Consider the following 60,948-nt stretch of genomic DNA (forward strand, 5'->3'; position numbering starts at 1 on the left):
TTCTGGTTGTGGACAAACGAATTGTTGATATTATTTTACTCTTTTACAAATGTGTGTCTAATTTATTATGTAGGAATCATTGGGTTCTTTTGGTCTTATGCATGGCTAAGCGTGAAGTCATCATCTTTGATTCTTTGAGGCAGAAGCAAAATTTAGCAATTAAGTTTGCAATGAAAAGTAAGTCTAGTTTGTTATTAATGTCATGATTTTATGTGTGTAAGGGTAATATATATGTTATTTGTTTCAAATGTGTAGTGCTTTTCGAAGTTTTAAGGCATTAAGTGGACAATCTAGGGGAAGTAAATTGACATGGCATTTGGGACAGGTTACCTTAATTTCTTACCCTAACTTTTAGTTTCTTAATAATTGAAGTATAGCAATTTAATTCAACTTACAAATATATTACATGTAGTGTCCTCAACAATTGGGTGGACGTGAGTGTGGCTACTACGTCATGCGTTATATGTACGAAATACTTGAACATCACCATAGCAGTGAAGATCTTATTCAGGTATGAGTTGTCAAATATTTCATTTTTGTTTGATAAATACAATTTGATGTTAGCTACAATCTTGAATTAAAACTTTCCTCTTGTATATTTGTTGTGTTGATAGGATTTTTCAAGAACTACACCGTACACCGAGGAGGAGATAAATGAGATCCGAGATATTTGGGCAAAGTATTTTATATGTAATGTTGAACTTTAGATTTACCACTTAGCGCATGTTTGACTCTTGTTTTGGATTATAGGCTTGAAATGAAGTAATTTGGTTAATTGGTGTTGGGATGATGAGTATAATGTCTATGATATTGAGATGTAAATTATTGGACAGGTTGTTAATATAATGCCGTCATTCCCAATTTTATGGGTAGGCCAAATTACAAAGGAGACTCTGCCGAAATTTACATTTGCATTATTCAATAATATTGCATTTTAATTTCAATTATATTAGCGTTAGCATATTACTTTATACCTTGGAAAACAGGTACTACAAACATATACAAGGCAATTATTATATTATAATTAAAAAAAAAAAATTCACCTCATTTGCGTCACTCATTAAACAAACAAGTGACGCAAATACAACAGTTTTGTATTGTCTACTCAGTCATTTGCGTCACTCCTATATAAACAAGTGACGCAAATAACAAAAAATAAGTTTATTGGAAGAGTCATTTGCGTCTCTTGTTTATAAAGGAGCGACGCAAATAACCAAAAAAGTTTATCTGAAGAGTCATTTGCGTCGCTTGTTTATAAAGGGGCGACGCAAATGACTAAAAATAAGTTTATCAGAAAAGTCATTTGCGTCGCTCTTTTATAAAGGAGTGACGCAAATAACAAAAAACAAGTTTATCTGAAGAGTTATTTGCGTCGCTCCTTTATAAAAGAGTGACGCAAATAACAAAAAATAAGTTTGTTAGAAGAGTCATTTGCGTCGCTTATTTATAAAGGAGCGACGCAAATGACAAAAAATAAGTTTATCAAAAAAGTTATTTGCGTCGCTCCTTTATAAAGGAGCGACGCAAATGACTCTTATTTGCGTCGCGCCTAGGAGCGACGCAAATGACTTAAAAGTCATTTGCGTCGTGAGCAGTTGCGTCGCTCATAGAAGCGACGCAAATACACTATAAATGAGCGACGCAAATAAGCCTTTTTCTACTAGTGTACCGCCGAGAAATTAAACATACCCCATAGGATAGCCAATCACTTCCAAAGGGAGGCCAATGCGGCCGAGGCTAGTAGGTCTAGGGAACCTATTTATTTTGGGGGGTTAGTGACCCACATTGCTAGAAAACACCTAGGTTGGAACCCGGATGGGCATAGGAAAGTTGTGAGATCAAACCTCATGGACCTAGCCTATTTAGGGAGTTTGAACTGGGTGCAACCCGTGGGGAGTGATACTTGGTGGATAGTCCACCGACAATCGGGTAGGAGGGATCAAGCCTTTACCTTACCCAACCCCGCCTTGACCAAATTTGAGAAGGGGAAGCCTTCTTACACTTTCGAGATTAATGGTCAAGGTGAGGTTCAACCACCTCACCCTTCACCACAACCCAACCAATCCCCCCTAGACCATTCACCACACTACAAACCACCTCCACCCTTCACCTATGGCATACCCACTTCCTCGGTCGACTATAACGTCAACCCCAATGCCCCTTGTGACTTTTCGGCTTTTAGGATCCAATTAGACCGTATCGAGGCGGGGCAAGGGAGAGTTGAGGGTATGTATGCAAACCCTAGATTCTAGGTTAATCACCATAGATGGGCGGGTTGGTTACATAGAGAGGAACCTCGGGAGGGGTCTATACCCCATGTATGACGATTATGCCCGTCGGGGGGCTATTCCTCCCGATTCACTTACTCCCGATTGGTTCCAATACCCCCAAGGAGGGTATTCTCACCCCGGTGCGTATGGTACTTTTGTGGACTACTCTTCAGTCCACGGATATAGGGGTGATGCTCCTTTTGGGGGTATGGGGGGGAATGTGGACCCTAACTACTTTGCAGGTGGTTCGGGTTATGGTGGTGCTGGACCGAGCCAGGGTGGTGCCGGCTCGAGTCATGGAGGAGGATATGAGAGGATGGATGACGATGAGGAGTAGCTCTTCCTAGCTACCCTCCCAAGTCAATGATGGCATTGCTTGATTTGGCTTGGGGGGGATTTCTTGTATATATGTGTAGACACCCATTTGTGTCTCTCCAAAACCAAACCCAGTGATGAGTACCTTTCACGTCGAATCATAATCAAATGAAGCGAAAGTGTGGAAAGTTTAGTGTTGCGGATAGTTTTAATTCTTTTCTCTTCTCTCTGTTTTTGAAAACTTATTTTAAGAAAACAGCCAATCCAGTTTGGTTGGTCCATGATATGGGTCCAATAGTAGTGTAGTTGGATAGGGCTTGCAAAGACCTTTCCAACGATATATTATAAGCCCAACTCCGATGAATATTGAGGAAATTATGGCCAAATTACCAAACTGGGCCCGGTTTGAGCTTTATGTACGGCCTAATGATCTTGGGGAGGGCCTAATATGATTTATCATTCCTAATGCAATTAGGAATGGTTTTAGTCTCCTAGATTCTTCTAGAAGGTTCTTTTCATTCCTAATTCAATTAGCATTGATAAGTTGACTTTGTTGATTTTTCAGAGTTTTAATTAAAATCAAATTGCATTTTCGAAGAAATTATATTATTTTATCCTCCTGTACGGTAAACTTATCAGATTTTCAAAAACGCGTCGAAATCAAGCTTGGCGCCCAACCCCAGGCCTTGGCGCCTGGAACCAGGCTTGGCGCCTGGCGCTAGCCATTGGTGCCTGGCGCCAGCTAGCCAAGGTTGGCGCCAGCTCTGTTTCCTGAGCGCCAGACTCTGTTTTGTTAATTTATCTTTTTTGGCTGATTTTCTCTATAAATATCGTATTAAAAACTCCGTTTTCAATCATCAATTATCATCTACATCTATCATTCACCATTCATTCACCAATTCTCCTCATTCGCATGTTTTCCTCAACAATTAGTTTTAATTAACATTCTTTCATTCATCTCCCTCATTCATCTTTCCTCTAAACTTTGCTTTGTTAATACAAAATTCCGCATTCGCAAGATCTAGAAACACCCAGCCATATTCGAAGTTGCCTTCGCCCTAGACGTGAAAGGTTTAATTTCCGAGGGTTTGGTCCCAAATCTCTATTTCCATTATTTAATTTGATTGTTTGTTTTATATTTTCCTTGAAGTTACTAACGTGTGTATTTTGTTATTAGAAAGAGGTACGAAGCATCAAAGTAAGTGTTTTAATTGATTAATTGATTTTATGATGTAGAAATCATGTTGATATTGTTATTATGATTCCTAGTATCATGTCTACGTTATTTTTAATATTAAATATGATTCATGCGATGCTTCCCATGTTCTTCCTAATATTTATGATTGTTAGTATCATGTTAGGGTTAAAGATTTAATTTTTATTGCTTAGTGACATGCTAGGGTTTGTTATTAATCTTGTTAGTATCATGCCTAGGATCTTGCTACTATTATGCTTTAATATTAACATGAACATGATTATGGTTATAATTGTTATAATTTATGATGATTATGATTATTATTATGATTATAATATTATTATTCATGATATTCATTTATTATTATGTTGCTTGATGATGTTTATTTATTACTTGATCACCTTTATGCATGCTTAAAGGGAATTAGTACTTGTAATCACGCTTAATAAGATATTTAATAATCTTGTTTAGGGTTAATGTGATTATAATTCAAGTGATCGCCAATAATAGTTTATTTGTGCATTATATTCAACCAACATAAATAAACAGGTTTAGGGTTAATCCTATTGATTGCATGTTAATTAGAAAGCGCACATGAATACGATCAGAATAAAGTAGAGGCCTATTATTAGGGCAGGTTCAATCTCTTTTAGGTTGGATTTGTACCTTCATCCCCGAACCCTTATTTGGTTCATGACCTTATGGAGTTGACGATCTCTTGGATCGTTAAGGGGTGTAACCTTCACCTCGTGATCGAATGGTTTACAAGTTCCTTAATAACTTGTTGGCGACTCTTTTGCTCTATCTTCTTCCCTTTTGGACGCTACCGTACTTTAGTGTATGATCACAGTGGGGTTCAAGCTAGTGGGATTTTAAAGGCTTGAAAATATTCCCTACAGTTTTTGGCGACTCCACTGGGGAGGATTTCTATTTTAATTCCTGAATTTGTTTCGGCAATGATTTAGAATGAGTGGATGAGACTCGAAAAGTTCTAAGTATTTCATGTGCGTAATTTTGATTAACATTATTGTCATATGCATAAAAAGGATCTCATTGGAAAGACCATCCGTAATGAGTTAAAAACATAGGATTTTACACGTAGGAAATTTGAGGAATGTCTTTCACAACTAGGACCGAAATAACACCGCGCGAAACTAGAAAATTTTATCGAGCACAAAAAGCTGCTGAGGCATGTGGGAAGTAGCGCCAGAGGCTAGAGCTTGGCGTCAGCATTTTAGCCGTAGTGCCAGACGCCAGTATTAGCGCCAAGCGCTACAGTTAAAAGCTGGCGCCAGTCTCTGATTGCTGGAGCTAATTTCCCCCAATACCGAGCCAAAAATATGCGTTCTAATTTCGACCGGTTTTTCGTATTGTTTGCTCGATCCTACTTCCTGATTGAATTTTTTCTCACTTTTCTGAAACCCATATGTGTTCTACATATGGACATAACCCTCTGGGAATTCATGCTCCATCTACTCGATTGAACGCTCCGTGCAACAAAGGGTACATCCGAGATGTTGAATTCACCAAACCATGGAAGCGAGTTTTTCTAAACTCGCGGTGTCCCATCCACTCGCGCCAACCCTTCACGTTTAGGCTTCCGCGCGGTGCATCCGGACAATTAACCATGGACCCTCTATTGACTAAACCATATCCCGAACTTTAGAGAACTAGAGCCATGGTTAGGTTGCAAACGCATTGCATCATGTTGTGCCTACTTGACTAATTGTGCATTATTTGTTGTGCATATATATTCTATGTTTCTCTTAACTGTTTGTTGACTTGTGTTGAGATTAACTAAATTAATGACTTAAAGAACTTTGCCTAATTAATTAATTAATCAATTAATTAATTTGAGTCAATAAAGTCTAATTTTTTTTAATCAGAATTGACCTAGTATGACTTTAGGCATACCCCAGTTGACTAATAATACCGAAAACAGTCCCAGACCGAAGCTCCACTATTGGCGCCAAAGTCTGAGTTGTAGCGCCACACTATGGTGTGTAGCGCCTGACGACAGATATGTTGTTTGGCGCCAAGCACCACAATGTGACGCCAATCCTGTTGCTTGGCCGACAGTTCGGATTATTGGTCGAGTCATCACCTAGGGTCTAATTAACCAGTTTGCTAATTAATTCGGTTAATTCTCACTGTCAATAACACCTTGTCAAGTTATTAATCGAGTCTTGGTCACATAGTCTAGCCACATGGTCATGACACGAGTCTTAACATGTCACATACACTCACTAATCTTAGCACACACTTTGAGTATATGTCACCTTGACCATGTCTTAGGTTCATGCATGAGTCGGTCTTTTCCGTCATTTGAGTTGGGGGGTACATTCTATTCCTAATTCTTCATATCCCTCCATCTAAATCTTCTTTCACATTCTATTCCAATTTTTCTTCACTTTCTCCATCAATCGCATGTTGAATAAATTTTGAGTCAAATAATTAACAATAATTATCCCCAAATTCCTTTCCCACAGTACTTGGTCGAGGAGAGAAGGGCGATTAATCAAGGACAACCTCTTTATTCAAGTCTCGCTTTTTGATAAACTGATTCGTCAAAAGAGGAAGGCTAAGAAGATAATGGCAACTCAAGAAGAAGTCAATGATCTTAAGAACCAACTGGCTACTGTGACTGAGGCACTAAAACTTCTCGCACTTAGGGTCGATGACCCCGTGAAGCAACAACAGATGAACCTCATGCAAGAGAGTCTAAGCAAGCTATCTAGTGACTATAAATTTCAGGGCATGAGTTCACAAGGGGTCTCGCTGGACAAGGAACTTCTTCTGCATAAGTTCAACGCCACTGACATCCCAAAATTCAAGGCAACAGATAACCCTTACTTTCATTTAAGAGCATTCGAAACTATCATGAGCATTAAGGGTATCGATAAGAAAGTCTTCCCCTCTCTGTTCCCACTATCTCTCGAAACCGTTTGTCAACAATGGTTCTTTTCCCTCGAGAAAGAAAAAAACCTCTTCTTGGGAGTCGATAACAAACGCTTTCATCGATAGATACAAGTGAAATATCCAAGTTGAAACCGGCCATAGACAACTTGATATGTTAAAACAAAAGGAAAACGAAGGGTTAACTTCTTTCTTCAATGAATGGAGGGAAACTTCTGCTAATATGGTCAAGGCTCCTACCGAAAAAGAATCTGTGAGGATGTTTATCAAGAATCTCCAAGGGAAGTATTCAAAGCACTTAAAGTACCAACACAACTTGAATACTTTCAAAGCTGTCTATAATATAGGCATTGACATTGAAGATGACCTTCTGAAAGATAATAGTGCGAGAGGAAAGAAGAGCGACCATCCTTCTTTTTCCTCTCCCATTAATGAAGTACATCCCACGAACGCCTCTAAACCACGAATCCAGAGATCAAAAAGAGTGTTCACTCCACTTGGTATGAGTTATGAAACGGCTTTCGAGAAGCTACATCACAAAGGACTAGTCATGCCCATAGGGCCCATCAAAGATCCAGTTCCAGAAGCTAGGCCGCCTAAGTGGGACCCTAATAAGCACTGCAAATATCATCAAGGAAAGGGTCACGACACTGAAGAGTGTTGGAAACTCAAAGAAGCTATTCAAGATCTGATCGATAACAATGAAACTTCCGAGATTCTAGCCATCGAAGATGACCAAGCATCCTTTGATCCATCACTTCTTATCACACCTGTAGGAGAGCCTATGATCGAGACAACTTATATGACCTCTCTCGATGAAGTGGCTATAATTGAGGAAGATGAAAGTCTTTTCTTAGATAATACCAAGGAAGACTCGTCAAGTCTAAAAGAGGACATTCGAAAACTGCAAGATGTCATTGCCATGCTCTTGAATGTGGTAGAAGGATTAGCAAATCGGGTGATGGCCATTGAACAAAATTCTTGCCAAGGGTTTAATGAAGAACTCAATGCTCCTAAGCCACAAGCAAAACGGACCATTGAAGAATACACACCAATAAGAATGACTTACAATGAAGCTTTCGACTGTCTTCACAATCAAGATCTTATCCACCCCATTGGTCCCAGTCAAGACCCTCCACCTGAAAAACGGTTTCCCAATTGGGATCCAAATTCTTATTGTCGATACCAAAGAGGTCGTGGTCACACCACCGAAGTATGTCTCGCCCTCAAAGATCGTGTTCAAGATCTCATTGATTCAAATCTCCTTCATGTTCCTCCGCGCGACAAGAAGGCGAAGATTAGTAACAATAGAATAACGACTATCCTTCTTCTTCCGAAAACACCTACTCTAGTAATAGTGTTGGTACTTTTGACCTTAGTGAGATCCTAGCCATGGGTAATCGAAAGCAACCGAAAAGGGAATTTATCCCTATTGGAATTAGCTACGATGATGCTTTCGATCGACTCCATGCCAAGGGAATCATTACTCCCATTGGACCTATTAAAGATCCCCCACTTAAGAAAAGATTGCCTAGTTGGAATCCAAACGAACACTGCAAGTACCACCAAGGTAAGGGTCATGCTACTGAGAGTTGTTGGAAGCTAAAGGAGGATATCCAACATTTGATTGATAACAACAAGCTTCCCATACCTCCAGTTAACAAGAAGAGTGAGTGATGATAAAGGAAACAACACAAGACAAGGGGCGAGCTTCAACGACAAGATTTTGTGACCTCTTCACTAGTAGAAAAAAAGCATTAGGCACCCCCCATATGGCACCGGTTCAGCCTAAACCGGTGCCCAAAACCGGTCTAGAATTGGGCGGTTTTTTACCAAAAGAGAAAAGGCACCGGTTCAGCCTGAACCGGTGCCAAATATAAAAAAGGCACCGGTTTGAACCGGTGCCATTCGAACCGGTGCCAAATTCAAAACAAAAAAAAAACCGCGTCTTTTCCTCTTTTCTTCCTCTCTTTCTCTTTCCTTCCCTTCATTCGTTCATCCCTTCTTTCGTTCTCACTCAGAGTAGTCGTGCCTCCACCTTTTCCCTCCACCACAGCCGCCACCTTCACCGGCGCTTTCAGGTGCCTAAACCACCACCGTGAATCTCCCTGCCCTGCCCTGCCCTCCACCGCCTTTCTCTGTGCGAAACAAACAACAACAGTACAGCTGCAGCGCGCACCGCCTCCACCTCCACCAGCGCGCACCGCCTCCACCTCCACCAGCGCGCACCGCCTCCACCTCCACTAGCGTGCACCGCCTCCACCTCCACCAGCGCGCACCGCCTCCACCTCCACCAGCGCGCACCGCCTCCTCCACCAGCGAGGGTTTTTTCATTCTCTCATCCCCTTAGCTTCTTCCACCTCCAACTAACTAATTTAGGGTAAGTTCATCTTTTCAAGTTAATGGGTTCATCTTATTTTAGATTAAAATTGTGCTTAGATTGTATATGAAATGCAAAGAAAATTAATGGGTTCATCTTATTTTAGATTAAAATTGTGCTACATTGTTGGGATTAAAAGTTGTATGTTTGTGCTACATTGCTGGCTGTGAAATTTGTTTATGATGCCTTGTTTTGGGGAGTTTGGTTTTTGATAATTGAATCAGTTTAAGGATTTATTACTGAATCAGTTTAAGTTCATCAGTTTGGTTTTTGATAATTGATCCTCGATTGATAATTGATAATTTGTATGTTTTAATGTGTATATTAGTGACCTTGCTTCTAATTAGTTGTGATTAAATTAGAGAATTGTGCATAAATTAGAGAAATAGTGATATTGCCACTTAATTAGTTGTGAATAAATTAGAGAATTGTGAATACATTAGAGATTTGTGAATATATTAGAGAATTAGTGACGTTGCTAATTTTTGTTTTTTTTAATATATAGATTCATATGTGAATTGAAGCAAGAGTTTAATTAGCTTGAGGACTACGTACATATATATTGAGCTCAAGTGGGTATTTGCTATATTGGTATGACTACTAAACTTTACTTAGCTATATTTCTTTCTATTCATCCATTTAATAAAAGTTTATTCATGAAATTGCAACTTGTGTATTGTTTAATTGCAAATAAATACAACAATATATAGAATACTTGAATTGCATCATCATATGCCTAGATACCCGTTCAAGGCTTTCTCATTAGGAGAAAGTCTTGAATAGTCCCCGGTTGGGACTGTTCTTGAATGTGTACTCTCACTTAGGTGGTGAATGTATGTTTTCTTTTCGATTTTAAGGAACATCTCGGCTTACCATTTCCTCACTATGTTCTCTGGGTACATATGTGGGTAATTAATTATCTACATCGTGTACTTGGAGAACTAGGGGGAAATGCTGCCGGATTTTCCTTAAAATTGGAAAGTTGACATACATTCACTAGTGAGAGTAGACATTCAAGGATGGGTTAGGTTGGAGTGATAAGGACCCTTTGGAAACATGCATTTTTTCACTATATGAATGGCAAATTCACGTTTTGTACTTGAATTTGATTTACATAAAATATGTAGCACTTACACATTATAATTATATGGTGCTATATATATGTTTAGAGACAATTTACTAAATGGAGAAGGATCGTGGTTGGATGTATGGTAGACGCGATACATTGGAATTTTGGAATGGGGTTCAAGAGTTTTGCGAGAGGGCTTTAGCTTATCAACGCACACTGGGAGGCAAAGGCCTTTATTGTCCTTGTGTTGATTGTAATTGTGTGAATGTGGTCGATAGTGTTGAAATCATTAGAGATCATGTATTATGTCGTGGGTTTAGGCAATTTTACCATGTGTGGATTTGGCACGGAGAAAGTGGAGAGTACAGTGGGGATCTTGATCGGAATGATGTGCGTGTTAGAAGCACTGAGATTCATGTGGACGAGGAATACGAGAATGATGAGTATATTGTTGATAATGGTGAGGATGGAGCCGATGAAGATCAGGCGGATGAGGTCGAGGATGAACAAGTGGATGAGATGTTGCAAGGTGTTGAAGGTGAAGTGTTTGAATTATTATCGGAGGCTTCCAAAAAGCCTTTGTATCCCGGGTGCAAAAAATACTCCAAACTATCGGCCGTGCTAACACTTTTCAACATTAAGTCGAAGCATGGGTGGACGGACATCAGTTTTACTTCTTTGTTGACCGCATTAAGTGATATGTTGCCTGATGAGAATGAAATTCCTAAGTCTTATTATTACGCAAAGAAGCTCATGTGTCCCTTTGGTTTGGAGTATAAGAAGATACATGCATGTCCTAATGACTGTATTTTGTATCGAAATGAGTATGAAAAACTGCAGGAGTGTCCACGATGCAAGCGGTCGCGGTACAAGCGCATGAGTTGCAATCCTGGCACGGAGGGACCTCCTGCTAAGGTGTTGTGGTATCTTCCCATTATTCCAAGGTTTAAGCGTCTGTTCTCAATACCAAAAGACGCTAAAAACTTGAGGTGGCATGCAGAGGGAAGAAAGAAAAACAGAATGCTGAAGCATCCAGCTGACTCTCCACAGTGGAAGAACATTGATTTGAAGTTTGAGGAATTTGGTAATGAAGTCAGAAATTTAAGGCTTGGGTTGTGCACGGACGGGATGAATCCATTTGGCACTCTTAGTACCCAACACAGCACATGGCCGGTACTTTTAGTGATTTATAATTTGCCTCCTTGGCTGTGCATGAAACGTAAGTATGTAATGCTTTCATTGCTAATAACTGGTCCTAAGCAACCTGGAAACGACATAGATGTTTACCTTGCGCCGCTTATTGACGACTTGAGAAAGATGTGGGACGAAGGGGTTTCCGTTTTCGATGCTCATCAGAACGAGATGTTCACATTGCGTGCAGCCCTTATGTGGACCATGAATGACTTCCCTGCATATGGCAACTTGTGTGGGTACAAGGTCAAAGGGAAAAAAGCATGCCCCATATGTATTGATGACACATCAAGCGTATACCTGACTCATTCTCACAAAGATGTGTACCTACGGACTCGAAGGTTCCTTAGGCGTGATCATCCGTACCGTAGGCAGAAAAAGGCTTTCGATGGAACCGTGGAAGAGGATACTGCGCCTAGACCATTGACTGGTGCTGAGATTAATGCTCGGGTGAAAGGGATACAAACGGTGTTTGGAAAATCAGAAAAAACTATGGTCTCAGCTGCTCTGTTTAAGAAAGAATCAATCTTTTGGAAGCTGCCGTACTGGAGAGAACATGACGTTAGGCATTGTCTTGATGTGATGCATATAGAGAAGAATGTGTGTGATGCTCTTTTGGGGACGCTTATGAATATCCCAGGCAAAACAAAGGACGGAAAGGGTGCTCGGTTAGATTTGCAAGAGATGGGGATTCGTCCAGAATTGTGGCCTCAAGAAAAGGTCAGAAAGGGAAAGGAGCCGAGAATAGAAGATGAAAGTGTTTCGAAAAAAGGGAAGGAGAAGAACAAGGGAAAGGGAAAGGCCAAAGATGCGTCAAAGAAGAAAGATAAGGGTAAAGGGAAGGATGAAAAGAATTATTTACCCCCGGCTTGCTATACATTGTCAAGGGTAGAGAAACGTATGTTTTGTGCATGTTTGTACGGCATTAAGGTTCCATCAGGGTACTCATCTAACATGAAAAGATTTGTAACCTTAAATGGAGAATTGAAGCTGACAAGTATGAAATCCCATGATTGTCACATTATGATGCAAGTATTCCTACCGATTGCAATCCGTGGAATTCTACCGAAACACGTGAAAGAAGCGATTACAAGCCTTTGTTCGTTTTTCAATACAATTTGTAGCAAAGTTCTTGATCCTTGTACACTAGATGCTTTGCAAGCTGATGTGGTTGTGACTTTGTGCAAATTTGAGATGTATTTCCCACCCTCATTTTTTGACATAATGGTTCATATGGTTCTTCATTTGGTGCGTGAGATTAAGTTGTGCGGTCCAGTGTTCATGAGGTGGTGCTACCCTTTTGAAAGACACATGGGTACATTACAAGATAAAGTACGGAACCGAGCTCACCCTGAAGGAAGTATAATGCAAGGGACAGTGGGTGAGGAGATAGGTAACTTTGTGGCGGACTACATAGCCCTTGCTCAACCTATTGGTCTTTCTACTTCTCGACATGAAGGTAGACTTGATGGTCATGGCACAATTGGGTCGAAACAAATGTCACCAGACCGAGATCAGTTCTTACAAGCACACCTTTATGTGTTGCACCATGTTTCAGATGTGCACCCATATTTAGACGAGCACATGGCTTGTTTGCGTGCCGAATTTCCATCCAAAGGTGAAAGGGCACTTATGCAGTTGCATAATAAGAAATTTGTTGATTGGTTTCGTGAACGAGTAATGAGTGGATTGAATGATACTAATGTGACCGATACAGTACAGTGGCTTGCGTACGGTCCTAGGGATAATGTCCGTTCATTTGAGGGATATGACATCAATGGGTACACTTTTTGGACCGAGGCTCGTGATTTGAAATCTTCCTCCACCCAAAACAGTGGTGTAACTCTTGTGGCGTCGTCAAGGGAGTTTGCAAGTTCTAAGGATAAATCACCTGTCGATGCAGAGTTGTCATACTATGGTCGAATTCAAGAAATATGGGAGCTTGATTATTGTGACTTCACGGTTGCTCTTTTCAAGTGTAAGTGGGTTGATAATATCAGGCGAAACGTCAAACATGAGGACTTTACTCTTGTAGATCTTGACCACTTGAATGATAGTGCGGAACCATTTATCCTTGCATCTCAAGCTAAGCAAGTGTTCTACGTAACTGACCCAATGGATTCAAAATGGTCTATAGTGCTAGCTGGCAAAAGAAGAATCCTAGGCATTGGAGATGTTGAGGATGAGGAAGAATATGATGCGTTTGATGATTCAGCACCTTTCACTGTTCCTAGACCTGGAGTACTAAATGACATAGACAACGAAGCAGGTTATATGCGATCAGACCACAACGAAGGAATTTCAGAATGAGGTAGTTTGATTAAAAGTTAGTAATGGTTTCATTGTAAATATAGTTTAGTTATCATGTATATAGGAGCATAAGTAAGCGAAAATGATATATTTGTAGTTTGAAATTGCCTAAGTGTACTCATTATCATGCATATACAAGGTTATAGGACCATAAGTAGGTGAAACTGGCATAAATAGCTTCTACTTAACCCAACTCCTTTGTTTTGTGTATGAACTAACATTTATTCATTCTAACAACCTATTTTCCATATATAGATTGAAATTGGCATTTTGTACTCATTATCATGCATATACAAGGTTATAGGACCGTAATAAGTAGGTGAAAATGGCTAAAATAGCTTCTACATAACCATAATAACTATCATGCATATACTTTACTATACACTAATATTGTTTTATGATTGCTTTGACAGGTGCTTATATCTCATGGCGGACGATCATGATCCTCGTTTGGTAGAGGACATTGACGATGATGAGTATGAGGACGAGTACGAGGATGACGACTCCGATGATAGTGATGCTCCTTATGATGTGAATAAGGAGGATGACTTGGGTGAGCCAGAGGATAAGGCTCAAGAGGAGTTCGAGCGTAGGCTTGACGATTTTGAAAAGTTAGCTGAACGTGCACCGGCCATTGAAAATACAGCACGTGAGATTGTTGGTGAGAACCCGACTCCTGAAAGTCAAGGCCAAGGACAAGATGAAAACAACATAGGTGGTGGAGGGGGGGAAAAGGCACCGGCTGAAAGAAAAACAAGGGGTCCGACGAGAAGCTTTAAGAAACCGGACGGTCCCATGGTCTTGGAGTATGACAACAAAGGCCAACCCGGGCCCAAATGGCGTCGACAATATGCTAATCAAGTTGGCTTATGTTCGCGGAAAATCCCCATTACACTTGTAATGCGGCAAGTACCTCCGGGTTTGATTCAAGCATTTTGGGATGATACAAGGGTAAGTGTGTTTTTGGCACATTTAGACAATTTAAGATACCTTAACCTTATGATTGTTTTTAAATAGAAACCAATAATCGGTTTTAATTTGTGCTTGCAGAGGCAGTTTTCTATTCCTAATGATCCCGAGAAGAAAAAGGTGTTTGTCTCTTTATTAGCGGAAAGATTCAGAGGCTTTAAGACCAAGTTGACTAATCGGTGGATCCATAAGAAGAAGAAGGTGCAAACAAAGAAGAAGAATGCCAAAGAGGATAACCGTCTCCCGTGGCAAATATGGCCGACCGTGTCAAAAGATGATTGGGAAGAGTTCGTTAGAATGAAGAGTCAAAAGAAAGCCATTGTAAGTTTGTGTAAATCTGATGTCAATTGAATAATAGCTTGACACTTTTTGTATTAATGAGACTAACATTTTTTGTTTTGTAGGAACTTCGAGAGCAAAATCAAGCGAATGCAGAAAAGAAGGAATACGTCCATCGTATGGGTCCTAAGACTTTTGCTGAAAAGAGACCTGAGTGGGCCGCTTCGGGTTTATACCCTAAAGCGCTTCTAGTGGCATCGAAGGAACCCTCTAGTTCCACGATCACTACCTTGGTGAGTCGTGCCGGTGATTTCTTTTGTTCTCTCCATTCGTTTGATAAGAAAACCGGAAAATGGTTCATCAAGGGTCCGGAAGCTAAAAAACTGGCGGATAAGCTAGTAAGTTACCTATGAATTGTTGAAATTAAGTCACTTTTGCATCTAACCATTAACTGTTTTACTGACCTCATTTTTCCTTATGCTATAGCTTGAGCACACTCAAGAGATGGTGGAGGGCAAATTTGAACCAAGTATTGAGAATGACCCTTTCACCATGGCTTTGGGAAGGCCATACCATCCAGGACGAGTAGTAGGTTCGGGAGGGTCATTGCTTGGATGGAATAAGGTGATGGGTCCCGAATACACAAAATCGGGTACATCTCGAGCCAGTGTTAACTCACCGGGGGAATTGGATGCCAAGGTGGCATCAATTAAGGAACAAGTACGCAACGAGTTAGTTGGTGAATTTAATGCTTGGGCGAAGCTGATGAACTTACCGACTTTGCCGTTCCTCACGAGTACCCCGGTTGACTCATGTTCTGAACCAAAAGGACAAGGAGAAGGTGATAGACATGGAGGAGATGAGATACGTGGTGAAGATGTGTCACCTCAGGTAAAATCAACTGGGTTATTAAAAGTTTTAAAATACCGAGTTAATTGAGATTTTAGGTGCAATGATTGATGTACTGTTGTAGGTTCCTACTCCTACACATGCGGACTCGAGGGAGCTTGAAAATCCAACACCGCATGAATTTCCAGAGTTACAGGTAATTTGTAACCCTCTACCTTAATGAATTTTGTTATATCTATGTTGTTGTAAAAGTCCTACTTAACTATCTTCTTTTTATATATTTACTTGTGTAGGAAGACACCCGGTGTGCACTTCTAGCCCCGGGGCATGCAAATAGTACCGTGTTGAGTTTGGTGGCGTATGGTAGTGCCCAACCGACGACGGGTGCTACGGCGGGGCCACATCATTACTCTGTTGGGATCGATTCAGTGGTTGCGGGGTTCGAAGACATCCCACTACCCGTACCGATAGAGGAGGTTGAGATAACAGCACTTTGGCAAGCTGTAGGTAGCTTCGTTGATTGGCCACGTGCATGGGTGAAGTTGATTAATAAGGAGGTAAATTAGCTACTCACTTGACTATTTCATCATTTCATCAAAAAGTAGACATTTTGAGCCGAAATGGCTACTTACTTGCCTTTTTTCTTCATTTCTCAACTTAAAAACTTCTTGCATCTCAAAACAACTCATAATCACATATTTATAAGTGTTTGTCATTTCAAATTACATAAAAATCACCAAGTTCTAAGTTTTTGGGTCAAATTCATAAAAAAAAGCCATTTTGAGCCGAAATGGCTACTCACTTGCCTATTTTCTTCATTTCTCAACTTATAAACTCCTTGCATCTCAAAACAACTCATAATCACATATTTATAAGTGTTTGTCATTTGAAATTACATAAAAATCACCAAGTTCTAAGTTTTTGGGTCAAATTCATAAAAAAAAGCCATTTTGAGCCGAAATGGCTACTCACTTGCCTATTTTCTTCATTTCTCAACTTATAAACTCCTTGCATCTCAAAACAACTCATAATCACATATTTATAAGTGTTTGTCATTTGAAATTACATAAAAATCACCAAGTTCTAAGTTTTTGGGTCAAATTCATAAAAAAAAGCCATTTTGAGCCGAAATGGCTACTTACTTGCCTTTGTTCTTCATTTCTCAACTTATAAACTCCTTGCATCTCAAAACAACTCATAATCACATATTTATAAGTGTTTGTCATTTCAAATTACATAAAAATCGCCTAGTTTTTCATTTTTTTTTTTTAAAAAAAAATAAGCAACTTCCGCCGCACCGGGAGACCCGAGGGAGCCGCCCCCGCTGCCGGAACAGCAAAGGCAGCCCCAACGAGGCCACAGCAGCCCCGACAGGTGGCTGCCAAGGCTGTAGCAGCCACGGCAGGTGGCTGCCAGACTGCTGCAGCCTCGGCAGCAGCCTGCCTGGGCTGCTGCAGCCTCGACAGGCGGCTGCAGCCTCGGCAGGTGCTGCTACAGCCATGGCAGCCGCCTGTCGAGGCAGCAGCAGCCCAGGCAGGCTGCTGCCAAGGCTGCAGCAGACTGGCAGCCACCTGCCGTGGCTGCTACAGCCTTGGCAGCCACCTGTCGGGGCTGCTGTGGCCTCGGCACGGGCTGCCTTCGCTGTTCCGGCAGCGGGGGCGCCTCCCTCGGGTTTCCCGGTGCGGCTGCCGTTGCATTTTAAAAAAAAAAAATATTAAAGCAATTTTCATCATTTCATCAAAAAGTAGCCATTTTGAGCCGAAATGGCTACTTACTTGCCTTTTTTCTTCATTTCTCAACTTAAAAACTTCTTGCATCTCAAAACAACTCATAATCACATATTTATAAGTGTTTGTCATTTCAAATTACATAAAAATCACCAAGTTCTAAGTTTTTGGGTCAAATTCATAAAAAAAAGCCATTTTGAGCCGAAATGGCTACTTACTTGCCTTTGTTCTTCATTTCTCAACTTATAAACTCCTTGCATCTCAAAACAACTCATAATCACATATTTATAAGTGTTTGTCATTTCAAATTACATAAAAATCGCCAAGTGCCTATTATAAGTGATTGTGAGTTGAAACTTATTATTTCCCAAACTATTTCAGATTTCCAGTGGAAGCAAAACTTCAAAGAGAAAGAGGGTGGAGAAGCCTAAAAGAATTGATCAACCTAAGAAGAAGCTTAGTGAACAACAGTCCAAGAGTGAACAAGCGTCGAAGTTGCACTCTTCGAAAGGTTCACCCATGCCACCTTCTCCAATTGTTGAAGACATTGTTCTTCAATCGCTCTCTACTGACATGACCTTTCTTCACAACCGTGCTTGTTATTTGGTCGATCCCATGGAAGTTGCACTTCCTAAGGCAATGTTCCACTATGATGAGGATGCAATTGCATGGATCAGCAAAGAAGATGTGAAGGAATTTCTGCGTGGTGCAAAGCTTAACATTTCCCTCATTCAAACATTCATGAGGTAACTTCAATGCCTACATAAAGTTCATACTTTTTTCAAGTTATTCAAATTGATGGTGATTATCCTACATCTGATAAATTAATCAATGTTCATGCACGCAGAGCACTACAGGAGCACTTAACTGACACTGATTCTCCGTGTAAAGTTGGGTGGTTATGCCCCGAGCAGTTATCCACTACTAAAATCATAGGCAACCCCCATGACGTGTTGTACTATGTTGAACAAAGTATAAGGGAATCAACGCGTGCGGGAGACAAGTTCATATTCGCCCCATGTTATAGAGAGTATGACTAACCATGTCAAATTCAATCGATTTGGCCTCATTATATGTTGACTCCTAAATATTAATTACCTTGTCTATTGTGAACTTATGTAGGGAGCATTGGAGCCTCATGGTGATTTGTAATTCCACTAACACAATTTATCACCTTGATTCAGCTCGATCATCGGAGAAGTGGCTCGTGAAGTCTATATTGCAAAAGTAAATATATATAGCAACCTATAGTGATGATTATTGCTAATAATAACTAATTTAGTAATCATACGACTAATCAAATTTGATTGTATTTTTTATACTACAGTGTTATGAAGAAGCTACATTGTCGTGCTCCAAAGGGTCCAACATGGAAGACACCGTTGGTAATTTACATGATATTATTGTGATTATCTTGAAAATCTATGGTAGTAAATATTTGCTCATTTCCTTTGCATGTTTCACTGATGTGATTTGTTTGTCATATGCTAGTGCGCACAACAAGAGAATGGAGTTGATTGTGCTTTGTATGTGATGAGATTCATGCTTGACATTGTGACTAATTGTACGGACACTCAACAGCTTGATGAGGTAAGTCCTAAAATTTCTTGAAATGCTATATTGATGTGATTTCTAGCCTTAGACACCTAATATTATCCAACAATGACATGTTATGAGAAACAAAAAGGCTATTTCACAAGAAAGGTAGAAAATGGGTTGAATAGAAGTCATATGGGCCATATTAGGGCCATTTTGTGATAATATGCTCTTTTGATGTGATTTCTTTCCTTATACACCTATAACTAGATAATATTGACATGTTATGAGATAAATAAAGTTCATTTAATAAGAAATGTAGGAAATGGGCAAAGTAAGGTCATATAGGCCATATTCGGGCCATTTTGGGTAAAAACCGTCATAAACCTTAATAAAATGCTCTCCTATACAATTTTAGGGCTTACACACATACAACTACCCAACATTGACATGTTATGAGAAAGAAATAGTTCATTTGATAAGTAATGTAGAAAATGGGCTACATAGAAGTCATATAAGCCCTATTTGGGCCATGTTGAGTAAAATGCGTTGTTGAACTTCTTGAAATGCTATATTGATGTGATTTCTAGCCTTAGACACCTAATATTATCCAACAATGACATGTTATGAGAAACAAAAAGGCTATTTCACAAGAAAGGTAGAAAATGGGTTGAATAGAAGTCATATGGGCCATATTAGGGCCATTTTGTGTTAATATGCTCTTTTGATGTGATTTCTTTCCTTATACACCTATAACTAGATAATATTGACATGTTATGAGATAAATAAAGTTCATTTAATAAGAAATGTAGGAAATGGGCAAAGTAAGGTCATATAGGCCATATTCGGGCCATTTTGGGTAAAAACCGTCATAAACCTTAATAAAATGCTCTCCTATACAATTTTAGGGCTTACACACATACAAATACCCAACATTGACATGTTATGAGAAAGAAATAGTTCATTTGATAAGTAATGTAGAAAATGGGCTATATAGAAGTCGTATAGGTAATATTTGATTAAATACATATTTTTTGCCTAATTAATTATTTTTAAAATAATGTTTTTGTATTTCAAGTTTTGCAAGGTCCAAAAGGATGGTCCGTTGACAATCAAGGAGCTTAATGAAGTTCGTGACATGTTGGCGTCTTTCATCACCTTCAACATGTAAATGGCATGCATTGTAATTGTAAATTATTTATGTTAACTTTTGAACTATATATAACTTATTATTCATTATATATGTGTACTTACTATTATTTGTATATATGTAAGCAACTTTTTTTTTTTTGTATTGCGTTTGGGAATATTTATATCTATATATATATATAATTGAATTCTTGTATCTAATATTATTTTTGTATATAATAATTAATAATATTATTATTAGTTATTATAATAATAAAATTATTAATTATTACATTTAATATAATTGCTGGAATTACAGGGTATTATTATTGCAGGTTTTTTGTAAAAAATATTATTGCACGATGGAAAAAAAAAAAAATATATATATATATATATATATACAAAAGGCACCGGTTAGGCAGGAACCGGTGCCTAAACTATCCACCACCCAAAAAAAAAATGGCGGGAGAGCAGTATTAGGCACCGGTTAACCGGTGCCTATTCCACCCTATGGCACCGGTTAACCGGTGCCTATTAATCACTATGGCACCGGTTTTGAACCGGTGCCAAATATGGGGTTTTTGGCACTCCTCAAATAGGCAGCGGTTCAAACCGGTGCCTTAGACCGGGTTTGAACCGCTGCCTAATGCGTTTTTTCTACTAGTGCTTTTTTCTATTTCTTTTTTATCTACCCTTTCCTCAATAAGTCTAGCATAGGCACCTTTTCTTTTCCTTTAGATTATTTTTGTAGTCTTTTTTCCTTTTCCTTTAATAAAAACGAGCATTTATTTCCTTATATATGATCATTTCATTATGTTGCATTAAAAAAAAAAATCCATGTCAAACTAAGCACAAGGTATACCAATAATTTGAGGCAACCCTTGTAGCTACATCATTCTCCTTTCACCCTTCAATCATACATCCTTTCTTCATAAACCACTTTGAGCCTCGTCTAACGATAGACCTTCCTTTTTTCAACCTACATCTACCTAACCTTGGGATGGGATGGTGTGCAACTTATGCAATTCTAAAAAGCATGAGTGATTTCAAAAGATTAAAAATATGCAAAAAAATAAATAAATAAAAGGGCGAGTGTTCCAATGTCTTTGATATGAACACGTCTCAGATTGCGTCTCTTATCGAGTGCTCGGTACCGTGCCGGAGAAAAATGAGTGCCAAGTGAGTGATAGACCGCATGATCGGGATTGTCCACACTTATAAAAATGAAATATATGCTAAAGCAAAAGAAAGAGCTAAAAAAGAGTAGAAAACCTCAAGCATTAAAATACAAATATTCAAAAGCAAGGTTGCACACCTTGGGGGCGTATCTAGGGTCTTGAGCCTTTATCCCCTTCTTCTTCAAACCTTTAGCCTAACCACGTTACAACCCTTAAAAAAGACCTTTTTTGAGGTATACACACTTGTGCGAGGTTCGGCTAGAGCTACGTTCGGCCTTATTCCTAACGGATACGTAGGCAACCTCACATCGAGGTGCGACCGTAATAAACATGCATTCATATTCACATTCACACACTTGCACCATGATCATATCAAGGGATCCCCTGTGCTCATCCCTATTCATTTAGAGCTAGACTTGGGGGCTTGATCCCTACATCATTAGCTTACCTAGCCTAAGAGTCACCACCATTTGATTATTTTAACAAATAATATTCTTTCCACACATTTAGCTTTTGCGGCCTAGCTTTAGTGTCACTATCACACACTGCACAGATACATGACCAAATATACTTCCCTTAGGAACCCTTTGTCATGAAATCTTAACACAACGCTGAAGCATGCCTTGTCATATCAAAATTCACTCATCAATCATAATCATCATTGCATCACGAAGTATGAAGTGCTTAGCCTCCGTGCCTAAGTTACCCAAATACTTTCATCATGGAGTCAACCATTGAGATAGCCTAGGATGAATTAATCCTTGAACCTTGAGAGATAGTATCAAACAACATTTGACTAAGCTCATTCAACATGCATCTTCAAACTTTTGATTTTCTTTTTCACGTCTTTCTTTTTCGGGAGAAAGTCGGTACCCTCCACAAAATTGACGGAAAATTTTTGTTTTTTTGTATTTTTCGAGTCGCACGATCACATTACAATGCACACACGAGTCATGTACACATTGAGTCATGTCGTACCATATCACTTTGATTTGAGTCTAACACATGTGTCATTACACTTCGAGTCGAGTCAACCTCGAGTCAGTCAAACATATCGAGTCGTGTCAAGTCGATGAGTCAAGCAACATTAAGCCTTAGGTCAACCCTAAGATAATTAAAGAAATTGGCAAATTTCTATAGTAAAAAATAAATACAGGTGCAGCAGAATAAGGAAGACCCTATTCTTGGCGCTAGAGATATTTCAGCAGCGCCAGAGCTCGAAGCCTATCAAAAAGGTGATTTCGACCTCGTACAACAATTTCGGGTTCCTTGGTACGCCAGTTAGCCCCTATAAGCAATTTGACATGATTAAGTAGTCAGTTTGATTACAATTGCAATAAGTGATCGACCTGATGAAAGATCGTCTCACTTAGCTTAAAGCGCCTAATCACGGAGACACCGACATACTGGTTTTAGCGGAATCAAAGTTCAGGCGAGCTTTAGAGATCGACAAACGTTGGTCTTCGGAAATTTTTCTTCAGAACATTATCACAACAAACATTCAAGCACCGAAGCTCTATTGTTCAGAGACGCGTGAACATTTCCATCAAAAGCTCTTTTGCTCCAGAGACGCGTGGGCATATCATCAAAGCTCTTTTGTTCAGAGACGCGTGGACATTTCATTCAAGCTCTTTTGCTCAGAGACGCGTGGGCATATCATCAAAGCTCTTTTGTTCAGAGACGTGTGGACATTCCATTCAAAAGCTCTTTTTCTCCAGAGACGCGTGGGCATATCAATCGAGCTCTTTTGTTCAGAGACGCGTGGACAATCCTTTTCAAGCTCTTTTGTTCAGAGACGCGTGGACATTTCCTATTTTCAAGCTCTTTTGCTCAGAAACGCGTGGGCATCCTATTATTAAACTCTTTGTTCAGAGACGCGTTGACACATCATTCAGAAGATCATATAAAAAAGAAGCTCTTTGTTTAGAGGTGCGTGAACATATCAAAAGGAAGCTCTTTGTTCTGAGACGAGTGAACATCGAAACAGCAAGGTGGCGTTCCCTGGATTATGGATAGTTGTCACAAACAACTGAGGATTGTTTCAAGAGAAGCAATCTTCGATAGTATTCCCTTGGACGCGGAATATTATCAATGCGGATGGAGATTGTTTCAAGAGAAGCAATCTTCGATAGTATTCCCTAGGATGTGGAATATTATCATTGCGGAGGAGGATAGTTTCAGGCGAAGCAATCTTCTAATTTGGAAGCAGTTACGGGCGTAGCGGTTTTCAAGCGCGATAGCATTCTCTAGCTTGCAGGAGGTCATCAAAACAGATCGGTTACTTTCAGAGACGTGTGCTCGACGGTGCAAGGTACGCGTTTCTTAACTCTTTTATCTGTTTAACTAATGCTAGTTTTGCAGGTATCGGCGTTGCAAGATTGATTTAGGATCGCAGAACGTTCTGAATCATTCTCCGTCCCTATCGCTACTTTGACTTTTGTTTTCAAAACTTACGTTTCTCCAAACTCAGTCAAAGTGGGGGCTTCTGTAGACACCCATTTGTGTCTCCCCAAAACCAAACCCATTGATGAGTACCTTTCACGTTGAATCATAATCGAATGAAGCAAAAGTGTGGAAAGTTTAGTGTTGCGGATAGTTTTAATTCTTTTCTCTTCTCTCTGTTTTTGAAAACTTATTTTAAGAAAACAGAAAATTCAGTTTGGTTGGTCCATGATATGGGTCCAATAGTAGTGTAGTTGGATAGGGCTTTCAAAGACCTTTCCAACGATATATTATAAGCCTAATTCCGATGAATATTGAGGAAATTATGGCTAAATTACCAAACTGGGCCCGGTTTGAGCTTTATGTACGGCCCAATGATATTGGGGAGGGCCTAATATGATTTATCATTCCTAATGCAATTAGGAATGGTTTTAGTCTCCTAGATTCTTCTAGAAGGTTCTTTTCATTCCTAATTCAATTAGCATTGATAAGTTGACTTTGTTGACTTTTCAGAGTTTTAATTAAAATCAAATAGCATTTTCGAAGAAATTATATTATTTTATCCTCCAGTACGGTAAATTTATCAGATTTTCGAAAACGCGTCGAAATCAAGCTTGGCGCCCAACCCCAGGCCTTGGCGCCTGGAACCAGGCTTGGCGCCTGGCGCTAGCCATTGGTGCTTGGCGCCAGCAAGCCAGGGTTGGCGCCAGCTCTGTTTCCTGAGCGTCAGACTCTGTTTTGTTAATTTATCTTTTTTGGCTGATTTTCTCTATAAATATCGTATTAAAAACTCCGTTTTCAATCATCAATCATCATCTACATCTATCATTCACCATTCATTTACCAATTCTCCTCATTCGCATGTTTTCCTCAACAATTAGTTTTAATTAGCATTCTTTCATTCATCTCCCTCATTCATCTTTCCTCTAAACTTTGCTTTTTTAATACAAAATTCCGCATTCGCAAGATCTAGAAACACCTAGCCATATTCGAAGTTGCCTTCGCCCTAGACGTGAAAGGTTTAATTTCTGAGGGTTTGGTCCCAAATCTCTATTTCCATTATTTAATTTGATTGTTTGTTTTATATTTTCCTTGAAGTTACTAACGTGTGTATTTTGTTATTAGAAAGAGGTACGAAGCATCAAAGTAAGTTCTTTAATTGATTAATTGATTTTATGATGTAGAAATCATGTTTATATTGTTATTATGATTCCTAGTATCATGTTTAGGTTATTTTTAATATTAAATATGATTCCTGCGATGCTTCCTATGTTCTTCCTAATATTTATGATTGTTAGTATCATGTTAGGGTTAAAGATTTGATTTTTATTGCTTAGTGACATGCTAGGGTTTGTTATTAATCTTGTTAGTATCATGCCTAGGATCTTGCTACTATTATGCTTTAATATTAACATGAACATGATTATGATTATAATTGTTATAATTTATGATGATTATGATTATTATTATGATTATAATATTATTATTCATGATATTGATTTATTATTATGTTGCTTGTTGATGTTTATTTATTGCTTGATAACCTTTATGCATGCTTAAAGGGAATTAGTACTTGTAATCACGCTTAATAAGATATTTAATAATCTTGTTTAGGGTTAATGTGATTATAATTCAAGTGATCGCCAATAATAGTTTATTTGTGCATTATATTCAACCAACATAAATAAACAGGTTTATGGTTAATCCTATTGATTGCCTGTTAATTAGAAAGCGCACATGAATACGATCAGAATAAAGTAGAGGCCTATTATTAGGGCAGGTTCAATCTCTTTTAGGTTGGATTTGTACGTTCATCCCCGAACCCTTCTTTGGTTCATGACCTTATGGAGTTGACGATCTCTTGGATCGTTAAGGGGTGTAACCTTCACCTCGTGAATGGTTTACAAGTTCCTTAAAAACTTGTTGGCGACTCTTTTGCTCTATCTTCTTCCCTTTTGGACGCCACCGTACTTTAGTGTATGATCACAGTGGGGTTCAAGCTAGTGGGATTTTAAAGGCTTGAAAATATTCCCTACAATATGGTAATCCTCTTTCTCTTTTCTCTATTTATTTCTTTCCTAGTGTAGTCTTTATTGCTTTCTTATATATGAAAAATACAAAAAAAAATTTGAAAAAAAAAATTCAAAAATACGTTCCAATGAATTATGAATCATACTTCCCTGTGCCCCATACTTGAGAAAAATTTGTTTTGATTCTTGGTTATTGATAATGAGCATTGTGGATTTGTTGGTCATGATTTGAAGTTTAATTGCTTGGAGTCCTAAACATGAGTCAATCTTGCCCAACTATTTGTGAATATAGTGCTTAACTAGTTGATTTTGTTAGGAAATGTGTGATAGTTCCATAATTCCTGGTATGTCAATGAATTTGAGTATTGATTTGCAACTATGAGTAGTGTTTCATGGCTTATTATTATGCACATGAGGAGGACGAAGGCGTTCATTCTTTTAGGTAGCCTTCAGAGTATTAGATACATTTGTTCCCTTCTTGTTACCCATGTTGTTACTTGTGCCCTTTTATTTTTTATTAGTTGGTGAGGTGAGGGAGTTGTGGTGTGCATATTATTTGCACAATGTGGGAATAAAAAAAAGAGTTATTGTTCTTTGATTTTTGATTGGAAAATATTGATATTGTGTTTCAAAGTTGAATTTTCCAATATGAGATAAAAAGAAAAAAAAAAGAGCAAAAGAAAAAGTTTTATTAATGCTCAAATGTTCTATTTGAAGGTTGTTCAAAGAAAAAGAAAAAAAAAAGAAAAAAATTTAGTAGAAAAAAAGAATGAGTTCAAAGTTTGTTTTTTCACTCAAAGTTCTACATTATCATATTTTTATGAGTGATTATTGTAAGTGTTGGGATTGTTTATGATGATTAAAGTTGTATTTGGTGGTTTTTGTTGGAGTTAGTTATGTTGATGGAGATGTATGATCATCATTTATTTTGATCATGGGTTTATTAGGATTTGGCTCCCTTAATGCATAGCTTTTCTCTCACATAATCCCAAATTTATCCTACCTTTACCCTAGCCTTACATTACAAGCTTTAAAGACCTTCCGACCTTGTGCATAGAAGTTATGTAAATGTGAAAGTGTTGTTTATCAATGCAAGTTATGACTTGGCATATTTCGAGTCGACTAGTAGGATGAGCGTTCATTGTTTTTATACACACGAGAGTGTGAGTTGGGAGGGCATTATTCACAATAAAGGGGTTGGTTGGAGAGCGATCAAGTACACCTTTTACTCGCCACGTAAATGAGAGTTGAGTGTGTGAGCACTAGTCTTGAATTCTATATGCTCTTGTGGTTTGCTCTACTTGAAAATTGTTGGGGAGGAAGGGTGATTAGATGAATAAGATTGATTGATGTTGAAGCATGTTCATTAGATTTGCCTTGAATCGTTGGTTTTTGGTTTGATGATTAGGGTGAAGTATGTTTTATATGTTCATTGATGAGCTCTTTGCTTAGGGACAAGCAAAGGTTTGGCTTGGGGGAGTTTGATATGTCCATTTTATATAGTGTTTTACTCCCGTCCCTTGGTCGTTATTAGTAGTGTTTTTGGCTCTTTCGGGCCACTTTTATTACTAATTTGTGTGTTATAGTGTTTGTAGTTTTAGTTGTATTTTACAGGAAATTGCATTCTTGGAGCATTTTCCCGGGCTTGATGGATCAACTACGGAAGCTAGAAGGACGCGACCATTTTTGGAGCCCAGGATTGGTGAGAGCCGGTGATTAAGGGCTCGGTAATTGGGATCCCGAGGCATTTGGACCAAGTACTCAAGACCCGAGGAGGAAATCCGGATTGGGCCGAGAAATCAAGCCCAATCGAAGTCCAAGCTCAAGGAGAAGCAACCGCCCGATCGGGCTACTTCTAGCACGATCGGGCGCGGCAAGACTAGTAGGCTGAGCGTGCTATAGCGCACCCGATCGTGCGAACCTCTAGCACAATCGGGCGATGCTGCTTGGGAAGAACGCGAAGAAAAAGGCGCGCCCGATCGGGCGGCCCTTCGCCCGATTGGGCTCGCGTTTTTAGAAGACCTGATGATGTTTAGTTTTAATTCTTGTTTTAGAAAACGTATAAATACGATTTTGTACGGAATTATTAGATTACCTTCTTTCTTAGACTTTCTCTCTCTACTTAGGATCTTTTCTCTCTCTTAACTCTTCTCTCAACTCTTGTTCTTGATTATTTCCATTAATACAGATTAGTTTGGCAACGATTTCTCTTCTCTTAATCTTATTTCCTTTCATCATGACTTATTTTATTGCTTTGATTAGTTTAGTTTTTAATATGTGTGAGTAGTTCTATTTCTAGGGTTTGTGGGGATCCATAAATAATATGAAGGGGTAATTTGTTGTTGTTAATTATCAATGCTAGATTAATTTCCTATTGATTGATTTAATGCTCTGTGACTAGATTAGGCCTGATCTTTTATGCATGAGTTTGACAATATTGATTCGAGATTCGACAGATGAGAATTGATGTTTAGGTCTAGTTTTAGTAGGCAGATTAATTTGTAAATGGTTAAGTCGAGATTCGAGAAATGAGATTTAATACCGGTAAATTAATTATGTGATTGTAATACGTAGCGAAAGCCCTTTACAATCTGGTTAATTGATGCATTGATGATTGACTATTATTGATTATTGGTATTGCATGATAATTTCTTATTGAATTGTTTTAACGTGTTACAATTGCGGCTTGTAAAAGTATAGCAATATCGAATTGATGAATCGAGCAGATGTTAGTTTTATATTAAAGGCTATTTTCAATAAGAACTTAGATCTAGTAAATTGCGAGAGCCTGTTAGATCTATGTTGATTAATAAATTGCGAGAGCCTGTTAATCGTGTTATTTATGCAATGTCAACGATTGATTATTATGTTTTACCCTGGAGTATTATTTATTGGTGAACCTACACTACTACAAAAAGCGTGTTTTCTGGACGCTTTTTAGGCCTTTTTTCGACGCTAAAAAGCGTCGAAAATTTATTTCTCGACGCTGCTAAAAAGCGTCGAAAATACACGAGTCGAAAATTTTCAGGGACACAAAAAAGCGTCGAGATTCTCGACGCTTTTTTGTGTCCTAACTAATATACGAAGCGTCGAAAATTACGTATTTCGCGCATTATCCCAAATATGTGTAGTTTTTTAGCGACGCTTTTACCTGTCCACATACTTAAATTCAGTGACGCTTTTTGTTGTCTTGCATTTATTCGTGTCCGCCTATGGTATGGCGGGAAACTCTTTGAAATTTGAAAATGTGCAAAATATGTAGACATTAAAAAGCGTCTAGAATTTTTTTTAAGCTTTTTTTTTCCTTTCATTAAATTATTACCATCATACATACATTATAGTTATTTAAATTTATCATAAATTAAATAAATAACATTAAAATAAAATAAAAAAATATTCTATATAACTAGATTAAATAAAAAAACAATAATTAATCAACAATAATAAGAGTGCGTAGTTAATTACCAAATTTATAAAAGAAAATTAAACATCAACACAATTAATAAAAAATAAAATAAAATGAAAAACGTCGCATATTATAGTAGCTTGTCCCTAAATAAATACATCACTAATATAAGACTAAAAACCAAAATAGATAGATGATGGCCTTATAGACGATATAGTCGCTTGTTTTGATGCTCAAGTGTCCCGGCCTATTCTCTTGTTGCACCTACATTGCCTTTTCCAATCTTCAAAAAAAAAAAAAACAAAAGTATAAATTAGTACATTACACAATATAGGCTCGAGATTCAACATGTTGTATTTAAACATAGAATTGTAAGTTAAACAATTGCAATGAGTATATGCGAGAATTTTATTTAGAAATATAAATGAACAAAAAAGCCAACAGGTCTTTCATCATGAGTTCTTGACTAGATCAGTATTGCTGACAAATCCAAAGCCTAACTGAACGAAGCATGGATCAAGAAAACTGAACCGAATAACCTCGTGGGTCAATAATTCGTCTCACATGTATACAGAATGCCAAATTACTGAGACTGAATGAAACTTGTCAGAATTAGTAATCTACTGTTAACCCCAAATCCATGAACACTGAGCATCAAAGTTTTTCAACATGTTATATACACACTTACAGGACCCTCTTTTAGTTAATATTCATTCTCCTAATAAACTAAATTCTTAAGGATATGGCATCCTAATCTCCTGAAAGATTACTGACACATCAACAGTTGCTTATAGTTTCATAGAGAGGTGTGTTTAAATATCATTATCAACTAAAAAGTAATTCCCAGCTGCTGACCAATGACAATATTACAAATGCTAAGTTTGGATATTTATTCATGACCAAAACAATATTAGTTCCCAAGATTGGATATTTTCATCAAATTACAAATGCTAAGATCCAAAGGGAAGACATAAAATGAACTGCACAAACATGTAAAGATACCAGAGCTCAAACCATCTCACACTAAAATGACTTAATGAGCATAAATATATATGAAGCCTGTCACCACAAAAATATTAAATAAACACAACCAGAGTTACCATAGTGGAAACAGTAATTAACACAGCCTAATGTACACGGGTCCCACACATACAATGCCAAACTCAGCTAATTTACCAACTGTCATTACAACATTTCGGTCAGAAAAAAGTGTTGTGTCCTTAATAATGTCAGAATATAATGAATCCTATAAAAAAATACTTTAAGTGAAAGGAGAATTTAAGTCAAATAAACAAACAAGAAAATAAGAGAACTATGAATATACAACTCTTGCATATAAACCCACCACAAACAATTGGTAACAAGAGAACAAAACATGTCAACTAACAAACTCTTCAATTACCAAAGGGGAAATATAATACCAACTGTCATAGAGAAATAACCTATAGCTTAATATTAGAACTCTATAATCTGGATCTATACATTGCTAAAAAAAGGCCAGGAAAAAACTTACATCATGTCATGAATAAAAATACACTCAAATTCTTGATTACAAATGGGCTCTCACCCCCAATAGAATGAAAAGCAAAATGGGGCATGCAATGAACCTACTCCCACCACCACCCGTGACACTCACCTACAACAGGCACCAGAGAAGGCAATAGGAACATACCAACAACAACAACAAACCGTGGCCACAACAAGAAGAAACAGAGGACATCAAGCAGCAGGGGAGCAGGGCAAACAATCAGCTTTAGGCTATTTGTTTGTAGTGTGCTAAAGTGGAAAGAGGACAAGAGTAGTACTTGTAGTAATTAAGGCCTTATTGCCAACTTATGCATTGTAGTAGTAGTTTAAATGGGAGTAGTCTAGAGTAGAGAACCTTAGGCAGATTATTATTATTGTAGTGAGTATTGGAGAGTGATAGCCTATAGCCATTTACATTTGTACGCAAGCCTTGAGCTTTTTCTATCCAAAACAACCTTCCGTCCATTTAATTTAATCGCACCGCGCAAGTTCGTTGCAAGACATTGGCATAAAGTGATCTACTCAAGAAGCTCTGAATTTCACACACACGCACACACACAAGCTCTGAATTTCACACACACACACACAAGCATTTTGAATTTCAACTCTGATTTCAAATCTGATTTTCAGTTCTGAACTTCAGATTTGAATTCAGTTCTGGATTTCAAATCTAGTAAGTATCTATCACAAACAAGGTATCGAAAAGGTCCAAATTAAACAAACATAGCTCTACAAAAGTATAACTAATTTAGAGTCTATTTTCAAGTTTTCCAACTCAAGGCATAAGAAATAGAATAAATCAAGAGAAACATGGACTAAAAAAAATTAAATAAAAAAAAAATTCTTAGAGAGAACAATCATTTAAGTGGCTCAGAGCACTCAAAGAAGTCTCCAAGAATTTCTCCAATATTAATATCAAATCAGACTCACAAGACATGGTCCAAGCTTTAATCAACACAGCAGCATCCAAGGAAAAGCTAAAGAACATTGCTGAAGACATTAAAACAGTAGCAGAAAAAGTAGATCAAGAAATTTGTATTAAAGTAGACAGAACCCAAGTTAACAAAGCCCATAGCCTAGCTACGCAATGTAGAAGGCTTGGGTATCTCTCTTCTTAGTTTGAATTATAACCACTACAAAAAAAATGATTTAAAGATATTACAATCACAAGATCCTGAAATCATTCTAGGATTACCAAACCAAGGCCTATCCTTGCACCATATTGGAGGCATGACTATAAATCACAAGTAAATTAGATATCAGAATACATATTCCCGAAGCAATCTTGCTCAACTTGTGCTTTCCCAAATCATGTCTTAAAACTAGTATGATTTTCAAATTCTTCATTCTACTTTTTTAGATGCTAAAGATGTAAAAGACTAAAGGAATTACTAGAAAAGGAAATAATATGCTGCAAACCTTCATAACTATTAAAGTTTGGACATCTTATGTACTCTAGGAAAGCACAAATATAATTCAATGAAAATATAAGGGAGAGAGAGAAAGATAGAAATATGCAACGGGGAAATGAGTACCGAGCTCCTTCCTTATATATGGATTCTTCAGAATTTTCTCGTCAATCTTAAGGCCGAGACCAGCTGCCAAAGTATTAAAGCAACTTATAAGCAAATCTAGCAAACACCAATATCAGATCAATGCTGAGAGTGAGGCTATTTTCTCAACCAAGGCACAAACCAAACAATCAAGCACACACCCCTATGCTAAAACTAAAAAGACAAAATAGAAAGAGGGAATGAGAGAGAGAAATGAGGAGAATTTTAAGAACCTGATAAGTTCTAAGAATCACATCAGCAAGATGGCATGATGCAATATTTAGAGAAATTGATAAACAAAAGTGCAGACTCTATCTTGCCTTTATAATTTTAAGAATAAGGAAAGAAGAAAGAAAATTAAACTTAAGTGAAAAATAGTTACATATTAGACAGATATAAAGCGGTTTATATCCTCCATTCTCTTCCTTTTCTGCTTATGAAAATTTCCATAGAATTAATGAATGTAGTATACGTAGTTGATGCATTTTATAATGGTAAAAACACATTGGGACAAGAAATGCGTTAATAAACTTTCCAGTGCAAGGATTAAGAACTTGATAAATTACAAATATTACCAATCAATAGTACCAAAAGTTGACAGCAACATGATGCAAATACAATACCATCATACAACTCAATAACAAGGATAATTAAGAACTTGATAAAATAAAAATATTTGAAAAACAACAGTAAGCAAAACAAAAGCTCATTACTTTTCTAGCTATAATGGATTAATAATTCCCATGTTGTGAGTAAATTTACCGTAGCTCGTGTCTCTATTTCATACTGATGAACAATATAATCTATTTCATTATTTTGTACTAAGGACCAGTATACTCCGTCAAGATCAGTTGTGCTTAATTAGCATCCAACTGCATTGCCCAGCCAACAACTTCATAACATTATAATCAAAATCATTTAAAACCAGAAAAAACATTAAAGCAATCAGTATCTCACCATTGAGTTCGATGCAAGCTCTTCTTTCAAGGAGTTTCTTTCAGCACCACGATATATTCTCTACCCCTTTAACCATTCGACTCTACTCCAGTAAGAGTAATTTGATTTATTTTTTTTACTCTAATAAACAAAATTTTCCAATGTTAATTTTTTTTATTCCGTAATAAAAAAGATCTTAACTTGTCGAATCCAATAAGAATTTTGATGAAGAAATAGTAATTCAGCAAGATCTACAACCTAGGGTTTTAAAACGGGTAAAATTGGGTAATTGCAACTTGCAAATATCAATTAAACCCACATAAAAATTGAGAGAAGTACTATTAGAAGTTAAAAATCAACAAAGAGTGATGTAAAAATGTAACCTGTGAGGAGAACAAGAGCGATAGCTGTTGAAAATCAATTTTCAATGGAAACCATCAGATCTGAGAGAAAGACAAGAGTATTTGGCAAGAAATATAAATTTTTGTGATAGAATGATGAGAATCGCAAGGAGAAAGAAAATCTGAATTCAAAATCTTGGCCATGACTCCATGAATCTGTGGAATTCAGATCGAATTAAGGAAAAAAATACGGAATAGTTAGGGTTAAGAATTTGACGAGTAGGGTGTTTTGTGATGTTGGGCGGTATAATGATATGTGGGTTCACCTAATTCAGTTCACATGCGGGGCACATGTAAGTGTTCTCGACGCTTTAAAAAGTCTAAAATTATTTTTGACACTAAAAAGCGTCGAGGAAACACGGATATCATAATTTACTGTTGGCGGCCTAGCCCTGGCGTCGAAAAAGAGCTCTTTTTGTAGTAGTGCTATGCCCTAGATCCTTTTATTCATTGTTTTCTACCTACTCTTAATCTTCGTAGTTTAGTTTCCTTTGATTACAATATATTGGTTACTTTATAATCTGGATTATATTAATTAATTAGGAATAGAAAGACTCGTTTCTCTGTGGATTCGACCCTACTTCCCTATCTACGTTAGTTAGAGGATTTAGGAATTACTTTTGATTAGGGGATACGACTTTACCCTGTCACCACCATAAATAACTCACCTTCATTCTCCATCCCAGCCTCACAGTAACAAAAAAAATATATAAAAAAAAAAAAAAACACTTACCCAGCCGTGAACTCCACCGCATCACCACCATCTGTTCACTTATAATAGAAGGTTATCGAGAATCATGGCTATTGTGGGAGAATTGATCTAATTTTACTCTTTTTCTTTGAATACTCTGTTCTCTAATTTCTCTAGTAATCTCTTTCTCTTTCATACAATTGCTTTGTTTCTCACGCTCTCTTTGACTAGTCTTATTGGGCTTTTATTAGTGTACTCCTATTTATTTAAAAAAAAAAAGGAAGTGAATGACGTGCGTGGCCATGTGCCAAAGAAGACCAAATACCACTCAAGAGTCTTCCACTTGTGATAATTAAAAAAAAATCTACTTACTTCAGTAGATAAGTTTAAGTTAGGTTTTTGATATAATACATAAATTTCTTAGTTTATTTCCTGTACGTTCACTATAAAAATAAAAAAATATATAAAAAAAATATATAAAAAAAATTAATAAAATATATATATATAGCACAATTCAGATTTTTTTATTAACAAAATTCCGCCGAGAGCACGTCGAGGAAATAATCAGCAACAACGTCCTGTCTATGACACTATAATAGCTGACATGCAACGAGAAATCCAAAAACTTCAACAACGTCTTGCACGTTATGAAGCTGCTGCTAATCATTCCCATCAATCAGACGGAGAACAATCAGGTAGCCTAGATGAAGATTTCAATCCATTTCACGAACCCGAGGGTGAATATTCAAGTGGAGAAACATCTCGTTCCCGACGAACGTGCCATCCTCGACACCAAGGAAAGGAGTTTGGAATCAAACACTACTAGAAATAGGCTAAATAGCGACGGAATTGTTGCGACGAACCCTGTTTTCCGTCGCAAAGTTCACATTTTTCGACGGAATATGTTTCGTCGCAATTTAGCGACGGAAAAGTTGAGTTACGAGGCTGTATCCGTCGTAAATTTTCCGACGGAAATAAATTCCGTCGCAAATTATGCATTTTTTTTTAAATTAAAAATATGGCTCGACCTAAAAAAAAGGGGGAAAGAGCAATTGAAGCAGCAGAGTGAGAAAGAGAAGGAGAGAGAAAAAGAGAAGGAGAGAGAGAAAGAGGGCGGCGCGTTATCTCCAGCGACGGTGACCGGCGACGGTGACGCCTGCCGTCGACGCAAACCCACCGCCGAGAACGAAACAGAGAAAGAAGGGTGAAAGAAAGAGAGAGGAGAAAGAGAACGAGAAAGAGAAAGAGAAAGAGAACGAGGAAGAGAGAGCTTTCGAGGAAGTGTTTCTGCCGATTGACGGCCGTGGTTGTTTCCGGCGAGCAACTGCCGCGTCTAGGTAAGTGTTGCCCTCTAATTTTTGGTTTTTTTTTTTTTTAATTTTGCAAAAAAACCACCACCGGCTAACCTTTAACCACCACAACGCAGCCTCTGCGCCGCTCCACTGTCCCCTCGCCGTGACTGAAGCACCTACATTGATATTGGCTGAAAATTCAGTAAGTTGTCCTTTGCTTCCCCCCTTTTTTTTCAATTTAATTTTGTTTACTTATAAACCCTTACTTATTTTATTTATTTTTAATTTTTTGTTGGTTTAATTGTTAAAAAGAAGTGCAGATCTAAAGGTTAGTTACATTACAATGTGTTTTAGTTTAATTTTTTTAGAATTATGTTAATATAAAGTATCTTAATTTAGTTTAATTTTTTTAGAATTATATATGTTAGTTTAATTTAATATATAAAACGGTAGTTTGGTTTGGTTTAGTTTAATATGATATATTAGTTTACTTTGGTTTGGTTTGATTTGTTTCTCTTGTTTAGTTTAATCTTGATATATTTGTTTAATATTATGTATGTTAGTTAAGTATATATATATTTTAAAAAATCATTTGCATAATCATATGCCTAGATACCCGTTCAAGGCATACACATTAGGAGTATGTCTTGAATAGTCCCCGGTTGGGACTGTCCTTGTACGTTTATTCTTACTTAGGTGGTGAATGTATTCCTTTGTTTTAATTCTAAGGAAGATCCTTGCTTGTCATTTCTCTACAATGTTCTCTAGGTACATACAAGGATGGGTTAGGTTGGAGTGATAAGGACCCTTGGAAATCATTTCTCTTCTCATTTGCATTTCCACAACAGTTTGATCTATAATGAATATATATTGTGCTTTATGACTAATGTGATTAATGGCATATGTGTTAGTTGTGTAGAACTTGTAATCATGAAACGAAAAGAACGTAGCTGGATGTACGAAAGGAAGGTTGGGAATTCTATTAATCCTGAGTTCTTGAAGGGGGTAGATGAATTCCTTAAATATGTGGAAGATCATCCCGAGAGTAGCAACCCGAATGAAGTTAGGTGTCCATGTTTTAAATGCAAAAACAAACGTCTCTGGGATCCAGATACGGTCAAACTTCATTTGTATCGCAACGGTTTTTTACCTAATTACTACGAGTGGATGTGTCATGGGGAAGGGTTTACAGGAACTCGTAGAAGGGAGTCAAATGAATATCGTGAAATGGTTTTGGATGCCTTTGGTCAGTCTCAAGATCAAGGCCATTCCGAAGAGCCACCTGTTTCATTAGAGGAGGAGCCTAATGCACAAGCCAAGCCATTTTTTGATTTGTTAAGGGCTTCTGAACAACCGTTGTATGAAGGGAGTTCATTGTCTGTGTTAGAGATGGCTTCTAGAATCACTAGCCTAAAGTGTGAGTATAATTTGCCGCACATATGTGTTGATGGATTTGCTTCTTTGGTTAATGAAGCGATTCCTAACAACAACCACATGGCCGAGACATTCTATGAGGTCAAGAAAATTGTTAAGGGGTTAGAGCTGCCCCATGAAAAGATTCATGCATGCCCGAAAGGATGTATATTGTTTTGGAAAGATGATGCTCAATTATCTACATGTAGGGTGTGTGGCAGCGACCGATACAAGAAGACTTCTAAAGGTAGCTTAGTGCCTTTGAATGTTCTATTTTATTTCCCTATCACACCTAGGTTGCAAAGGCTTTTTGCAACTAAAAACAATTCTGAGGAAATGACATGGCATGCTAAAAATCCTCGAGTTCAAGGCACAATGGCACACCCTAGCGATAGTGAAGCGTGGAAACACCTAGATAGTTGCTTTCCTGAGTTTGCCTCTGAACCTCGTAATGTTCGACTTGGCCTATGTACGGATGGATTTGCTCCACATGGTCAGTTTGGGGGACAGTATTCATGTTGGCCTGTCATTTTGACCCCTTATAACTTGCCTCCGTCAATGTGTATGAAAAGACAGTTCATGTTTCTTTCGTTACTCGTTCCTGGTCCTAAAAACCCTAAGGGCAACTTGGATGTTTACATGCAGCCGCTCATACACGAGTTGAAACAGTTGTGGGAAGTTGGGGCAAATACTTACGATATTTTGAGAAAACAAAATTTCAATCTTCGAGCAGCCATCCTATGGACCGTTAGTGACTTCCCGACTTATGGTATGTTATCTGGTTGGACCACAGCCGATAAGAAGGCTTGTCCATATTGCATGGAAAAAAGCAAAGAATTTTGGCTCGAAAATGGTGGTAAGGTTTCTTGGTTTGAGTGTCGTCGTCAATTCCTTCCGACAAATCATCCTTTTCGAAATAGTAAAAATGCATTTTGTAAAAACAAAGTCGAAAAAGGTTCACCACCACACATCATGTCAGGAGAGGAACTTTGGGAATGTGTGAAAAACCTCCCGAAAGCAACAGATGGCCCCGAGGCACTGAAACGTCTCAAGAATGCAAAAAAAGGGTGGTTCAAGCAAAGCACTCTATGGGACCTTCCATATTGGAAACATCTGCTTGTTCGTCACAACTTAGATGTCATGCACGTTGAAAAAAACTTTTTTGATCAGTTGATTCACACTATAATGGACGTGAAAAAGCAATCTTGTGACACCCCATCAGCTCGGAATGACATTGCTAAATACTGTAAACGGCCCCAGCTACATCTTCAAGAGGATGATAGAGGAAAAGAATTCATGCCAAAGGCTCCATTTGCTCTTGACAAGGCTCAGAGAAAGGTTTTGTGTGAGTGGGTCAAACAGCTGCGGTTTCCTGATGGTTACGCTTCCAATTTGAGCCGATGCGTTGATTTGCAATTAGGTAAGTTACATGGAATGAAAAGTCATGATTGTCACGTGTTCATGGAGAGGTTGTTGCCCACTGCTTTGAGAGAATTGCTCCCTACCCATATATGGAATGCAATTACAGAGATAAGCCAATTCTTTCGCGATTTATGTTGCTACATAATTACAGTTAGCGACATGGAGCGATTGGAAAAAAACATAGCTGAGATCCCGTGCAAGCTTGAGAAGGTTTTCCCCCCATCTTTCTTCAACTCCATGGAGAATTTACCAATTCATTTGCCATATGAGGGCAAGTTATGTGGACCTGTTCAATATCGGTGGATGTATCCTTTCGAAAGGTAAATCAAAGGTCCTTTCTCAACTCTTACTTTCATCTCTTTCATTGATTTCCGTTACTTATACTTCTACGGCTACATAAACATAATTACAGGTTCCTCAATCACCTGAAACGAAAAATTGGTAATAAGGCTCGTGTTGAAGGTTCCATATGCAACGCTTATCTCACTGAAGAGATATCAAACTTCTGCTCCAATTACTTTCAGCCCTCAGTTGACACAAAAACACGAGATCTAGGTCGAAATGTGAATGCTGATGTGGAATCCCCGGTTGACAACGATGAAATCCCAGAGCTGTTCACGGTGGATAAGGGTCGTGTGTAAAATTTGGGTAAAACTCGGTATTTAGATGACAAGGAACTCGAACGTGCTCATTTGTTCGTTTTAAGAAATACCGGCATTCTTGGTGAATACGAAAGGTATATATGTTTACGATAAACTTTTGAAAATCCCTTAAATTTAATATAATTGCTGCAATGATTAACCATGTGTCATTAATCTAATAGGCAGTTTGAGGACTACATTCTTAGTACTCGAACTTATTTGCGTCGAGAAGATGTCATGGAGAAATGCGAAAGTGAATTCCCTGATTGGTTTCATCACAAGGTGATAATACTTTTCGAACATTGCATCTCGATTAATTTGTGATAATATAATATAATATATTTCATTTCAATTAGTGTGACGCTTGTATTCGTAACGGTTATAGGTGAGAGAACAAAAACCAAGTTCCGATGTGTTGCGAGCATTGTCTATGAGGCCTTTCAAGCGTGTTCGAACTTGGAACCAGATATTTGTCGGTGGCTTTAATTTCCACACACAGTCCTATGGCAAACACAAATCTACGATGAATTACGGGGTGTGTGTCTCAAGTGAGGACGGTGGAGAGTACTTTGGCATTTTAAACGACATAATTGAACTTGTCTACACCGGTCCCGAAAAAGAGTACAAGACTATTTTGTTTAGTTGTAGTTGAATGGATTGTGGTAAAGGAATGAACATTCATGAACAATACAAGCTTGTCGAAGTAAATCATACTAAGAAGTATCCCAAGTATGATCCATTTGTCTTATCTTACCAAGTGTCTCAAGTGTATTATGCATCTTACCCTAGCCTTAAACGTGATCGGGTTCAATGGTGGGCTGTATTTAGAACTCAAGCAAGGTCGGTGATTGATGCTCCGGTGGATTTAGAGTTTTTGCAGGGTCCTTCACCACAAGTACATGCAACGCTTTGTCCACCAAATGACATTCCAGACTATGAACTTGATAGTGATGATGATGATGACGATGGCTTTATTATCTCAAGCGATGAAGAAGAAGAAGAAAGCATTGGCTCCAGTGACAGTGACGAAGAAGAGGACATCGATGTATTTTTAGATGACACTAGTGATAGTAATAATGATAGTGATAATGATAGTGGTAGTAGTGATAAGAGTAATGAAGAGGAGAATATGTAGTTACTCCTTTAGTCTTCGAATGTTTAGTTTTTAATGACTACTCGGACTTGTAATATTGCATTACATTTTTGGTCTCATTTTATTATTTTAATGTCTTATGGATCTAATTTATGAATTTACAATGTGCGATTATAGTACTAACAACTTTTTCAGGTGGTCATCATGGGAGGAGGAAATAAAGGAGAAACGTCCAAGAGGAGAAAGTCTAAGGGGAAATCTCAGGTTGTACGTGTTGACGAGGATGAGTCAATGGAGGAAGAGGAGGCACATGATTTGGGGGCCTCTCAAGAAATCGTCAGGAACGTACAAGGGCAACAGGAGCAACAGCAGCATCAGGAACAGGAGCTACAGAACCCGCATCCTAATGACTTGCTAGAGTTGGACCCTTCCACACTTTGGTGCGTATGTATTTGTATAATGAAATATCCTTAAATTCGTATTTACTTTGATAAAGTAAATTTGTATTACTTTAACCATGTTTTGTTCACTTTTTGTTGATTATCTACTTACATGAATGTTTATCCTTTATTATAGGTTTGATGATATCCCGGTGAATAATGTGCTCTCCGACTCGCTAACCGGCTACTATGTTCAGCCTTGGAGGAATTATGGAGAGGTTGATGAAGATTCGAGAGAGCACTTTTGGAACTTGTTCAACGTATGATAACTTTAACCTAACATAATACATGTTTTATAAATTATATTGATGGAGTTGAATTTTGTAATAAAGACATTTTCTTGATTTGCAGAAAAAATTCAAGTGGGCACCTGAGTTAAACAACCAAGTGAAGGACACTTTCGAAGAAAAGTTTGCAAATCGCCTACGTGACACGTTCTACAACATCACACACAGGCTGAATGGTCGCAAACCAAGATGGCTTAATAAGGATGTCCACGAAGGCATGATGAAAATTGTTGCCACCGATCCAAAATATAAGAAGCGGTCGGAACAAAACAAGAAGAACCGAAGAGGCGGATCCATGGAAAATGTCGTTGAACCGACCCACTTTCAAGGTTCAATGTCATCTGTACAACATTCTAAAAGGATGGTAAGGTTCCTACAATATGTCCAGTAACAATTATGTCATTTGTCTATTAATGAATTTTGGTGGGCTAACATGTTTTCATTGATTTTCTGCACGTACATATAAAGGCTGCAAAAAACCAAGGCCAATTACCAAATGCCCATGATCTTTTCTTGAAGACACACTTCAAGGAAGTGCCTGGAAAAGGCCAAGTGGCTGCCAACAACAAAGCAAAAAGGATTGCGGTAAACACTTATTATATGAGTTGATATATGGCAAATTAGCAAAGTAGAACTCATTATATGCTTATTTTGGATGATTTTGGATGAGTTAGGGTCGAACATTGACATATGAGCTTATTTCTCTTAATTTCTATCCTTAGGCACTTAAAAGTATGTGATATTGGAATGTTATAAGAAAGAACGATCCATTTGCTTGAAAACTTAGAAAATAGGCATGGTTTTAGCCATATAGGCCAAATTTTGATGATTTTCGATGAGTTAGGGTTGAAAATTGCCTTATGTGCTTATTTCTATCCTTAGGCACTTAAAACAATTGATATTGGAATTTAAGAAGAAAGAACGAGTCCATTTGCTTGAAAACATAGAAAATAGGCATGGTTTTAGCCATATAGGCCAAATTTGGATGATTTTGGATGAGTTAGGGTTGAAAATTGACTTATGTGCTTATTTATCTTATTTTGTATCCTTAGGCACTTAAAAGCAATTGATATTGGAATGTTAGAAGAAAGAAACCTTCCATTTGCTTGAAAACATAGAAAATAGGCATGGTTTTAGCCATATAGGCCAAAGTTGGATGATTTTGGATGAGTTAGGGTTGAAAATTGACATATGTGCTTAATTCTCTTAATTTATATCCTTAGGAACTTAAAAGAAACTGATATTGGAATGTTAGAAGAAAGAACGAGTCCATTTGTTTGAAAACATAGAAAATAGGCATGGTTTTAGCCATATAGGCCAAATTTGGATGATTTTGGATGAGTTAGGGTTGAAAATTGACTTATGTGCTTATTTCTCTTAATTTCTATCCTTAGGCACTTAAAAGCAATTGATATTGTAATGTTAGAAGAAAGAACGAGTCCATTTGCTTGAAAACATAGAAAATAGGCATGGTTTTAGCCATATAGGCCAAATTTGGATGAGTTAGGTTCGATTTTTGACATATGTGCTTATTTCTCTTAATTTCTATCCTTAGGGACTTAAAAGCAATTGATATTGGAATGTTAGAAGAAAGAAACCTTACATTTGCTTGAAAACTTAGAAAATAGGCATGGTTTTAGCCATATAGGCCAAATTTGGATGATTTTGGATGAGTTAGGTTCGATATTTGACATATGTGCTTATTTCTCTTAATTTCTATCCTTAGGCACTTAAAAGCAATTGATATTGGAATGTTAGAAGAAAGAAACCTTACATTTGCTTGAAAACTTAGAAAAATGGCATGGTTTTAGCCATATAGGCCAAATTTGGATGATTTTGGATGAGTTAGGGTTGAAAATTGACTTATGTGCTTATTTCTCTTAATTTCTATCCTTAGGCACTTAAAAGCAATTGATATTGGAATGTTAGAATTTTGTAACCTTACCTTATATTGTTGGTTGTTTTTTTAACAATATTTTTTTTTATCTTCAATATTTTGTAGGACACCTACCAGAAGAAGCTCGAAGAAACAAGGAGTCAGGGGATTCAGAAGAGTCCCAATGAGTTGTACTGGGAGTCGGTGGGTGGGCGCAATAATAAGGGGCGTGTGAAAGGACTTGGCCAAAGTGCAGAGCTCTACTATGGCAAACAGGGTCGAGGTTCCCGTTCTTCACAGCAATACACGCCGTCTGTCATTTCTCAAATGCAAGACCAGATGGAACACAGGGTGCAAACTCTCCAAACTCAAATGGAAGCCCGAATGGCTGAAATGGAGAGGAGATACAAGGAGAGTTTCGATGAGATGATGAGTCGTCTCAACAACAACGACTCATGTTCCACCATTCATCCTCAGCATCGAGACCCTAGGAACGACCCGGGTGGTGGTGGAGCAGGCCAGGGTTTCCAGGCGATTGCGTAGCTTAGATTTAGTCTAGCATAGAATCACTCTAACCTAGCTTTTGTTTGGTATAGATACCAAAATGTGGACTATCTTTTGTACTAGGACATAATTATTATATATATATGTACATAACCCTAATTTCGTAGGTCGGTAATTAATTTTTTAAAAACAACAATTTTAGGACTCAATATTTAGTTTTTTTTTGTCGATTTATCATTAAAAAAATTCAGGTTTGAAAATGCAGAAAATTACAAAAATTTGTTTTGGGCTAGAAATACAATTTGCGACGGAATAATTCGTCGTAATGTACATATTTGCGACGGAAATGTCCGTCGTAAAATATAATTTGCGACGGAAAATTCCTTCGCAAAATATTATTTGCGACGGAATTTTCCGTCGCAAATTATAAATAGCGACGAAAAGTTCCGTCGCAAATATGTAAATTGTGACGAATTATTCCGTCGTAAATTATAATTTGCGACGGAATTTCCGTCGTAAATAATATTTTGCGAGGGACTTTTCCGTCGTAAATAATATTTTGCGAGGGAATTTTTCGTCGCAAATTATATTTTACGACGGAAAATTCCGCGTAATCTAAGGTTTGCGACGGAACTTTTTCCGTCGGAAGTTTGCGACGGATCTTCAGCAGAGGCCAATTCCAAGTCCGACGATATTATTTCCGTCGTAAAGATGGTTTACGACGGAAATTACATAGTTTACGACGAATTTTTCCGTCGCAATTTTGCTGTTTTCTTGTAGTGAAAGTTGAAATTCCAGATTTTGAAGGAGGTGTTCATCTCGATGAGTTTATCGAATGGCTCCATACAGTTGAACGTGTCTTTGATTTTAAAGACATTCCCGACGAACGCAAGGTCAAGCTAGTCGCCATCAAATTCAAGAAACATGCATCCATTTGGCCGGAGAATCTCAGACGACAACGTGAACGAGAAGGTCATAGTAAGATATATACATGGGATAAAATGAAACGCGAACTCAAGCGTAAATTTTTACCCAGTCACTATCGCCAAGATATGTTTCTCAAGTTTCATCACTTGGAACAAGGAAACAAATCTGTGGCCGAATATGTTGCCGAGTTTGAAGATTTATCAATGAAGTGCGACAATGCTGAACCGGAAGAGCAGACCATTGCAAGGTTCTTAACCGGTTTGGACCCAAAAATCTCCAAAGTCGTACAACTCCAACAATATTGGTCGTTCAACGACGTCACCAAGCTTGTTGTGAAGGTTGAAGGCCAGCAAGCAAAGGAGAGAACTGGATTTAAGTTTGTCTCTAAGGAGGCTTCTTACCGTGGAAATACTCTCACAAAGTTTCCACCGAAGGCCAACTCTAGCACATCAACGAAGATTGTTGAGAATTCAGTCACAACGAGCAAACCACAAAAGCAAGGTAGCAACAATCCTACCTCTAGAAGATGTTTTAAGTGTCAAGGATTTGGTCACATTGCTTCTGAATGTCCAAATTCTAGAATAATTTCTCTTGTCAAAGAGGAATTGTTAGAAGAGGAACAAGTTGAAGATATTGAGGATGAAAACAATGAAGAGGTTTTGCACGCTGACGAAGGCGAATCGTTAGTTATTCGTCGTATCCTCAATGCCGCCCCAGTAAAAGAAGATGAGTGGTTACGCAACAACATCTTCCACACTCGATGTACATCTCATGGTAAAATATGTGATGTCATTATCGATAGTGGTAGTTGAGAGAACGTGATTGCCGCCACCATGGTCGAAAAATTGAAACTTCCTACAAAGGATCACCCCTATCCATACAAGCTCACGTGGTTGAAGAAGGGGAATGATGTCAAGGTCTCTAAAAGATGCCTTGTTGATTTCTCCATCGGGAAGAAGTATCAGGATAAGGTATGGTGTGATGTCATCCCTATGGATGCTTGTCACCTACTTTTGGGTCGTCCATGGAAGTATGATCGTCGAGCAATTCATGATGGCTTTCATAACACTTATTCCTTTGAAAAGGATGGTGTCAAAATTGTTTTAGCACCTCTAAAAAGGGATTTGTTAGCAAAGCCAAACCAAGAGAAGAGCTCTGTTGTGTCAGAATCAATGTTTACAATAGCCTTGAAAGAATCCAATATTGCTTGTGTTCTAGTCATGCTCGAGGAAAATCAAGAAGATCAAGGAATACCGGACGAGATCCAACCTCTACTTCGCAAATTTAGTGACATTATGCCGGAAGAAATTCCTGAAGGTTTACCTCCAATGCGTGATATTCGTTCAACATTGCATCGACTTTGTTCCTGGAGCAGTCATCCCCAATAAGGCTGCCTATCGGATGAGTCCAAAAGAGCATGAAGAGCTTCAACGACAAGTCATCGATCTCATGCAAAAAGGATTGGTATGTGAAAGTGTGAGTCCATGCTCAGTTCCAGCACTTCTTGTCCCAAAGAAAGACGGATCGTGGCGCATGTGCATTGATAGTCGTGCCGTTAATCGGATCACTATCAAATATCTCTTTCCCATTCCGCGCCTTGATGATCTACTTGATCAATTGCACGATGCTGTTGTGTTCTCGAAGATTGATCTACGAAGCGGATATCATCAAATCCGAATGCGACCTGGAGATGAATGGAAGACTGCTTTCAAGACCAGGGATGGATTGTATGAGTGGATGGTCATGCCGTTCGGTCTTTCCAATGCTCCTAGCACCTTTATGCGACTAATGAATCAGGTATTCCGCCATTTCATTGGCAAGTTTGTAGTTGTTTACTTTGATGATATTCTTGTGTACAGTCGAAATTCTGAAGAGCATATGAATCATCTACAACAAATTTTCCAAGTTCTTCGTGAACAAAAGTTGTATGCAAATCTAAAGAAATGTCACTTCCTCATCGACAAAGTGGTATTTCTTGGATATGTTGTCTCTAGCAATGGGATCGAGATGGATCCTAGCAAAGTTGAAGCCATCAACACATGACCAGTTCCTCAATCAATCCATGATGTTCGTAGCTTTCATGGTCTAGCGTCCTTCTACCGCCGATTCATCAAAAATTTCAGCACTATTGCCGCCCCGCTCACTGAAGTACTGAAGAAGGAGAAGTTTGAGTGGACCCCAGCAGCTCAACAAAGCTTCGAGAAGTTAAAAATTATGATCACCCATGCACCAATTCTTGCCTTGCCAGATTTTGATAAGGTTTTCGAGGTAGATTGTGGTGCTTCGGGAGTTGGTATAGGTACAGTCCTCATCCAGGAAGGACGGCCAATTGCTTTCTTTAGTGAGAAACTCAATGAGTCAAGGCGCAAGTACTCAACCTATGAGAAGGAATTCTATGCAATTGTACGATCCTTAGATCATTGGAGTCACTATCTTTTGGCTAAAGCATCTTCACAGCCAACAAAAACTCCAACGTCGTCATGCAAGATGGAGCAAGTTCTTATCTCCCTTCCACTTTGTCCTCAAGCACAAATCCGGGACGCAAAACAAGGTTGTTGATGCCTTAAGTAGAAGACATGCCTTGCTCTCCACTCTTCAAGTCAAAGTCATTGGTTTCGAGGTTCTCAAGGACTTGTATGAAGATGATGAAGATTTTGGGGAAATTTGGAATAATTGTTCAAGAGGCCCTCAACACTAGTTTCATCGAAAAAATGGCTACTTATTCAAGGGAAATCAATTATGCTTGCCAAGGTGTTCCTTACGCGAGATGATATTACATGAGTGTCATGCTAGTGGTCTTGCCGGTCATTTAGGTCGTGATAAGACATTTGGCATTGTTAAAGAAAATTTCTATTGGCCGCACATGGTTCGTGACATCGATCGATACGTCAAGCGATGTCAAGCATGCCATATTGCCAAAGCCCGAGGTCAAAATACTGGTCTTTACACACCATTGCCGGTTCCTGAAGCTCCTTGGGAAGATGTCAGTATGGATTTTGTTGTTGGGTTGCCTCGTACCCAACGCAACAAAGATTCCATCATGGTTGTTGTTGATCGATTCTCGAAGATGGCTCATTTTATTCCGTGCAATAAAACTAATGATGCCACGCAGATTACTGATCTTTATTTTCGAGAAATCGTACGGCTACATGGAATACCAAAGACCATCACTTCTGATCGAGATGTCAAGTTCATGAGCCATTTTTGGAGAACCTTATGGCGCAAGTTAGGAACACAGTTGCAGTTTAGCTCTGCCGCACATCCTCAAACTGATGGTCAAACTGAAGTTGTCAATAGGACTCTTGGAAATATGCTGAGAAGTCTTGTAAGCAAGAACATCCGACAGTGGGATGTGTTGTTAGCTCAAGCCGAGTTCGCCTACAATTGTTCTCCGAGCCAAACAACTGGTGAAAGCCCTTTCAAGATCATTTATGGTAAAAATCCAACTACGTCGGTTGCTCTTGTTCCACTACCCGCTCCTGATCACTTTAGTGGTGATGCCGATGAACGAGCTAGAGAGATCAAGAAGTTACATGAGAAGGTTCGAGCTCAAATTACAAGGCAAAATCAACGCTATCAAGAACAAGCGAACAAGTTTCGTACACCAGCTAGCTTTAAGGAAGGAGATCTTGTTTGGATACACTTGAGGAAAGAAAGGTTTCCCAGAGGAACACATGGTAAGCTCAAGCCCAGAGCCGACGGTCCATTCAAGGTCCTAGAACGAATCGGGGAGAATGCATACAAGATTGAGCTTCCGGGGGAATACAATGTCTCCGCCACATTTAATGTCGCTGATTTGTCCCCATATCACGAGGATGAGGAAGATCAAAGACTCGAGGTCGAGTCTTCTGCAACCGGGAGAGTTTGACAAGGTTTAAAACTTCTTCTAGAAGACTTCCATGTCTGCACCCCATACCCCTCATGTCGGCAATGTTGAAATTCAACATTGCATTTAATTAGCTAGCTTCGCATTAATTTCTAGTAGTTGTAGTAGTTGCTAATGAAGGCTATAAATAGCCATGGTTGTAGCTCGTTAACCGGCAAGTCTTTTACATGAAATATAATTAAACACTTTGAGTGTTCTTAGGTAGAGTATTATCTCCCTAACCCTTGGCGGTGTTACTGTATCCAAGGTTCCTCTCTCAATTGTTCTTAGTGGTGTTTCTGTATCTAGGAATAAGTAGAGCTGTATCATCGGAGTAGCCGACCGACGTGGTGAATTGGTTAATTCTAACCGACCCCTACTTAGTACGGTGTCACAAAGCCTTAAAATGTGTATGACAAGTTATGGTTTGCAAAATAAATTACACATAAAATTAGAATATATATTTTCCACAGCATGCATGTTTTCTTATATAACGCACCTAGTTGTGTATGTTGAAGTCTCAAGGCTTTACAGTACAATAATCCCTGCAGTTGGCGAAGCTCGGCCATGTCGCTTCAACTCATTTTCTACTTGTAACTTTTCTTCATCGGAGAAAAGCTCATTGAGCACAATAGCCATAACCTCAAGAGCGGGAGAGCATGCTAGTACAAGTTTTATCAGCTCTAACTCCACGCTCCTCATCAACTTAAAGTTAAATACAGCGTATTTAAGACAAGGAAGTGTGAAGTTTCCCTTGTTCTGAACACTCTTCCCAGAACATTCCTTAAACGATCTATCCTGAATGTTTTACACAGGAGTAAAGTAAGCTGAAAACAAATAGGGAAATTCCATGTTTCTCATGGTGAACGAAATTTGTTTCTCATAGGGTCATTTTCGTGAATAAATCAACAACTTTTTCGTTATTGTGGGCTCCACAGTTGAATAAAGTTGTTGGTTTATTTATGAAAATGTCACGTGAGAAACAAAATTTATTTCTCACCACGAGAATCTGGGGCATTCTAAAAAAAATGTGAGCATGATATAAGCTAATGATGAGGACAGTTACATGGATGAATAGCTGTTGCAAATGAGGAGAGCTTCGAAGTAAGCAGAGGATAAAAGGGACTGCGTAATTGCAATTCAATGGTCCTTTCATAATTCTAAGACTTTGTAAAGCTTCCAATTCTTTTCCGAGCTTTTCAGGAGGTACAACATCACAGAATAATTCACATTTATGCTGCAAAACAATATGATCAACAATTTATTAGGACAAAGGAAACAAATGCAAAGACTGGTTAGGTTTTTTTTCCAAAGAAAATTTGTTGAAAAACCATCTTATCAAAACCAGAATTTGTTGAAAACCATCTTATAATTTTTTTTTTCTTTTTTTGTCAAAACACACCTGTTTTAAAAATTAAGTTTAAAATCGTACTTACCATGGGTAAACAGAATTCTTTGTCGAGAACAAGTGTCCGACAACTGAGCAAGCTACCGAAGAATTCATTCATGCTTCTCTTCAACCCATCATCTTCAAAAAGTTCCACATCCATTGCTAAAAGTTTTATTTTTCGAGTGTCTTTCAGGGATAGACTAGAGAGCTTGCCTTTCACAACCAGTTCTTGAAGATTTGGAGCACAAATTGTCAAACTTGCATTGATATTTAGTTTGAGGTGCTCTAGCCTCGAGCAAAGGGAAATAAGATTTTCCAACGTCTGTTCCTCTAAAGGTCCAACTAGTACTGCACCGCGTAAATCTAGATCCATGACTTTAAGGTGAGGAAATCCTTTGAATGTTGGAGGCAAATTTAGATCATGGCAATTGTAGAGTTCCAACACCCTCAAGTTCTCAAAAGAATACAGACAAGAAGACAGCTTTGGTGATTGAACATGATAATTAGCCAGAGTAAATTCTTTAATGCCATGACGAGCAATGAATTGCAACCACTGACTTAAGTCTGCTTTCAATGGAAACCAAGAGGGGATACAAAGAACAAATTTAACAATAGGGCCAATGTGACGAAGTAAAATGTTGCTTATGATATCCGAATATGCTTGTGAAGCCTCACAAGTTCGATTTTTAAACCTCTTCAGGACACATTCAAAGAACTTTGGGTCAAGTATTATATTAGGAAGCATAACCCATTTATACCTCCAATATGTAGATAAGATGCTCGTCCTCACAGCATGATCATAGGGTAAGCGCATTAGTATACGCTCTGTTATTTGTTGCGGCAAATTGCTGATAATATCATTGCTCTCTTTGCAAAGCTGCTTGTTGTTTCCTGCAACAAAAATAACAGATAGCTATCAGCAAATCGAATAATGGAAATTGGTATTAATCGAAGCTTATAACAGAACAAAAATACATGATTTAAACTTCACATAAATCAGGCCAATTGAGGAGGCACCAAGAAAACAGATACAAATAGATTTTACACCCAAGTCTAGATTATTGAGTGTTTTACCACTTTACACATCTGAAAAATATATTTTTGGCATATGTATTTTGATTTTTCCTACTAGAAAATGTTTTCTGTTTAAAAATCCCATTTATGAGATATATGGAAGACCACCATCCTCAAAAATCAGAGTATATGATACGAAGGATAATCTTAAAATTTCTACAAAAGTCTTTCAGCGCCTATTATAGATTACAGTAAGAATGTTATAAACTATATTAAATAAAAAGAGTGAAAAATATATTACAGTAAGAATGTTATAAACTTATAACAAAACCTTAGTAAAAAGGAGAAAAGAAATAGAAAATGTGAAGAACCATTAGCAAAAAAAGGCATAAAAAACTTGTATTACTGTTGGTTTGAACTCAAACCACCAAGGTAACTTAAAACTTGGATATGACATCATATCATTTTTGGTGACCCCAAATGAAAATAATGTCATCAAATTCTTGTTAAAACTCACTAAGGGCCTGTTTGATTAACTGAATTGAGATGAACTGAATATTTTATGAGAAAAGCAAATTAAGAATTGAACTGAACTGAACTGAACTAAAGGGAACAGACCCCAAGACTTGTCCAAATTTATCACTTTAGTCCTAAGACTCAAATATATGACATATTTTTTTATTTATTTTTTTATCTTTTTATATGTAGAAAAGTGTTAAAAAAATTATAAAAATAAAATTGAGGTGGGTCCCAATCTCAAGTCTTAAGTTGAGTCTTGGAATTTCAAGACTCAACTAGAGACTTGCTTGAGATTTAAGTAGAAAATTGGGAAACATAAGTCTTAAAACTCAAGAAAAATGGAAAACATAAGTTTTAAAACTCAAGAAAAATAGCTAAACTTGCTCTAATTACATTTGCTCATCTATCTATCTATATATTATACTAAAAGACAAGCGCCTCAATGTGAGGATGACAAATGTCACTCTCTCATTGGCTTATCTTATGTATAAAATATATCTATATAATTATTGTTTACATATTAAAGCATATAGTTATTTTTGTTAAACTTCAAACCATAAAAGCAAGTTTTTATACATGCATAAGATTTTCATGATTTCCTAACATAAATATTGATTTAATTTTTTTATAATAAATATATACTTTCCAATACTAGAAATAATCCATAAAGTTTTTCCAAGCTTTATTTATAGTAAGTTAAAGAATAATAATTAATTTGAAAAAAATATGATTAAAGTGGCATGATTAAGGAAACAAATATTTCATATTTTGAAAGGCTACTATTGTTTTTTTTTAATGAAAATTAAATAAAATCGATAGAATTTAGTTTGACGTCAAGTATGAAATCAATACAAACATTTAAAAAAAATTAGATGTACAATAAAATATTGTGCACCTATTATAAAAGCTACCCTGTAATGAATGAAAGTTATTTATGCTTTATTGATAAAAGTTACCCAAAATAGTCTACAAGTTATCCTAAATTCAATTCAAGTAATCGGATGAATACAAAAGTTTTTTATAAAGATACAAAATAGTGTAAAAATTACTTTTATCGTTTGTTGTACTCCTTGACAAATACTGAATGCTGAACCAAAATGTTGTCTTGGAAAAAAATACATAATCTTGAACATAAATTTAATTTTAATCGGCCTTTCATTTTCTACACAATGTCTTTTCCAATGACCTTTTGTTTTTCTTGCATAAAAAAAAAAAAAAAAAAAAAAAAAAAAAAAAAAAAACTGAACCAATAACCAATCTAAACAAGAAGAATAAAAGTTAAATTGAATTAGACATTTGCAGAAAAGGGATAGATATAAATTGTAACTATTACTCGTGTTTTAAATTGTAATATTCGTATTAATAATGTTATTACTTATGAATTTTTTTTAGAAAAACTAACATTTTGATTTAAAAATCGTGCATTGCTCATGTACTATACTAGATATACAACAATCATGTGCAATAATTTATGTTGTTTTATACATAATAATACTTTTAACTATAATAGTATGTGTATAATATAATATTTTTTATAATATAAAAAAGTATATGTATATAATATAATATTTTATAACACGTGTCCTCCATACCAAGTGTAGTCCCAATCACCACTACACCAATTGGTTGTTGGTGTAGCGGTGATTGAGACTACACTAGGTAGGGAGGACCTGTGTTCGCTCCCCTACAACAACAATCGGAAGGGGAATGAAACCTAATAACCTAGAATTGATCCTCAAATCTGGATTAGCCCAAAGGGTGAACCGGATAGGACACCCAAAACTCAATGCGTAATTTTTGTTAATATGAAAGATATAAACCTATCAAAATGTATATATAGTTAAATTGTTTAATAACTTATATCGAATGCGTAGTTTTATAAAAATTATTTGCATGTAATCATTAAATGTGTTGGATGTTGTGTAGCTATGCAATGTCCAAAACTTTAGTTGAACGACTTTGATTTAGTGATTGTACGGTAAAAAGATATTGACTTCGATTTTGAAACCTAATAGTCTAATAAATTCTAAATAGAAAAATTAAAACAAAATGAAATGAAAATAGTAAATGGCTTTAAATATTGAAATAAACATAACCTTTTAAATCAATTTAGTGAATTCAAGAGATAATTTTAAGGCTTTTAAAATTAAATGGGGGAAAATATATGTAAAAAGAACATTTTTAGATATATAAATGTCCATGCACTATTATAAGAGTTTTGTTAACCTTTTTGTAATTAAGGTAGGGATAAATCTTAGTAATATATACTCCGTATATTTTATTTATATAAAATTATCAGTATCCAATTATCCATACCTATATACGAAGTATTTGTGTTGTATACTATATTTAATCAGTTGTTGGTTATATATGTGATTATATAATATATAATGTTTGGCACAATGGTTAACTTAGGAAATTATATGTTCTGGTAGGTCAAATATAAGGTTATTATTGTGTTTATAGATTTAATGAGTGCGACGGGTAAATAAAACATGTATATATTAGATTGATTGTAGCTACTGATGCGGATGGTATGATAAGAAAATTTTATTTTTTTCTCAACGGGAGATATAAATAAATTAGTCCACTTCTTATATAGCTATGTGGAGTATTATTCAATTATTTTTCAATTAATAAAATAACATTATAAAAAATTAAAAGAAATTCAAGTAACATAAAATACTATTCAAATAACGTTCCTTTAATTTTTTTTTATTGACCATTAGTAACCAAGTCCTTTAATAGTAAATGAACTACCTTTGTTTTTATTTTTATTTTTCCTACGGGTTTAATAATTTAATTTGTAAACCGTGCATCACACGGGCACTATGCTAGTTCTACCACTAAACCATCAAGGAGGTCTATTACATTATAGCAACAAATTTGATAATTATACTCTGCTTTTCAATTTAGGGCCCTGAAAATAAATTGGGCCATTAAGGCCCTGTGCTGGGGACCAACTTGCACAGGGCCTTAGTCGGCCTTAATTTTCTAGACTTATGGGTCCGAGTAAGTGAATAAGGTATGAGTCTAGGTGGCATCGGGTAGGATATAAAGTTTGGATATAATGTTTTTATATCTAAATCCTACCCTAACCCTACCTACGGGTTCTTAAGACCCATACCTACATAGACACTCATATAGACTTGTATAATAAATTTACTTAGAAAAAGTTTCAAAATCAAATAAATCAACAATGAATCAAATAAAATGGAAGCATATTAACTTTATAGTTGTGCACTTAGTGGCAGATCCATGATTTCCAAGATGGTGAGTCACCATCAATTATTGATCACATGTGAAAATATATATTTTTTCAATAGTTCAAAATTGATTTCAATCCAAAATTATATAAAAATAATTATATTTAAACCAAATTGATTTCAATTCAAAAATAGGACACAAAAATCCATACTACAGCCAAATAAGCAAATGCTCCCCCCGTTTTTAAATACTTGCTCCATTTCTATTGGACACGCATGCCAATGTTAATCTTTGATCACTAATATCTTTAATTATCAATAGGTATAACTTCTAACAATTGAAAATTAATAATCTATTCATTGAGATGATTCCAACAAGTACCCACACGACTATATTTTTTCTTATGTATAAATCACAAACATTAGTCAAAGTAGGATAAATGAATAGTGCAAAAAAAAAAATGAAATGGAGCAAGTATTTAAAACCGGAGGGAGTAGTACTTTAAAAATTCGTCTTACAAGCCAAAAGTACTACAAATAACATGTAACAAATAAATAGTACACACACATTACTCTTAGGGGACGTTTGGTTCACGAAATATATATGATGTATGGATTTAGAATGATTAAAACCCATACCATATGTATGGTTGTCTAAAGTATGAATTTTAAACTCATCATACCTCAAACCCATAAGGTATGAGTTTTAGAAACTTTGGCGGGAGGTGGGTTTGACCTATTCCATTCCCTTAGGTATCACATAAAAGGAGGGAATAGTGAGATATTCCATTCTAGAATCGAACTAAACACATGGTATTAAGTGTCAAGTTCCAACCCGATGCCACTTTAACCCCAATCTTGATTTCAAACTCATACCACTCTACGAACCAATCTCTCTCTTTATAAAAGCAAAAAAATAATAATAAAAAAAAAAAAGTAAAATGATCTTAGAGACCGGTTGTTAGATATAACCGGTCTCTTTTAATTATAAAACATACTTCCTCCGTTTCTATTTAGTTGACTCGTTTGATTTAGTCACATATATTAAGGAGAGGAGAGAGAGTGAGAGAGAATGAAAAAGCAAGCGGGGTAGCTTGTAAATGCAAGGTAAAAAAGTTACCCCAAAAAGAAACGTGTCAACTAAAAAAAAAAAACTTCCTAAAAAAAATACGTGTCAACTAAAAAGATACGGAGGTAGAAAAAAAATAGAGATAATAATAAACAATTGAACAAAGTTGTGGTAGTGATACTACTAGCTTCTAAGACACCGCCACACCGGTTATATATAATACCTAGTCTCTTTGATTTGTTTTTTTTTAATTGAACTTTCTTTCTTTTTTTGGGGGGGGGGGGGGGGGCTGGTGATGCACGCGCACTACTGTGCACTTAATGTTACAAGACTTTGAATTATAATATGTTATCAATTCGTAGACGACAATAATTTGTTTTTTTATTTTTTTTTTATCATTCTAACAATTTTTTTACATAATTACTTTACGACATGTCACATTAATCGGTTTTTTTTTTTCCACGCACGTACTACATACAAATACATTCAACAATAGACATTCAAAAATTTGGGAAAAAGTTGGTAAAGGATAACCCTAATTGGATCTAGACCCAATCTTAACCATGTTAGACCTATAGAGTCCGTGTTTGGGTCTTGAAGTTTAGACCGTAAGGGCGGTCCGGGTAGGGTATGGGTATGGGAATGTTAAGAATTTCGGTTTCGCGTACTACTAGATCTTACACGTTGTCATCCCTACTTTTGGATCAGACTTCCTCATAGAGTGAATCGAATAACTTTAATTAAGTAGAAGAGAACACAAATCGAATATCTGATATCCGAAAACTATAAAATTTGCAATCCATAAAGTTTTGGATATTCGATATCCGAAAATTTCTCATCCGATATAACAGATTTCTAATATCTGAGATACTATTTAAGAATTTTTAATTATGTTTTTTGTTTTTTTAAATTATTATTTTGTAAAATAATATAATAATAAACACCCTATTTTAATTTTTGGATATTTGGATCAGAAATCTATTATCTGATATTCCAAATCCGACTTACTTATGATATTTTTTGAATATCGGATATTCAAAAATCCGAAAATTCACATTTGAATAGGTATCCAATATCCGAAATTTTCGGATCGGATATCTGACCTGAAATTAATATCGGATAGGAGATTCTAAATTATTAGATCGGATCTTCGGACAAAATCCAATCTTAATCACGCAATTTGCCAACAATGATCAAATTCAATGATTTATCAAACTTCATAGCAGTACAGAAAAATTATTCAAATTACAGACCATTTGAAATCCAATTCACATCTAATTGTAATCAAAGAGAATTAGTAGTTTGTCTAACAAATCAACCCTAAAACCTCAAAAATAATCCCAAAATATTTGCATTTTATACAATCAACAAAGACAAAATGTTATAGGAATTTTTTTTTTTTAAACCTAGAAATTTAATGCATGAAGAAAGTTAGGAACTTGATGAATTGAAAAACAAATAAAAAATAAATAAATAAAAGGTAGGATGTATACTGACTGACAAGTGGACTCCAATGCCATTAATCCCAATTATCAAAATTCTGTCAATTTTTGTAGGTGATGTTTGAAGCAATTTGATGAGAATTACCTCAAGGGCTCAAACCTCAAGGTGCATACAAAAAAAAAAAAAAAAAGGTTATATTTTCATTTTATTGTAAGAGTAAAGTTGTGGAATATTATTTTCAATTTATTGTAAGAGTAAAGTTGTGATCTATGGTAATACCGTCTACATACATGTATGATATATATGGTAATTTTTTGGGAACGCCCAAAATTGGGTAAACATCAAGTGACGCGTGGAGTAATAGGTACCACAAGCTGATGACACAAGCAATAAATTGAACTCAATGTGCATATTGTGTGTATCGCATTATTGTTCACTTGAATTTCACTTATTTTGTAATTAAAAACGTACTACTAGAATCTAGGTAAATAACGACAGTTTTTCCTGCGACAGCTAAAAAATACCGTCGTAATATTTTAATTTTACGACGGTTTTTGTAACTGTCGTAATATTACGACGGTTTTTTTAGTTGTCGTTGAGTTACAACAGTTTCTAGCCAATAAACTGTCGCAATGGACACTAAAAATAATTATTAAAAAAATTAATATTTACGACAGCTTCAAACTGTCGCAACTTACGACGATTTTAAAAACTGTCGCAATTTGTGATAGCTTAAAGCTGTCGTAGAATTGATTTTTTATTTAAAAAAATAATGGTATTTAAATACCACATTCAACAAGCCCATACCAAACCCTAAATCCTAATCCGTCGTTTCTCCTCTTTATTTCCCCTCACATTTTCTCTCTCCTCTGCATTTCCGTGGTTCTTTCTCCTCTTCTCCACCTTCTCAGTTCCTCTCTTCTCTTTAAGTTCGCTCTCCTCTCTCTTTTTCGGTCTACTCTTTGTTTCTCATCCTCCTTCTTTCCTCTCTTTCTCTTCCTCCTTTCTGTTCTTTCTTGTGTTCTAAAATATGGCGAATTGAGGTTTAATTTCATGACAGTGGGGTTTTATTTATCAAATTTGACCATAACAACTCCAGATTTGGAGTTTTCATGATCGAATTTGACAATCAACAACCAAAAAGAAGAAAATTTTTGAAGGTATGTTTAATTTTTTGTATTTTTCGTGTTTGTTATTGTGGTCTCTGTTTATATTCTGATATTTTTGGTTAATTTCATTATTTTGTGATTATACTGCCGTTTTTTTTGTTGTTCGTTTATATTCCTATGATTTTTTTTTATTTATCGTCTATTTTCGTGTTGATATTTGTTTCAATTTGTTATAATTCGTTTATTTTTTTGGATTTATTGTGGCTTGTTTATTCGAATTGAATTTTGTACTGTTTGGATAATTCCTATTTTTTTCGATTTATATATTGTGGGTTTTTTTTTTTTTTTTTTTTTTTTTTTTTTTTTTTTTTATTGGAAGTATATTTGTATATCTTGTTTGATGTTTTGTTATTTTTATGTATTTTTTATTTTATTTTTTCATTTATGTGTGCTTATTATATGCTGGGTTTATTTTGTTTGAGTTTCATTTTTTTTTTGGGGTTTAATTTTTAGATAAGATCTTAATGTTTCTTTGTGTAAGGTGGTGGTGGGAAGGAGAGTTGTAGGTGGTTGTCGGCGGTGTTGCGAAAGGTTGTTGTGGGGGCAGGGGAAGGGAGGCCTGGGTAAAGGGGGCAGGGGATAGGCGTTTTTATTTTTTTTTATTTTTTTTGTGACGGCTATTTGCGACGGCTAGCTATTGCTAAAACCATTTTTTACAACAGTTTAGTTTTTTGTCGCAACTTACGACAGTTTAAAATTATTGTAAAATAATTGCAGCGACAAAATTAAAATCCATCGTTGAAATTAGTAAAAATGTCGCAATAATTCTTTACGAAAGTCAAACTGTCGGATTTTTTTTTTTTTTTGGGACAACGCTGATTGCGACAAACAATTTACGACAGTTGACTGTCGCAACTATTTTTTACGACGGATTTTGCTATTTTTGCGACAAATTTTGGCTGTCGTAAAATAGCTAATTTCTTGTAGTGACGGAGTCGGCAATATAAAAATTACAATACACTTAGGAATTCACATATTAAGTAAATTATGTGCATAATTTTATTTTACGTTTTAAAAAAGAAAAGACTCCTAATCCAAGCCGATGTTCGATAGGGGATTGAGAAATTAAGGGCCTAAGGCCTCCTGAACAAAGGATAGAATTAATCATCAAAAAGAAGAAAAAGGCGTAAATATGTAAAATTGTTACAATAGCAACCACAACAAAGAAAAAAACAACATAAGAAATAAACTACATCTTATAAACTAATCACCGCTTCCTTTCTCTCTCTAGGATCCTGAGCTTATCCTCCCACTGGCGCTACCGCTTCCTCTATTTTCTCAACCCCCACTCGCCGGCGATCGACGCTCATCTAATAGCCATCGCTGGTGAGTCTTTAATTTTGGTTCTTAATTTTATTTTTTAAGTCTTTCACGGTAGGTAGACAAGGACGTTTGGGAACCGGTTTGTTCTTCTTCTTTCATCGGTGATTTGGCCAAGTTCGGTGTGTTGTCTAGTGTTTTAATTCAATTATCCAACGATACAAGAAGCCAAGGCTATCCTTAACGTCGCCGTCGAAAGGAATTCCGTTAATAGTTTCCCGACGATAAAGGTGAAGTTTAGGGTAGGGTTTTCTTCCTCAATTCAAGTTTAAGGGGAGGCGGTTGTTCTTACGTTGGCCTAGATGATTGATCTTTTGGTTCTTTTTACATCTGCTGGTGAAGTCTGGTTGGGTTCCGTGTGTTTCTTCTGGTGGCTCGTTCCATCTTGTGGGTGTGTGCGGGGTGCCTTTTTCCTTACTTTGTTTAGTAAGGCTTTTTTGTTTCTTTTATTTTGCCTTTAATTATGTTTTTCCTGTTAAGTTTCTTGTTATATTGCTTTGATTTTTGCTTTTTAATATTTGTGTTGTTGTTCTTGATTTGGAGCTTTTTCGGGTAGCTCTATTAGTTTGGTTGTTGTTTATTAATAATACTCTTTCTCTGCTTGTTCATGAGTAAGAGTTGAATAGAGTAGTTCTAGTTATGGAGGGTTATGAAGTGTTATCGTTGTTCTTGGAGCCTTTTTGATTGGTTTTAGGGATTGTAAGGTTATTCAATCCTTTGCTAGTTTGGTTGCTGGCCTTTTTAGTTGCTTGTTCGGGGTAGGATCGTGTTAAGAGGGTTTGTCATGTTGCATGTACGGCTTCCCTCTTTGATAGTTTGGGCGATGTCCTCTGTGTTTGTGCTGTTTTCTAGAGGCTAGCGGTATTTATGCAGGTAGGAAATATTCCCTGTGTTTGGAATTTGCAGGGAGAAGGTGAGTTTGAGGGGAGAGGTTTGTTCACTTGTCCTGTTGCTTCTTGGTTACGGGATGATTTAGGTCTTCATTCACCGACTATCATCCCAGTGTCGGTTTTGGTGTTGATGATGGCAAAGACAATCATCATTAAAAATGTCAATATTGAAGGAGGCTCCCCATCTTTAATGTTTGTGGTAAGCAAAGTCCTCCATCCATTTTCTTGCATTCTATATAGGTAGAATTGCAGGAAATAAACCTGCATTTTGGTGTAAGGTTTCTATGGCAGAGTCGAGGAAAAGTTCGACTCTTGTGGTTTGGCTCCCGGACTCTTAGGAGGGGGTTATGCTTTTCAATCCCTAAGAGTGGAGTCATGTGATGAGTCATTTTGTTGGCAACATGGTGCTTTCAACTTTCGGGTGTATTGTTACTACTCCACTTCCACCGGGATGTTGCATTGGAATTATGGCAATTTTCGGTTCCCTTCTCTAGTGTCCGTATGCATTATCTGTCATTCTCCAAGGGTTTGGTTCGTTTAGCAACGGTTGGTCCAAGAAAAGGTTTTAGTAAGAACCTTTTAGTTATTCGGGCTCCGATGAATTTGGTTTGATGCACAAGGGTGTACTCATTTACTTCATTTTCCCTCTTTGGTTTAGCTAAGTGGGTTTTGTTGTTGTTAGTTTCTTGTTTTAGATATGTTAGATTGTAATTTGCCTTTTATTTATGAAGTACTCATTTAAAATAAAAAAACACAACCAAAAATATCTACACAAAAATGCCCATTGTTCCTAAGCATATACGAAGTAGAAAGGATGGGAGCTAAAGAGTAAAATTATAACATAGAATTGTGTTGTTACACCTTGAAAAC

General features: G+C 36.9%; 2 protein-coding genes and 3 long non-coding RNA genes across 5 annotated transcripts; 3 read left to right on the top strand and 2 right to left on the bottom strand.

The window, feature by feature from the left end:
• The first annotated feature begins 254 nt into the window (after nt 1-254).
• On the top strand, nt 255-892 carry LOC145612404 (uncharacterized). Its single transcript, XR_014106605.1, has 3 exons — nt 255-325; nt 413-511; nt 615-892. It is a non-coding gene; the product is annotated as an uncharacterized LOC145612404 (long non-coding RNA).
• Nucleotides 893-14,190: 13,298 nt separating this feature from the next.
• Nucleotides 14,191-15,522, top strand: LOC145636688 (uncharacterized). Its single transcript, XM_081688253.1, has 5 exons — nt 14,191-14,199; nt 14,697-14,936; nt 15,020-15,292; nt 15,381-15,460; nt 15,519-15,522. The coding sequence occupies exons 1-5, from the start codon at nt 14,191-14,193 to the stop codon at nt 15,520-15,522; spliced, it is 606 nt and encodes a 201-aa protein (XP_081544379.1).
• Nucleotides 15,523-15,748: 226 nt separating this feature from the next.
• Nucleotides 15,749-16,141, top strand: LOC145612475 (uncharacterized). The gene is made up of 3 exons (XR_014106627.1): nt 15,749-15,785; nt 15,868-15,939; nt 16,037-16,141. It is a non-coding gene; the product is annotated as an uncharacterized LOC145612475 (long non-coding RNA).
• A 16,074-nt stretch (nt 16,142-32,215) lies between these two features.
• LOC145612541 (uncharacterized) lies at nt 32,216-33,890 on the bottom strand. Its single transcript, XR_014106646.1, has 3 exons — nt 33,590-33,890; nt 33,228-33,347; nt 32,216-32,315 (listed from the first exon to the last, which is right to left on the bottom strand). It is a non-coding gene; the product is annotated as an uncharacterized LOC145612541 (long non-coding RNA).
• A 14,696-nt stretch (nt 33,891-48,586) lies between these two features.
• LOC145636707 (F-box/FBD/LRR-repeat protein At1g13570-like) lies at nt 48,587-60,309 on the bottom strand. Its single transcript, XM_081688269.1, has 4 exons — nt 60,177-60,309; nt 49,495-50,339; nt 49,125-49,295; nt 48,587-48,856 (listed from the first exon to the last, which is right to left on the bottom strand). Exons 1-4 carry the CDS (start codon nt 60,307-60,309, stop codon nt 48,587-48,589), a joined length of 1,419 nt encoding a protein of 472 aa, XP_081544395.1.
• Nucleotides 60,310-60,948: the final 639 nt, after the last annotated feature.

Source organism: Chenopodium album, chromosome 1 (genome assembly GCF_948465745.1).
Source record: "Chenopodium album chromosome 1, dcCheAlbu1.1, whole genome shotgun sequence".
In the NCBI taxonomy this organism is placed as follows: Eukaryota; Viridiplantae; Streptophyta; class Magnoliopsida; order Caryophyllales; family Amaranthaceae; genus Chenopodium; species Chenopodium album.

Coding starts and splice junctions, on each gene's coding strand:
- LOC145636688 (XM_081688253.1), top strand. Junction 14,937..15,019: donor AGAGTCAAAAGAAAGCCATT/GTAAGTTTGTGT, acceptor TTTGTTTTGTAG/GAACTTCGAGAGCAAAATCA. Junction 15,293..15,380: donor AAAAACTGGCGGATAAGCTA/GTAAGTTACCTA, acceptor CTTATGCTATAG/CTTGAGCACACTCAAGAGAT.
- LOC145636707 (XM_081688269.1), bottom strand. CDS start 60,309: ATGCAAGAAAATGGATGGAGGACTTTGCTTACCACAAACATTAAAGAT. Junction 50,340..60,176: donor CGACACTGGGATGATAGTCG/GTGAATGAAGAC, acceptor TTTTTGTTGCAG/GAAACAACAAGCAGCTTTGC. Junction 48,857..49,124: donor TGCAACAGCTATTCATCCAT/GTAACTGTCCTC, acceptor TAAAACATTCAG/GATAGATCGTTTAAGGAATG.